The sequence below is a fragment of the Neospora caninum genome, chromosome V (genome assembly GCF_000208865.1).
Source record: "Neospora caninum Liverpool complete genome, chromosome V".
Taxonomy (NCBI): Eukaryota; Apicomplexa; class Conoidasida; order Eucoccidiorida; family Sarcocystidae; genus Neospora; species Neospora caninum.
Window position 1 is genome coordinate 1,853,431 of NC_018391.1, and position 60,948 is coordinate 1,914,378.

General features: G+C 57.0%; 7 protein-coding genes across 7 annotated transcripts in view; 4 read left to right on the forward strand and 3 right to left on the reverse strand.

The window, feature by feature from the left end:
* Positions 1-2,078, reverse strand: part of NCLIV_014390 (hypothetical protein) — a gene marked incomplete at both ends in the record, with an annotated part of 4,085 nt that extends 2,007 nt beyond the window's left edge. Inside the window, 3 exons of the mRNA XM_003881629.1 lie at positions 258-475; positions 964-1,469; positions 2,031-2,078. Coding sequence (XP_003881678.1) covers positions 258-475; positions 964-1,469; positions 2,031-2,078 — 772 coding nt within the window. The remainder of the gene's footprint in view (positions 1-257; positions 476-963; positions 1,470-2,030) is intronic.
* Positions 2,079-8,880: 6,802 nt separating this feature from the next.
* On the forward strand, positions 8,881-16,680 carry NCLIV_014400 (putative glutamic acid-rich protein; the record flags this gene model as incomplete). Its single annotated transcript, XM_003881630.1, has 3 exons — positions 8,881-9,055; positions 9,553-9,647; positions 10,024-16,680. 3 exons carry the CDS (start codon positions 8,881-8,883, stop codon positions 16,678-16,680), a joined length of 6,927 nt encoding a protein of 2,308 aa, XP_003881679.1.
* A 3,061-nt stretch (positions 16,681-19,741) lies between these two features.
* Positions 19,742-20,886, reverse strand: NCLIV_014410 (conserved hypothetical protein; the record flags this gene model as incomplete). Its single annotated transcript, XM_003881631.1, has 2 exons — positions 19,742-20,017; positions 20,575-20,886. 2 exons carry the CDS (start codon positions 20,884-20,886, stop codon positions 19,742-19,744), a joined length of 588 nt encoding a protein of 195 aa, XP_003881680.1.
* Positions 20,887-24,423: 3,537 nt separating this feature from the next.
* NCLIV_014420 (conserved hypothetical protein) lies at positions 24,424-29,914 on the forward strand (the record flags this gene model as incomplete). The annotated part of the gene is made up of 9 exons (XM_003881632.1): positions 24,424-24,909; positions 25,032-25,174; positions 25,583-25,679; positions 26,075-26,470; positions 27,077-27,216; positions 27,917-28,068; positions 28,622-28,915; positions 29,356-29,412; positions 29,730-29,914. The coding sequence occupies 9 exons, from the start codon at positions 24,424-24,426 to the stop codon at positions 29,912-29,914; spliced, it is 1,950 nt and encodes a 649-aa protein (XP_003881681.1).
* Positions 29,915-32,909: 2,995 nt separating this feature from the next.
* NCLIV_014430 (conserved hypothetical protein) lies at positions 32,910-35,439 on the forward strand (the record flags this gene model as incomplete). The annotated part of the gene is made up of 2 exons (XM_003881633.1): positions 32,910-34,346; positions 34,660-35,439. The coding sequence occupies 2 exons, from the start codon at positions 32,910-32,912 to the stop codon at positions 35,437-35,439; spliced, it is 2,217 nt and encodes a 738-aa protein (XP_003881682.1).
* A 2,910-nt stretch (positions 35,440-38,349) lies between these two features.
* On the forward strand, positions 38,350-50,992 carry NCLIV_014440 (Gelation factor, related; the record flags this gene model as incomplete). The annotated part of the gene is made up of 19 exons (XM_003881634.1): positions 38,350-39,547; positions 39,974-40,016; positions 40,721-40,892; positions 40,949-41,065; positions 41,723-41,995; positions 42,549-42,621; positions 43,262-43,365; positions 43,960-44,006; positions 44,254-44,329; positions 44,988-45,045; positions 45,638-45,720; positions 46,161-46,346; positions 46,743-46,823; positions 47,885-48,004; positions 48,310-48,444; positions 48,735-48,922; positions 49,419-49,501; positions 50,022-50,213; positions 50,619-50,992. 19 exons carry the CDS (start codon positions 38,350-38,352, stop codon positions 50,990-50,992), a joined length of 3,603 nt encoding a protein of 1,200 aa, XP_003881683.1.
* Positions 50,993-53,059: 2,067 nt separating this feature from the next.
* On the reverse strand, positions 53,060-60,232 carry NCLIV_014450 (Phosphoglucomutase 2, related; the record flags this gene model as incomplete). Its single annotated transcript, XM_003881635.1, has 13 exons — positions 53,060-53,232; positions 53,813-54,066; positions 54,824-55,148; positions 55,521-55,691; positions 56,042-56,195; positions 56,702-56,905; positions 57,227-57,360; positions 57,814-57,966; positions 58,320-58,461; positions 58,685-58,743; positions 58,984-59,067; positions 59,511-59,677; positions 60,093-60,232. The coding sequence occupies 13 exons, from the start codon at positions 60,230-60,232 to the stop codon at positions 53,060-53,062; spliced, it is 2,160 nt and encodes a 719-aa protein (XP_003881684.1).
* Between the last annotated feature and the right edge of the window lie 716 nt (positions 60,233-60,948).

A 60,948-nucleotide genomic window follows, 5' to 3' on the forward strand; every position in this document is an offset into this window, starting at 1 on the left:
ATGCACAGACGTTCCGCCACGCCACTCTTCACGCATGTATATAGTGAGTAAGAATGCTTCGATCTGCAGAAAGAGACGCAAATGTATGCTGTCGCCTGTAACTGCAGGTCGATTTGTGCACCAGCAAATCTGTCAGAGGACGCTTGTCTCTTCCTGTCTCCCATAGAGTTGACAACTTCTGGAGATTGTGGCTCGGCGCATCCAGGTGCACACGGGCGATCTCGAGTCGCCAACGCGTCTTTTTGTGAGCGACGTACGGTTGCTCTGAACCAGTTCGTGGAGGTAGGCGGTTGCGTCTTCGCCGTCGAGGAAAGCGACAGCAACTTGGTGGGGCAGAGAGAACTCTCTGCCTTCTCGCTTCTGCCTTTGCAGTTCCGCGAGGAGAGCCGGAGAGGGCGGCGAGAGGAAAGGCGCGCCGAAGCGATTCACTACGACGTACACGGGGACGCAGACCAGCTTCTCTTCCAGAGAGCGACTGACAGCAGAATTGAGACGGAAAGGCGTTGAAATTGATATTGGGATGCAGAGAAAACGTTCATCTTGAAAATCATGAAAAAGGCGTGAAAAGAAGACAAGCACGATTTGCGCAGGATTTCCACAGACCTGCAGAGAGTCCCGGTGCGTTCAAGAGCGCCGGAGCGAAGCGGGCGCTCAGAGACTGGAATCCCTTTGAAACGCACCGAGAGACAGAGCACGGAATCGGCAAAGAAAAAGGCAGAAAGCCACAAGGACGGAAAGAGACACAGCCGGACGCCGAAGAGAGAAACAGGGTGGCAGACGGAGCACGGGAAGCGGGTAGAGAACGGGAAGGAACGACGCAGAAGAAGAGACAAGAGCAGGAAGACGTCAACGCGGAGGCGGGGAGAGAGGTACACGCGAACGAGGACAAAGAGACAAGCGTATGATAGCAGTTGATCAGCAAACCGCACCCCGACTGGCGACGAGTCTCATCTCGCCTCTTACTTGGTGTAGCGTGCCTTCCACGGCGGCCAGAGGGGCACATATTTGAGCCACGACTGTTTCCTTGCCTGTTTTTCTTCGTCCCGAGGCAAAATTGCCGCGAGATGTGGAGACAAGGAGACACGTCTCTCCGCACTCTTTCCGGTTTGCGCTTCACTGAATGCCGTCTCGGAGGCAGAGGAACTCTGAACACGGAAGTGTCTTTCGTTCCTTTGTCTTTCGGCTCCATGCGTCGTCTCTCTACTTGCCTCTGCGGCCGTCGCATCTCGACCTGTCCCCCCCGTGGGGAGATTTGTCGATGAATTCGAGCATCGCGAAGGCAAGCGACTGCGGCGATGCGGAGGGACTAAGCCAACGATCTTCGGCCCTGCGGGGTCTTGTGGGAAGCGGCGATGAAGCCCCGGGCGAGAAACAGGGCCAGGTGTCTCCTGTGGGCGCGACCGCCAAAGGCTCCACCAGGCGGCCACGGGCCGAGCGGCGGGCTGGCCATACAGAAGGCCTTCTGTAGGCTGGAGCCGAGACGCGCAGAAAGCGAGGAAACACAAGGAAAGAGAAAAGACGTGGGGAGGGACACCCCGGGAAAACAAGCTGCAGGGAAGGATGAAGCCCATGTCTTCAGTCCGGCTGCGCGTCGGGTTCAGATCAGCCTGTGAATCACGAAGAGGAAGCCCCCAGTCCCCAGAGCCGAAACACTGGAAGCAGCGAGAAAGGAAGAAAAGAAGAAGAGTGAGACAACGAACGGAAGACGAACGGAAGTAAAAACCGAAGATGAGAAGGACAAGGGCGGGGAACGGAGGAGGCGGTGAGGGGGGGACGAAAAAGAGGTAAGGGCGGACAACCTCGCAAGACAGCGAACATGCAGGAAACTCTGTCCGGCGTGAGAGAAGCGCAGAAGCCTCTGTTCGGCCACGGTTCCTTCTTTGGCGTCTTTTGTCATATCTTTGTGGGTGTAGTCACAACATGAGTTTGCAGAATGAAGGGATTTCCTCAAGAAGAGCGATCAAACACGTCTGCGTGGTTGCGGGCTGCAGCTGAGCGTTGACGTCGCGAGGATCCCTACAAGGACCGACTTTGACGGTGGAGAGATCTCGATTTTCATCGGCGATGCTCGCTGGCATTCCCGTATCCAAGTCGTATGGGCCACGGATGTGAACCGAGTTCCATGGTTACACAGCCTTTGCTTTGGGATTTTTGCAGAGCACTAGTGAATCCATGTGTAGATGGGGGGTAAGGACGTGGGTGTCTTTAACCGAGAGGATGCCGCTCCCGCACATGTACAGGGTAGGCAGGAGAGACAAAGGAGACAACCGGCGACAGGGCGGGGCTGCGCGAAAGGCTGGGGCAATTGTTTGGAAAGAGTGCCGCGAGGAGTTCCCGTTGGGAGTCTCCCATTTTCCGAGGAACTCTCGAGCCGACACCCCTTCTGAGTTGTTTTTTCTGGCGGAGGAAGAGAATGGAAACAACAGAAGCCTGCCGCAACAGCGGACGGGAGACGCGGAAAGACAGGGAGGCAACGGCCGAGCAAAGAAGACAGTCTCGCAGTCATAAAAGCCGATCATGCATCGAACGAGACAGAAAGCCAGAGAGATATGGCGCTTTTCTGACGCGGGGAAAGTTAAGTATTTTCCGCGGCACGCCTTGTTTTGTCGTGGAAAGGGGAACGCGCGAAAAAAAGGATGAACCGATGAGCAAGAGGCCCGAGGGAGGGGGACCAGATGTGTGTGTGTCGCCGACGTTGAGTCTTTTCTCTAGGTTTGCTGTATGGGTTCCTACCGCTACAGTGAGGGGCTACGCAGGCTGAGAAACGTTTCCATGTTTTTTTATTTGAACAGAGAGAGTCAAGCGGGCGCAAACAAGAGACTGCTGGTCTTCAGAGGTGAACAAACCGAAACCCAGCAGAAAACTGGAGTTGCCCCGGTAGCAGAGCCTGCCACTGTTGCCAAGCATTGGCGAGACGCCCGCCACAGGCCGTCCTCCCGTTTATGTGCTTTCTGTTTCGCTTTTAAAGCGATAAGCAGTCGAGGTACCGAGAGCGAAAAGTGTGAAGCCTAGCGAGAAGCAGGCGCAGAGCAGAGACAGGAACTGCAACTCTCGTGTGTGTACCCGCCGTAGCACGCGCTGTTTTCTGCCGTTGTTCACCTGTCTGTCTACACCGCCAACCGTCTCCGAGACAGCGCTCGTGTCTATGGGGTGCTCCATCAAAAAACGTAAAGCTCTTGCAGAGATAGAGCACGGCTGCAGCGGAGGAATATGAAGGACCATTACGCTCACGAGGCACCCCATTCACTCCAGTTGCCGCAAAAATTCCCACCAGCAAAGCGCATGTGAACAACAATGTGCTGCCACGAGCGCCTTCTAATCGAGAGGAAGATGAGCCTGCCAGCCTCACTGAAGATATTCTGTACCATGAAAGGTGTTACAGCGGCTACTCGATACGCCTCCATACGCCCGGCAAACACACGCTCAGCATATAGGCGCCTGAAAGCAGACCGGGCATGCTCCCGCCCAGCCGCAGAAAGAAAAGCCACGAGGCGACCGGGGAAGTAGTTTTCGTTGTACTGTTACCCTGGACCCTTCGCGGTAAATAAGCTTCGAACCGTGGCGAAAGGGCCGAATATACCGTCGGCACCGCCGCTTTTTTATGCCTGCTCAAACGAGCATGGTGAATCCAGTCACCTTGGCACCGGGCGGAACGGCCCAACTGATGAAACGAGACAACGCGGTTCGAGCAGATTATCGACCTGTGCAGGTTTCGCACAAACTACTCCTCCATGCGGCGCTTGGGACCAGCAGGCACCATGTTTAAATGGCGACTTCTTACACTAGAAATATCTTTCTGAAGCAGCTGCAGCGCGAGTGTATCGTCTCGCTGCACTGAGTTGAAGGGCGAAGGACTGTATATGGCCAATGCTTGTCTAAACCGTGGAGACGGCCTCTGTGACACGCAAACAAGGCCAGAAACCGCGTCGCGAAAAAATCAAGACAGTGCCTTTGCGCGGTCGAGCCACACAAAGAAAGACAACATGGCCAGATGGAACAACCACAGGGATGCCCTGGACTGAAGAGTTTGCTCGTCCTCCGCGGTCGCACCAGGCGTAGTAGTGAAAACTGCTCGTACACCGTCGGGCGCTCGCTGGAATGATAGCGGATGTTTCGGATGTTTCTCATTCACACCTGCGTGGAACATTTTACGGCTGTTGCATCGCCCACGCAGCGACACAGCGCTCCTCAAGAGCTTAAAACTGGAAGACTTTTCTTGCGTCGCTAGTATTCCATCTGAAGTCGTCGCAGAAGCACTAAAACGTGGCGAGTGCAGGGAGGGGTCACGTGTCCGGTGCATTTTTACCCAGGAGCCGGTCTCAGTAACGTGAACGTTGACTACGATGTTGGGCTGCTTTCAGAGGCCTGAGACATCCAGTGATCTGCTAGGTCATCAATCCTACCAAATTCCCCAGAAGAAAGGAGTACCAGGCTCGCTCCGCCTTGCCGAAAACACCGCGCGGGTAACCGATTCAAAACTGACCTCGGAACCCGGCGACGTGGGGTGGTGGTAACGAATGGCGCTTTGGAGAGTGCCTGTGGCAACTTCCAAAGGCGGTTGCTGGTTGACGAACGTGTGAAGCACCAAAGATTGGACTGTCCTTCACTGGTCGTGACGGACCTTCCGCAGTCCAACTTCAATCACTGCAAGACAAGTCTGTGTCGCGTTTAGCATGACAGACACCCGCTCACTGCATTCCCGTCACCGACAGGGGAGCGCTTGGAGGGGCTGTCAAGGAACGCCGTTCTGTGTTCACTGTGTGTTTGCGACTTCTTGCGTCATTCTGTGTTTAACGTCTCTGTGTTCCGTATGCTGTGGGACTGACGCTTGGATCCTTTGTCCTCGATTCTCGTGATGGGGGTCGTTTTTCCGGGGCGTGATGGCATGAGAGTTGACCGTTGCCGCCGCGTGGCTTCCGTTGCCGCCGCGTGGCTTCCGTTGCCGTTAGGTCTTGAATATGGAGATTGCCAAACGCGTTTCTCTGGCCCGGCTGCGTGACAAATCTTTATGTCAGCCGCCAGGATTGCTCGGATACATGAAAGTGCGGCTAGCTATAATTGCCATACTGGAGCATCTTCTGGTTTCCGCTTTTGCCTTTTTGGGGGCCATTGAATGTGCCCAGAGAGAGGAAGATGTGACGCTGGTGGCCGCAAACAGGGCCGGGGAATCTCTCCGGGAGAATCCGATATCACTTGCGGCTTTTGACTATACGACTCTGGACTTCGCGCAGGGCGTCACTAATCTCAGGCTGGACAGAGAGATGGGCAATGCTTTGCGTGAACTTCCGAGGAGTTCGTTAGACAACAGCGACCGATGGCGTATGTACCTTCTCCCGCTGGTGACTGCGGAGTGTTTCGAGTCCAGTGCTGATAACATACTCGTGGCAAGAGGTGACAGACCGTGCGCCCGTGTCAATATCCCACCATGAGCGTGACTGGCTGTTTGAGAACAGTGAGCAAGACGTTGATTTGGAGTTCCGGAAAAACAAAATTGACTTGAAGACCTTCGAAAATACCCCGACAGCAAAAGATGCTGTGCAGCTCCTTTTTGACACGCTGACGCCAGTGGTGAAGGATCTGATGGCAAAGTGGCCGGAGGAAGCGAAGCACGAGATTTCTTTGAAGCAGTGTTTGGCCGGAATTAAACCGCTGCTTGTCGGAAGGATGATATTTGAGCACACTGGCTCTCGCCACGTCAGCGATATATTTGGCCCCTATACTGAACCTAACTGGGCAGATGTGCCTTTGTTAAAGACCGACAGGACTACCGGCACAGAAGGGGGAATCTACTCGCGTCTGTATCGAATGCAGAAGGAGATCACTGCTCGTCTTCAGGAGAAGAAAATCGATTTCAAGAACTTCGTCAACTGCGAATCTCCACAGGAGGCTTTTCAACATCTTAGGGCCCGCATCCGGCGTGACGTGGCCCGGTTACGAGCAAATTGGAGTCCATCCGAAAGGGCTGCGGCAACGGAAGACGGATGTATCGACGTTGTACTCGCAACACTGGATCCTTCTGAGGTGTTTGTCAACACAAGTAATAAATCAGCCCGGCAGATCTTCGGGCCGTATGGTGAAAGGAAATGGGATGAAGTCAGTCCAACAAAAAGCGGCGCTGCAAAAAGCAGCGCCAGGCAACACAAGTGCGCTCACTTGTGGTTGCGTTCTGCCTCGCGACACTTTTTTTTTGAGATTTTCACAAGCGGTGGATAGACGACCGCTGGCACAGTGTCCTGGGTATTTCCGCGTCAGCCTCAAGCGGAGTCTGCCAGGGGATTTTCTCATCACCACGGTTGCCCCACGCGACAGGCAGTGGCGAGGGTACGTGCCAGGGTAAGAGCGCATGTGAAAAAGTATGAGGTCCTGAGGGGTCGCCGTTTTGCCTTGAATCTGTTCCGTACCGGCGTTGTCTGTTGTCGGAGAGTGTCTCCAGAAGCAATGCTGCAGCTTGGGAGTGTCGCCCAGCTGAGAGAGCCTCGTTTTATGCCATATTCATTTCACCACACCTTGCAGGTGACCCTTTCGTTTTGATCGTAGATGCTCCTCTTGAATACGGATACCTGTATAGACACATGCTTCTCTGGTGTGTGTACGCACACGTCCATTTGAAATGCTGACAACTATAGATATTCACCACGCCATGTGGGACGCGCCTGTGGCCCTTGTGACCCGAGGCAATCCATAATGGACGCGGCGCTCAGTGATGCATGTCTTGGTGGAACTTACAGTTTTGTGTGTGCGGGTTTTGGAAGCCGCTGAACACGATGCCAGCCACGACGCGCATACGATTCCTACCCCAGTGCTGAGATCAATTGGAAAGCGTCTGTACGCTTCCGCGTGAGAGCCGCGGCCCGGTCCTCCATGGAAAAACTTTTTACCCCTGCGAAATGGCGTGTCTTGAGCTTCCTGTACCGAAGGCCCCGCCGAAGAACATACTCGAGACCGACGACCGCCGCAAACTGTTCTAGCCAAAAAAACCCGCTCTGTTCTTTCTTTCGGGTACTAGGGAGGAGCTGCTCTCTTGCTGCACGAGGATCTCGAACACATTCACATATTGGCAGAGCTGTCATCACCTTTCACCCGAGTGCTCGCTCGCTTCGGGGAGAAGGTGTCCGGTACTGCCTTTTTCTCAGCTGAAGAAGGCGTGCTCGTCTATCTCGAGAGCACTGCTGCTGGAAGACAAGATAACGCTTTCTGGAGGGTGCGCAGCCATGCCAGCACAGTCAAGATTCGCGAATCTTTGCAGTGGTGCTGTTTTCAAGTTAAAAAAGGCGCAAGAACAAAGTCATAGGGGTGAAGAGATTCCGACTGTCCCACCATACTCGGTCGTCCCCTCTCTTTGCGGCTGCATGACCTGCCTCTCTGCATTTCACGCGCGAGCAACTTTTCGCCAGACGGGTAGCCACGTTCCCCGAAAATCGCAATCTTGATTGGGAGGATTCTCCCATGGTGCCCAGAAACGCAAAAGACACCTGAGGTTGGGTAGAAGAAAGGACTGGACCATTCGTGGCAAAAAATGCGCAAAAAAAAACTGCCTGCTGGGGCCATTTTCGTGAAGACACGATTCCGACCATACAGCACCCAGTTCGGAAGCGTGAAAGCCCGGTCGAGGGTATGCTGGTGAAGAATTCGCGGGAATCCTTGCGACTCAGACTCGCATTTTATAGACGGGGATGTGTGCCCCGAGGTTCTTGTTCGGTGATAGAGAGAATCATCTCTTTTGAGGCTTTCTGCCTCCGAACAGCCATGTGGCTTTCTGTCGCAGCGCTCTTGTCAACCGGCTGGCCGAGGGGCCATCCGTGCCCAATTCACTCGTGACTTCACGTCTCTTTCGACGCAAAAAAAAAGAAGCCAGACAGGTGCTTTCCGTCCGACAAACAGAGGTGGGGCTTCCAAGCTGAAGATTAGGCTTTTTCTCCGTTCGACGCAGGCCGACAAAGAACGGCTCGAAGCGCAGGGAACCAGGCCAGCCTCGCACTTGGTGAGGCTGAATGCCGACTTTTTTTGTCTTGATTCCCCCGTAAAAAACGCGGAAACAAAAACAGGAATCCTCCAACCGCATGGACAGATATGGTTCTGTCTGTGTTTGCTGGAAAAACGCGGTAAAGGGGCTTTCCGAGGGTTCAAGCGAATTCGCCGCCCATTTCAAGTCCTCGCTGTCGAATGGCACCTAACTGAACTCCCGCGCACCATCCTTTTCCCGTGTGGGCGTCAACGAGGGTTTTTTCGGTTTCCCTCGAAGTTTTTTCGTTTCTCCAGCTGTTTTGACCGTTGAAAACGGCCGGTCAGTCGCACACAGGCTCGGGTGGCATATCAGGGAAGAAGAAGGGAAGAAGGAGTCCGGACTCTGCCTGTTTTGAGACATTCTCGTCTTCGAAGAACCAAGAAATGTCCCGCCTCCTCTAGAATACGCAGCTCCTGTGCGGCACGCAGGAGACAGTCGATGTGAGGTCTTTATCTGGCATCGCTATCGCGTGCCGCAATTCGGCTGTCTAGACAGGCCGCCGGACTGGGCCGGCACTTGTTTCGAAGCTTCGTTTCAGCTTGTTTCGATCCCCGCATTCCATCTGAGCCTTTGATTCGAGATCCCCTGTCCCTGCGCGCCCCGGCGAGAGAGAAGCGGACGGACCATGCGAAGAACGGGCGCGCCGTCAGAAAAACCAGTGGGAAACTCCCCGAGCCTCGCGAAAGATGTGGACGCTCTTTTTCGCGTCACGATAAGTACATGTGCTCACGGGGAAGAGAAGGAAAGGCACCGAGAGATTTGCGGCTCTGACATGTAAGGCGCCTCGCCTCCCTCTTTCGCGTTCTGCGCAGACAGGAGTGCTGCAACTTGTGGAACTCTCGCGAATGGCGACGTCCAGACCCACTCTTGAGAGAATGCAGACCTCTCAAGCTGGGACTTGCGCCGACTCTGCCTCCCAGCCAAGCAAGGCGGCTTCCGCGCCGTTGCTGGCAGTTCGTGTGCTGCGCTGTGAAGGGCTGAAGCACACAGGCATGCATGCAGTCGAGGTCGAGGTGGGAGGCCAGCGCCGCGTCTCCGGATGGGCAGAAGGTGAGCAGCTGAGAGAATCGGGGAACCGAATGCGACGGAAGAATAGAGGCTAACAGCAGAAGGGGACGGACGAATGGAGGGGGGGGGGAGGGAGAGGCAGAAGGAGAGCGATGGGGGTTCGGGGGAAAGGACAGAGAGCGACAAGATTCCGCGGGAAACAGGAGATACACCCGCTCCTGGGACGAGACAGAATGCCAAGCGGAGAAGCCAAAAGAGGACCAGGAAGAGAGGGGAGATCGGGGAAACGGCGAAACGTGTAGAGATGTTTTGGGAAGAAGAGCTGAAGAACGGAGGAGGAATCAGAGACCAGGAAGGTTGGGTCACACAACAGAGGGGAATTCAGGAGAATGCGCGGTTGAAGCGGGAAGCAAAGACAGAGGAGCCGAGGCCCGAAAGAGAGGGCAATGCGCGACAAAAGAAAAGACACTGCATGCGTCCTCCATCTTGACACACAGACGATGAGGCCCCCGCCTTTTGCCTGTCTCTGCGCTGTGTAGGCTGCCATGACGCAACCTTTGATTTCTCGTCGACTTTCAGCAAGGTGCCTAGAGACGGAAACGTCCGCCTTTCTGTGTGGCACAAACGCTCCTGGGTACGACAATACTTGCTTGTATCGTTTTCTGCTGCATGGAACTCATCTCCACTCCTTTCTTTCTTCACACGCCTGGAAATGCCCGATTCTGCGGGCCGCACACTTCTTCAAAGGAATCCTTCCATTCCCGCGTTCTCTTCTGCTCGCCTCGGCCCTTTTCTTGCGGGACTATGCACATATATGTACAGATACGTAGTCACATCCACAAGTTTATTCCTGTGAGAGGCTCATTTGTTGTTGGCCAACTCCAGTTTTCCTTCCCGTTTCTCGTTTCGTGGTGTCGCTACTACGGATTTGATCTGGCCTCGTCCCTCTCCATGTTTTGGATCTTCGTTTCCGAGTGCGTCGCTCTGCCGCTGCGTTGTTCTGCATGCAGAGAGACGACAAGCGCGTTTGCGACACGTACTTCTCTATACACTCCCTGTTCTTGGCGCCGGCGCATGCATACCGAGGCTGGCTCGGCCTGGAACACAACACCCGATTTGCGGGGCAGATTCTCGTCGACTTTAGTCTTTTGCGTAGACGCACAACCGCGGAGAAGGGAGAAGGCGCGAGAACCGTTAAAGCAGGCGACTCGGCGACAGCTGAGCGGGGACACCGCGAGGAGGCGGTCGAGAGACAGAGTGGGGGGAAGGCTGGCGAAGCAGTCGACGAGGGAGACGGAAGAGAAAGCCCGGGCGAAGAGGATGTGCAGCGCCACCTTGGAGACAGACGGGGAAAGGGAGAGGGCGAAGAGAGGCCGAATGAAGACGACGTCGAAGGGAGGCAAGCAGAGACAGAGATTCCGCTGTCTTTGCGCCCGCGTCGCTCCGACCAGGCCGTCTCCTCTGTCAGACGGAACCGCCAACAGCCCACGCAGAGTGCACAGTCTTCTCACATCTCTCCTTCGCCGTCTTCAGCCCCTCACCCGCCGTTCTGGGCTTCCTCCTCGTCCTGTTCTTCCTCGTCTTCCCGGAAAAGGCGACCCTCGTCTTTAGGCCGAGGGGAGAAGCGAGAAGCAGTAGACGACCAAGGCGAGCGCTCTCGCGACGCTGACGCCCGTTTGCCTTCGCCTCTCTGGTCCGCGAGTTCGCCTGGCGCGGGTCCCCCAGTCGATCTGCTGTCGCTGGATGTCGAGATTCAAAGGCGAACTGAGGAGAGAACGGAGGAGACAGCCGCGCCGCCTTCTCCCGCGTTGTCCGGTGGACCCGCGGGCCACGCCTCGCCTCGGCGGCCCACGCAACAAGTGTTTTCTCCGGCGGCGGCGCGAGACAGAGAAGATCGCGCATTTGCACCACCGCACACGAGGAAAGACGAAGCAGCGGAGAGCGCCGAAGACGCAGGCCGGCCCGCAGATCCAGGCGACGTCTCGCGCGAAACGAAAGGAGATCGCGAGGCCTTCCTCCTCGCTTCCGACAGCGCACAGGTAGCGACTCCAGAGAAGAAGGCCGAAACACGTGACGCGTGTCTCGGGACTGGACAGCGCGCGCCGGCCGAACAGCCAGCTCTGGAAGGAGTGTCTTCGTCTTCTCAGCTTTCACTTGTGCGATATGAGAGAGAAGAGAGAGCGAGAGGAAGAGCGACTGCGACAGGCAGGGCGTGCGAAACTCGCGGAGGCCGGAACCACCTCTTAGCGGAGAGAGCGCGAGATGGCGCCAGGAGGCAGCAGGCGCGGACGGAAGAAAAGGCTGCGGCGTTCACAGAGCAACAAACTGGAAGTTGGGAGAGGAGAGAGAGAAGACGCGACGGATCTCGAGGCTCTGCAGGCGGCCAGGAAGACGAGAGAGGACAGAGGGAGGGAGGCGAAGAATACGGGGCGAAAGACCTTTCGAGATCAGGAGAGGAGAGGGTGAGAGACTTGAGATGTGAGCAAGACGCTGAGAAGGGAGCTACGGGTCCGGAGTTGCCGCTGACCGGTCCGAGCGAGAGAGACGAGGACTGTGACGGCCCACGCGTGGCGGAAGCGAGGAAAGGCTGCGAAGAAGCCCGCGCGGAGGAACAAGTCGAGAGACGCGGAGAGCAGACCCCGAGTCTTCCAAGAAAGCACACCGTCCCCCTCAAAGCAAGAGACGCGAGAGACGGACGTGGGACACTGACGCCACGACTGGAGTCTGCAAAGAAGGAACCTGCAGGGGGTGTCCATGTCTCCTTCGCTTCTGCGTCCTCACCTTGGTCGTTTTCACCTGATTCGCAACAGGAGCCTCTGCAGTTTTCTCCGGCTGCCCAGACGGCGGAAGAGCCGGCTCCGGTGGATTCTTTTCTCTCTTCTCTGTCTTCTTTGTCTTCGCGCTCGTTCCCGGCGCGTGACTCGCGTCGGCGTGAACTGAGCGCGTCTCCGGCTGTTTTGCCTGCTGGGACACTCGACACAGCGACTCGCGAGAGAGACTGGAAAGCCCTGGATGAAATATTTTTCGCCGAGTGTTCTTGCGCGAAGCCGCCCGAGGAAGGCCAGCCCGCTGTGGCGGAAGGTGCGGGCGTGCAGAATCGCCCGTCGGGAGAATCGCGGGCCGAGCGAGGCTCGGATTTCCCGGTCGACGCGAGAGCTGTCGCCAACGAAGGGGCGACTGGGGCGTTTTCGAAACAGGACGAGGATACGTCGGTCCTCGCTGACAGAGAAGAGAGAGGGAGATCGGCGTGGAGAGACGAGGCAGTCGACAGGGCCGACGAAAGGCGAAGGAGAGACAGCGCTCGAGAGGAGAGAGGATGGGAGTCAGAGACGCGGAAGATCGACGGGAGTGAAGAGACTCAGGGCCGCTCTCGCGGCCGGTGGACCCGAGAAGACGCGCCACACGTGCTTCCTCGGCATCCCCGCAGAAGATACTCGGCGAATTCCGAGAACACGCACGTCGGGAACATCCCAGACGGAGGAATGGAGAGGGCCCAGGGGGGCGGACGTGTGCGCCGGAGCAGCTCTCCGACTGGTGCCGAGTTTGGAGAGCGCGACGGCGAGAGGAACGCCGGTCGCCGAGGCCTTGAGACGCGCGTGGGTTCACATCGGGACCGAGGCCGTTTCGGCGCGGGCGCTGTTTCTGGACAGCCTCGGTTTGCAGGCGAGCCCGAAGCCTTCCCGGCGCCGCTGTTTCCTGCGCAAAAGGAGACAGCTTCGACACCCGCACGAGTGTCACCCGCGTCGGGAGGCCTTCCCGTTCGCGAGGCGCCGATTTTCCCGGCAGATTTGCCCGCCTCCGAGGCCGGGGAAAACGACATGAAGCCGAATCGAGATTCCTCGGGGAGCGTGGGGGGGCTGCGCGCGGAGGAAGGCGCGCGGCTGGTGTCTCAGGGGCGCGGAGCGAAGGGCCAGCACGGGGAGCGCGGCGAGTGGTTAGAAGACGGGACGCTACGGGCGGCGGAAACCGGTTCCGGTGCGACGTGGGCGGAAGCGCCGAGCGCAGCTGTGAAGACGCTTTCTGAAGAAGAGAAGAAACGCTTCCACCGCGAAGGACTCGTAGAGACCCACAGGGAGACTCGGGCAGCCAACGGGGATTTCGGACCTCTCCACGCGTATTCACCGTGGGGCGGAGTCGCCACTAGTCACTCGCCTGCGACAGACAACTTTTTCGCAGCGGCGCCTCTGTCCGATTCGTCGCCAAAGATCCAGCAGATTTCGTCGGGTTCATCTCCAAAGGCCCAACAGAATTCGTCGAGTTCGTGGCTTCCTTCCTCTTTTCCAGCGGTGTCCTGGTATCCGGTGTCGCCTCCGGAACAGACTCACCCGAGCGAGGGCGTGAGGCCGGTCTCGCAGACGGGCGAGAAGAAAGAAGGAGGCGAAGCGGGCGGGGCCTTTTTCCCAGACAGCAGAGATTCGACAAGTCGAGCGGGGCATCCGGTGCCTGCCTCGTCGCCTCCTCCGTTTCCTTCTTCCTCAGATTCTTTCGAGGGCGTGTTCGTGCCTGCAGAGCCTCGGCGCGCACCGCCGGCTCAGGAGAAGAAGTTCTCGCGTCTGCGGTTCCATCTCGAGTGGCCGAAACTGAAGACCCGAGGGAAGAGAAAGAAGACACAGCCCGAGGCCTCACCGTCCACGGCAGGTGGAGCGTCGCCTTCTCGAAACGCCCCTTCGCAGGACGGACAGCCAGGAGCGCTTGGAAAACCTAAAGAAAAAAGACGGTCGGTCTCTTCTCGCTCCACGTTCTCGGCGCCTTCTTCCTCGACTCGTCGGGTTTCTTCGCCCTCGTTTCCGGCAGAGAGAGACTCGGAACCGCCGCCGTTTCCCCTCGGAGATCCCGACGCGGTTCGCTCTCGCCGCAGTTCTCGCCGTTCTCGGGCTTCCTCCCTCTCCTCGGCGACTGGCCAGCCTGGCTCGGGACCGCCTCCCGCGTCTGCCGCAGGTTCGCGACGTCCTTCCGTGCCGGTCTTGCCGCCGCCTCCTTTGGATGTCGCAAATTTGCAGGTGCGCTCATACGCGCGAGACCCACTCGCTCCTTCTCTCTCGGCCCTCTCGGCCTCTCCTGCTCCTGCTCTCCACTGGCAGTACCCTCCCGTCGCAAAGGAAACGGTTGCGCCACGGCCAAATTCGCGAGAAAAAGGTCGAGAGGCTCGAGAAAAAGGTCGAGAGGCTCGAGAAAAAGGTCGAGAGGCTCGAGAAAAAGGTCGAGAGGCGGGAGAAGAGCGGGAGGCGTTGGAGCCAGACGGGAGCGTTGAGTTTCCTCCTTTCTCTCCGCTTGCCCAGGAAGAGATGGCTTTTGCCCGGCTCGTCTCGGATCCTGTTTCCACCGACGCGCCCCCGCGGCTGCCTCCGCCTCCGGGGGATGAGGGCGTTTGTGTGGAGCATGGCGAGGACGAAGCCGAGAACGGTCAGCAGGGAGACAGGAGGGAGAGGGGAGACAGGGAAGCAGCCCGAACGGCGTTCTCTGTGAAAAAGAAGGGAACCGCGCGCAGGGCGGGCACGTCGAAAAAGACGAGGCGCTCCTTGTTTTCGTCGGGTTCCTTTTCGCAGGGTGATGCGCTTTTCCCCGAGGCTCCCGCGCCGCACGCCGCTCCTCTCCCGCTCTCTCCTTTCCTTGCGCCCGCTGGTTGGACAGAGAGCGGTCCGTCACCTGTTGCTGCGCCCGTCCTCCTGTCTCCATCGCACTCTTCTGGAGGTTGCGCCTCGGGCCGTGAAAAAAAGGACTCGCCTCCTGCGCCGCTTCGATGTCGCGAGAGGTCGAGTCCTGTCGGAGAAAGCCCTCCGTTTCTCGGCGGTTCAGAGGGAAGATCCAAGCGAGAGGAGCGAGAAGGTCACTTTTTCTCGGCGCCTCCCCGGACCCCGACTCTGGCCATGCCCGTCAGGCCTCCTGAGAACGCGCTGCCGGACAGACGGCCGCTCCCGCCGCTGTCTCCGGAGGCGAGGCGACGGCGGAGGCACGGGTCGGCGGCCGAAGACAGGTTGGAAGCAGGCGCAGGGGAAGATGTGCATGTCAGAACCGGAGCGAAAATGAGGGAGCCCCGCCCGGTCGGGCTGCCAGGCGGTCCCTATGCGGACAGGAGACGCCACGGCGAACTTGCGAGACGACACGGAGACGCTAGCTTTGTGTCTCGAGAACACCAGACGATTCTGAGCCGAGCTCCTGCCGCAAACGAGGGAGGCAAGAAGAGAGGGGACTGGGCGCATGCAGTGCAGCCGGCCTCGCCCGGTTCTGCTGTCTCTTCTGCGGAACCTCCCGCCCCATACCGTCCGTCTCTCAGCGGTCATCCCCTCCTCGGGTATCCAGCTGGCCGCTCGCCGTTCGGTCCTGGGTCGCCAGGCCCCGAGTCGTTTCGTTTTCCCGCCTTTCCTTCTCACCCTCCGTTCCCTTCTTCATGCCCGCCTGCCTACCCTGCGACTCCACATCCGCCGGCGCCGATGCTTCGCTCGTCTTGTCCCCTCTCTGGGGCTCGTCCCTTCTTCTCTTCCTTTTCCTCCCCGTCCTCGCCGTTTGTCTCCTCGGCGTCGGCGTCGCCGTCGGGGGACGCGACCCTCCAGGCGTGGCGAGAGAGTGCAGGCGTGGAGTGTCGAAACAGCGCAGCCGTCGCACCTCAGATGCAGGTCGAGCCGATTCTTCCCGCGCCGTCTGGGGACGGCAAAGCAAACTCGCCTTTCGTCTGCTATTCAGGCGGCAACTGCGCATCTGCCTCGCCCTTTGCTACCGCTGGTGCCCCGTTGAGTTCTGGCTTCGCCGGGGCCCCAGGGTCGGAGCGGAATCCGCAGGGGACGCAGAGTCGCAATCCCTTTGTGCTCTCCGAATCGCCTCGAACGTTTCCGCCGCCGCGTTCCTCGTTCTCTGCCCCGGTCTCGTCGCTTCCTTTCTCGCCGTCTTCCCCGCCTCCCAGAACCTTGCCTGTCTTCTCTCCTCGCCCTGTCTCTGCTTCTGCCGCTTTTCCCGCTCATCTTGTCTCGCATTCGCCCTTTGCGGCAGCCTCCGCCTCTCCGGGAGGAGTTCATGTGCCGGGGGAACGACCGCCTGGCCCGTGGACCAGGGGGTTGGCGTCCCAGAGCGACGGGGACGTGGACCGCAATCCCTTTGCGCGGTTTGGGCCGGGGGCCAAGAAAGGTTCTCACTCAGTCCCCCAACCGCCCCTTGCTTCGTCTGTGGCTGTGGCGTGCGCCGCCTTGCGTGCACCAGGCGCAGCGGGGCCGGGAATGCCTTTTTCCAGTTCTGCATCTTTTCTCTCTCTTCAGACACCGCAGGGTTCTTCGCCTCCCTCGTTTCCCTCTTCGTCCCCAGCTTCGGCCTCTTCCTTCTCTTCTCCGTTCTCGTCTTCGTCTCGCTTGGTCAAAGCTTCCGGCCAACAGGGTGCGGGTTCAGCGTCGTCGTCTGGGGCGACCGAGGCGCGATCCTGTGAAGCTGAGAAGACTCCGCGAGAGGCCGGCGAAGCGCAGACACCCCAGGCGGCGCAGCAAGGACGAGGACGGCGCGTGGGTGAGCAGCCAACCCTGGTGGAGAGACCTGACCCACAAGACGCCAGAGGCAGTGGAGCTGAAGATGGACCCACGCGAGGGAGACAGAGAGAGAGGAGCGTGAACGAGGATGCGAAACTGGGAGATGGAGTGGAGATGCCCATTCAGGCCCCGCGCTTCCCTTCGCCCACCCCCCATTGAGCGTCTCTCTTTTTTCTGTACAGACATATTTGTGAACTGCTCGTGTCACGTCAAATGCTCTCGTTTCGTATTCGTACTCGAGAACGAGGACTCTGGGGTATTGCCAGTCTTCCAGTTCTTCGGCCTTTCGCCAGGCTTGTCACACAAGCCTGTGTTCTCTCCGGCCTGTTCTCTCTCCAGTTTTCTACGGGTTTTCGCCAATCTCTCCCGCTGCTGCCTTCGCTCAAACCCAGCGCTCTGTTCTTTTGTCTCTTCGCGGTCGTCTGCTCTTCCTCCTGTCTTCATCCTTTTCACTCAGCACATCGGCTCCGAGAATCTCGCTCGTAGCGGCACTGACTTTTAGGGGTCTCTGCCCGGGAGGCGTACCCTTTTAAGAAGCGCCCCACGATTTTTCAGCTTCTTTCGCGGCTGCAGAAGTCCTCACGTGCACACCTGGTCGCTGCTTTCGTGCGCATCCATTCCTGCGCGGGGAGACCACACGCGTTTTCGCTGTTCGCGTTGAGAGAAACTCCTCAGATGTAGCACATGCACACTCAAGCGTCTGCGTTTGGTACATGAATGCCCATGTTTCTGCATTTACTTAAGACGTAGACCTCCACACGACTTGCCACGGTCCATCCTGGAAAGAAACTGCGACTGGAGGAACCCCAGCGGGGTGTTCATGAGAACCAGGAGGAACTGCTGACAACTCGAGAAAACGCTGAGAACACCAGGGGGTAGTGACTCACGAATGTTCAGAGCGGCGGAACGGCGCCCGAGATCCTCGCGCGTGCTAAAGACCATGAAAAAGTCTAGACACCTCGGGATCCGTTTCTTTCCCAAAAAACTGGGGTGGTTTTTTGGAATCGACAGTCCGGACAAATACTCTCGTCTCAGACGAGACGGCTGGTACTCTTTCAAGCCATTTGCACGAGAGAAGGTGAGTTTACCTGAGGAAGGCAACGGAAAATGGGAGTCGTAGAAAACGTGCCGGGACCAGTTTCCTTCCCTCTGAACTTTCGCCTCTCTCTTCACGGTTGTATCGAGAGGATGTACCTTCGTACGTTGATGCGCCCAAGACTCGGTCTACATTCGCATGCCAACCTTAACCTCCCGGCCCACAAAACAGGTGCGCCTTTCGCCAGTGGACACATCTGCCTGTTCCTTTCTGCTGTATCCGCATCAGTCCCTCGTAGCCATCTGTCTATGTCTCTCTGTCAAGTGTATCCACCTTTTGCCGATGCGCGTCACGCTTCTCTTTTGAAACTGTCTACATTCTCTGGCCCGTTAACAAATCACCGTTGTGCAAGGATGTGTGCAGGCTTCGAGCCACATCTGTTTACCATCGATTGCCTCTGTTGCCCCTGTCCTAAGACAAAAAGCATTCGCGCCCTGTCTTAACTCTCTACGACCTTTTGCATTTTCTCCTCTATTCTGCCGCCTCATTGCCCACCACGAGCCCACAGCACGGCTCGGGGAGTGTGTGCAAGAAAATGCTTTTTCTTTCCCACGCTTCGCAACTTCGCAACGCGTGTGGAGCTGCTGGTCAAGGAGAGACGCCACCGAATTTGAAAAAAGTGAAAGACGTTTGTGCCCATGTGAGAAGTGTCTGTTCATCTTGCCCCATCCTTGGGAGGCCTGGAGTCAAGACACAAGTTCGTTTCCGTCACGGATGCACAACCTCAGGTCGGGCAAGAACCACCGTTGAAATAAAACCGAAACGTGTATGCAAATACCGTGGCCGTTCCAGACCGTGTCAAAGCTGTTTCTGAGGCGTACGAGTTGGACTACTGATTTCGATCTCGAATGTCTTTTCCAGATCCAGGTTCTACTGCGTTAGCACAGCATGCGGCACGCCCTCAAGGTTCGCCACGTCGCCAATCGCCTCGAGGTTCTCGCCTTTCTCTCGGCTTCCTCTCTGCGCTGTTTTGTCTCCGGCAGGCTGCGCTTGAAAAAACCGAGAGTCGTCACGGACCGCGTCGCGCTGTCCGCTCTTCCAGAGCTTGTACCGAGCGCTCGGGAGGCTTCTAGAAAGCGTGCGGCCCCGTTCGTTTCTGCCGTCCACTACCCCCCCCAACGCTTTTGCGATCAGCTCGCCTCCTTCCCATATATGAGACACTGCACACAACGGGCCGTCTTCGGTCCACACACGCCGCGCAGTCCACCCATGGTCCTCGCTCGCAGTCGTCACAGTCGCCGCAGCCGTCGCATCCTCGCGTTTGCGCCTCGGCGATCCCCGAGACTCGATTCTCCTGATTTCTTTGAGGCCTGCCATCTGCATACCAAACACCGCGGAGTTGGGCGCACACGCGCACCAGCGAACGGGAACGATCGCCCCCGGCTTTCTGTTCGCGGCCGCCGCCCGAGTTCCCCATGTGTCGGCGGTTGCCTCGCACCTCTCCCTCGCCGCAGTTTTTGGCGTTTGCATCTGTGTGCGGATCCCGACGCTCAAGGATCGGCCGCCGAGGAAGAGACTGCGTCGGCGCATGCAGAGCTTCTCTCGCCATCTTCCTCTCTCTGGTGCGGAAAGAACTGCCGTGTGCGTGTGTGCGTCGATAGCCCCCTGTCTCCTCTCTCGCCCCATCTCTTCCTCTGCGAAACGCGGGCCGCGCCAAAGCCACTCACATCCCTTAGCGCTCCTCGACGCGCGCCAAGTTCATGATGCCGCAACGAACAATGCCACTCCCGCGCCAAACACATCTATATGCTCTCCCGCATACACGCCCGTGCATACTTGTGCCGCTATACACGCATGCACGCCTGTGTGTAAGCATGTCCCTAGATTCGCTGTCGCCTCTCTGGCCCTCTCAGCGCTCCACAGAGCCGTCGCGGTTCTCGAGTGCCTTCTCTCGCGTTCTCGACCGCGCATCCCGGGCCCCTGATATGAGTTCTTCAACCTGCAAGGCCTCCTTCCGAGTTCTTGGCCCCGTTCGTTCCGTCGCCTGACGCCAGGCAAACTACGGCCAGGAAAACGCCCCCGCGCGTCCTCTCGCCGCATCGATTGGAGTTCAGCCTTGCTGAAGGCGCGTACCGTCCCACCCGACTCCCTCGTCCCTCTAGCTTCTTCAAAACGCGACTGATTTCAGGACATGGGTTCTGGCTTCTTGAGGTCTATTTCGTCGTCTGCCGACTGAATCCACTCAATGACCGAATCGCTTCTCTGACGCCCAAAGAGCGACAACGCCACCGCGCCGCCAACCGCGCTGTCCTTGTCGAACCGGACATCGCAAGCGAAGCGAATGGGAACATCCACGGAGAACCCCCGCTTCAGTTTGGTGATGCGGATCTTCTTCGCGCGTTCCTGCTCGCCAGGCTCCGACTTCTGGTCTCCACTTTGCACTGGGCCCTCGGACGCCGCCTGTGGAGCAAAAATACACAGCTGGAAAGCGCGGGAAGCTAAACGCGACGAAAGGGACTCACGTGCGTGGGTCGAGAGCGGCGGAAGGGGCCGCAACGACCAAAGGACGCCGAACGGCGAAAACCGAAAAACTCGGAACCCGTGAAGAACCATTGACATCCGTTCTCGACGAAGTGCACAACAGAGCGGCATTCCAACAACCGTCAAGAGGCAGAAAAGAAGAAAGAGAAGGGACCAACGAAGTAAAAACAACGAAGGACGTGAAGCGTCGCATGCAGAGATGCCCTCTTTCTCTACCCTTTTCCCCCACCAGCCCCGGTGATGTCCTCGACTGGGTGGCCTCTCTACTCGAGTCCTCCCCACCTGCTCGATCTCCTCCATCTGTTCGCCTTTCCGTCCTTGCGTTCCTCCGGCCCTCCTCTCCCTCGCGACGCGTCCCCTTTCCCCTCGCGTCCGCTTTCCCCCTCGCTTCTGTCGCGACGCGTCCTTTCTTCCCCCGCTCCTCTTTTTGTCTCGTTCGTTTGCGCTTCTCGGCTCTCTTGTGCCGGGAGACTTACGCCCGTTGCCTCCTTTCTGCCTTCGCGCTGAGTCGCAGCGCCCGTGCCTGACGGTGGTTCCCGGACGGGCTGAGATGCACTGCTCGACGGCGCGGGCTGCTCGGCACCTGGCGTCTGAGACTCCGACACGCGCCGGTATGACCCCGTCCGAGTGGGCGTGCAAAGTGAACTCGAGAGACCGCCAAGCTGTGCCACAGGCGTTTCGCAGCAAGTGCTGTTCGCGACTCCCGAGGCAGCCGGGAGCAGAGCGGTGTTCCCCACTCCGCCTCCGCTCTTTCCGCGAGTTGCGGCGGAGGACGCCGCACATCCCATTTTGAGCGCCTGTCTGGGGGTCGGCCACGCCCGAGGAAAGCGAGGAGAAAGAGGCCAGGGCCAGCTTCACCTGTTTTCCCGCTCTTTTCTTGCTGGGCGTTGCGGGCCGAGAGAGACGGACCTAGAGAGGCCAGGCCGCAAACAGCCTGCAGACCTGTAATCTCCGCAGTGGAAACCACGGCGTTGCCGGAAAGGCGGCTTCCCCTCTTCTCTTTCGAGGGGAACTCGGCGACTCCCCCGTGAAGAAATCCGTTGCGCCTCGTCGACTGAGTCGCCGTTTTCGGGTGGAGAGCGCCTGAGGGGTTGTGTAGAGTCGGCGAAAAACACGGAACAGGCAGACCCCTTGCCGGCTCAGAAACGAAGGAAAGGGTCGGTGGCGAAAACCCCACACAGAAAATCCAGGTTGCGGCCAGCGAAAAAGGCAGGGCCAGCGCTGCGCCCGCACACTTGAAACCGCGCCGTACAATTTGGACGGGGTTTAACAGGGTGGAGCAGTAACGCTACAGGACTCTTGCGCCGCGCCGCAGCCGCGGGGACAGAAAAAACGAGAAGGTCGAGCGAAGAACTTCGCGCCAGAGGAAGGCGAAGAAGGTGCCGATCGCGTACGGGAGTGACGAGGGGAAAGGCCGCTCAGTTCCCCCCCCTGCGCGACACAAAGACGGACCCCACCGCCCGGCTGGGGTAGAAACGGCGAGACACACGAAGGTTGACTAAGGCGCCTCGCTTTCTGTCTTTCCTGAGGAGGAGCCAGAAAAAGGCGCCCTGCGAGAGGAAACCGCGCTCTTGAATGGGCGGAAAAATTGGGCGCAACACGACAGCACCCGCACCAGGAGAGATTCGCACGCCGTATTGGCGGCAATTGAAAATCGATACCGGAACCGCAAACTTCCGATAAAAAGGGGGGTCTCTCCGCTGCTCTCGCTGCAAAAAATTTGGAAAGCAATGGAGACAACGGAAATAAAGGAAAAATCATCCGCTAACGGCCGTCGGACGGTAGGCCAGGTGTATGTACACCTGGGACATTTCGTTCTGGCGGGTCTCGCAGGCGACTGTTTGTTCTGGACAAGACGTGGACGCAGGAGATCTTTCCGAACAAACGGACGACGGCATACAAGTTTAAACACATGGAAAAAAGGCCCGGAGCGAAAAAGAAACAAGGCACATGCGTTTGACCATCACTGGATCCGCCGGCGGACGGGCAAGCGGTCACTCGACCCTTTGCCGCCGGTTGCCCCCGAGGCGTCGCACACGAGGGCCGTTGGCAGCGTAAATCGCGCAAAAATGGGCCAGAAACGCGCCACAGGAGCTGGAAGAAATCGAGACAGTATCAACACTCGACATCATTTGCCGGGTCTCTCCGCGCTGGTCGTCTCGATGCGTCGACCGCAGCGGTAGGGTTCCAGGAGGAAAAAGAGAAATCCAGCGGCTTAGGCTTCCTTGAGAAAACCGACTGGAGCCTTCTTTTGCAGGGTTCGAGTCACTCAGCGGAGAAGGTGCATTTTATGTGGCCTGCCTCGCGAAAGGTCGTCTGAATTGCATCGCCTCTACAGCCTCTCTCCACTCGCCTTTTCCCGGAAGCAGCGTTGCGGTGTGCCAGGGACCACGGAGCACGGACGAAGCCCAAGAGCCCCACCGCTCCGGCGAACTTTCTCTGCTCGCGCGGTGTCTTCCCAGTGCGCCCCGTCGCGGTGTTGCCGCCGAAACTGACCCGCTCGAGAAAAGACGATCCCGCGTTCCGGTCTCACGTGCGCGCACTGGGCGGGTCGCGGGGGTATCGTGCTCGAAATCTCCGGGACCAAGTCCCTCTGTTTCTGGCGGGTCTGCGCTGTCCTCGAAAGAGAAGATCGAAATCTTCCCGTTTCTCTCGCCAAGGCAGAATCCACGCTCTATCCCGCGTGTGTGTGTGCACAGCCGGCAGTTTGGGTGGGTTTCCGCGAGCTTCCCCTCGCGTTTTCACCGGACCTCAGCGCCCCAGGAGGCGCTCACCGTGAACGGTTTCTCCCTCTCCACCGAACCCGGTGGAGCACCGCGCACGGCGCCGGAGGGCGGCGGAGCGAAGGGAGGGCGAGCTCTACGAACGCTGGGGCTGCATGCACGGACATCGAGGGACGTCGTGGAGAGGTTCGACGTTGCGTGACGAAACGCGAAGAGCGCATTTGCTGACCCAGCGAGACGCGTGAGGCTCTCGCCAGTCGACTCTGTGATGCTTCATCCGGAAGGCAGAGAAACGTCTAGAGCTGCGCGGCGTCGTGTCTCTTCACATGCCCGCATCTTGTCATACGGGAACGCTTGTGCACGATGCCTGCAGTTGAAAAACGTTTCTCGCAGCGTCGAGGCCTTCAGACCGGTCTGTGATACGCGGCGGCCGGGCGTTTGAGGAAAGCTTTCGCCCCGAGGTAAACGCGTGCCTCTCCGTCGGAAACATTCCTCCATGCAGAAAAGGGCGAAGAGTCGAGTCTGGGAAAATGGAGCTCGCCTCCCCCTTGCAATACACAGGTTGATCTGGACCGGAAACGCCGCGGGTCTCGAGGTGAAAGCTGCTCCCACGCTTGCGCTGTCCCCTTTTCTGTTTCCCCGTTCTCTACTCCATCTTCATCTCGCCTTCTCCCATTTCTTCTCTGCTGCGGCACCGCACACGCGCGCGTGAGCCTGTGCGGCCTCCGGCGTACAGACGCTTTTTACGGCGACGCAGGGAGGGCGCGCTGCCAACCGACATCGGGGGCCCAAACGTCAGAAGAACGACGGATCCTCAGCTCCTCGACGGATTGACTCGTCTGTCGACGGCTTCTCTCTGAAGATCTTCGTGGTGACTGAACGAGGGAGGTATGCGGAGCAGCGATCGGACTGGTTCATGCAAACCCGGCGACCAGGGGACTCTTGAATCGAGAGAAAGTCGCTCCACGCTCCCTCTGCTGTCTCCGCGTGGCCTACGTCTCACGCTTTGCTCCTGGCGTCGAGAATCGTCGACTGGCGCGTCCCTTTCGTACTTCCCAGGTTCCCGGCGACCTTCCAGCGACGTTCCCGGCGACCTTCCAGCGACGTTCCCGGCGACGGCCTCTGCGGCGAGGTCGGTGATCTGAGCCTGCCTCGCTGGGGGCTCCTTCTCCGTCCAGGCCGACTGTCTCCTCAACGCCACGCTAGCAACGACTCTCGCGTGCCGCGGGGCGTGCGACTTCTTCGTCGCCCGGGAAAGTGCGCCTGTACAGCGTGGGTCAACTCCGTTTTCCTCAATCGTCCTCTAAATTCCTGTGTCCGATGTGTTTCCCCCTGTTCTCCTTTTGAACTCTTGGACCCTTGACCGACGCACGCACTTTTGCCGTTGGGAAATGCGAAATGCTCCAGATCACCAGTTAACGGTGGATTCCTGCGCAGCGTGGCCCAGCCGTACACCGAGAGGGGTCTGGGGCGCATTGGTGTGAACGCGCCGTTTTCAAGTAGCCCTCGCCTGGGCACCCTCTGCGTTTTTAAAAGCGCCCCGCGCGCGTCGCCCCAGAGTTCGCGTGCAGGCTCTTCTCCGCAGCGCCACAACAGTCACAGATGGAGTCCTCCATTTCGGCAGAGTTCGGCGCCTTCGCCGGGAGTCCGGGAGGCGCATTCCAGTCCCCCCGCCGCCCCACAGCTTCGTCGGCAAGAAGAAACTGCTCCGCCCCGGCACAGCCGAGCGCCGGAGACGCCTCGGCCTCCGTCTCGTCTGTTTCTTTCCTTTCTTCGCGCGCTGCTCTCCAGTGCGGCGATGCCGTCGCGTGTTCTCGTGCGTCGCACAAGGCGCCGCCGCGACTGGGCCTCCCGGCCCCAGCGTCTCCGTTCCGGGCCGTGCACAAACAGCGTTTCTCCTTGCTCCTTCTCGTCGTTGCCTCATCGCTGGTTAGCCTCGACTCTGCGCACTGGGGCGAAAGCGTGGACGGGCGTCCGGCGGGCTTTCTGTTTCCAGCTGCGGAAGCATCGGTCCGATTTACCTCTTTCCCGTCTCAGAAGGCTCTCGCTCTGCGATTCGGCAACGTATCTCTGAGAGAAATGGTCATGGTAAGTGCGAAGAGCGGGCGTCACAACGTCCGCCCTCACGTGGATGTACACATGTACACAGCCTGCTGCAGGGGCCGTCTTCCCGAGTCGCACGTGTTCGTGCGTCTGTTGTGCATGCGCAGCACTTCCACTACACCGAGAAACTCTTGGAAGACGCGCGCGGGCTTCTCTCGCGAATCTTCCGAGTGCCGATCAGGGCCATTTCCTTCCTCCAGCTGAGACAGGACGACGAGCGCCCCGACCACGCCAGTCTCTTGACGTTTGAGTGAGTCCGCGAAGAATCCAGAGAGTCTCTGTGGAAGACACCCGCGTGCGTATGGGGTTCTCTGGGGGTCCAGGAAGCGTTTCCCGTATTAGCGAGACGCAGGCCGATTTGCCCCGAACTGGGCACGGTCCATGCAGAGATCCGGCGACTTGCTCCGACCGCTTCAGAGACGCGAGTGAGAGAGGCGCGAGGCAGCGCGGTCACGCGCGAGGGACGTCTGTTAGCAGAGACAGAGAGACGACCGAGAAAGTGCATTCAGGGGCACGAGGGGAGCACCCCGACGATCGCCGTGGAAAGGCAAGCGTGGGGGGTGGAAAGGCCTCAAAAACGCGAAATCTGAACGCGCAGAGTACGTACGCCTGACGGGTGCAAGACGTTTCGCGTTTGTGCCTTTCCCGTTGCCTCCAGCGTCCAGGGGAAGCATTTGCACGACCAGCAAGGCCAGTTCCAAGAGTACCTCGAGAAGCACAGCGAGGGCCTTGAATTGGTCTTCGGCGGGCGAAAGGTGAGCGAGACGCGAGTGTCTGGTGTCTTTCACGTTTCATGGCCATACGCCGAGTGCCCTCGCCGTGTTGGGACCGCAACCAGCGCTCGCTCTCGCTGCATATAGACGCTTCTGTCTGTCTGGTGTGTCATCTTAAGGACAGCTGCTCGCCGCTGCCGGGTCGGGTTTCTTGTGTGTCGCTCTTTCGGTCTCCCAAGGTGACACCGGATAGGCGCGTTCCGTGACGCCTGAGAGCTCGCGGGTAGATCTGCACAGTTGTGGAGTTGTGTCCCGTGTGTGTCTCTGAGATTGTGCGGACTTGTGTCCTCGCGCATGCGTCGTGCGCATGTTGCGTTCCGAGCTCCTCGTTCCTCCGTTTTCACAGGTGATTCGCCTTCGGTGTCTCCTGTCGCCAGGTGTCGTGTGAGCCGCTGGCTCAGGTCTTGCAGCCGGCAGTCGTGGAGGAGATGCCCGAGCCTCAGGGGAAAAGCTTCGTGTGGCAACGGCCCGGTAAGACGAACACTGCCACGCGCGCGCGCGCCAGGTTCTCTTCAGAGAAGGAGAAAGAAACGGTGGACACCAAAGGCCACCCGCGGGGAAAGGGGATCCAGAGAACGGCGCGGAGACGCAGAAAGAGGGCGGCGGAAAAGGCAGGCCGCGACGGGGAACAGGTGTCCGAAAAGCCCGCGACCAAACACAAGATCTCTCCAGTGATGCGCGCCCTTGCCTCCGCAGGTTACACGCGAATTCTCGACAACGCTGAGCACCTCATCTGGGTCAGAGTCAAGAAGACTTCTGGAGTCCCGCGCCATGTAGGTGCACACACAATTCTTGTCGCGTCCTGTCCCCCCGACGCGGGCCCTCGCCAGCGCTCTTCGCATGCGTGTGTAATGCATACACAGCTACGGGTGCCTGGACATGCGAGAGACACACGCGGATCGGTGGACGGACTAGTTGGGAGTGAACGAGAGCAGGGGCGCGAGAGAGGCTTCCAGGGATTCTCCATGATCTCTGCCGCTGTGCTTCCTCGCGACAGCGTTTTTCCAGTCCATCCTGCGAGAGGTCGTCGCTGTGGAGCCCCAAAGTGCCTGTCTCTCGACGGGGGCGGCGTCACTCGCGCTGTTAGCCGGAAAGGTTCCCCTTGCGAGTTTGTTTCGTGTCTGTGCGTTTCGGAAACACCCCCAGATGCGCCTGTTCAGCTGCCTGCGTTTCCAGAGGAAGTGAGGCCCCGGTCTCGGCTGCTCGCCTGCGGAGCGTGGTAAAAGAAGAGATGGACTGCTGCTATCATCCCAGCAGTGTCCCTTCGTTGGCAGTGTGTGCCTGCATCGGGTGGGGGGACTGTCGCGAAGCGTTTCGGGATAGCAAACCTGTCTGCGTACATCTTGCTCTTTCGTCTCGTCTGTTGCGCATTTCACCAGGCACAGTACGGCGAAGTGAACCAGATGCTTACTAGAGCGGTTAAGGGCGTCGTCCAGGCCACAGGCTACCTTGTTGAACCCGAGGACGTCCAAGTCCTGTCTCTGGAAGAAGACAGGGATGCCCGAGTCGTCGCCCTAGGGTAAGCCTTTGCGTTCGTCTCGACTTCGTGGCCTCTCTCCATTTTCTCTCGCAGCGTCTCCGCATCGCGCCTCTCTAGTGAAAGTGTCGGTGGAGCGGTGTGGTGTTTGACAGTGGAGAGCCCCGCCCTAGCAGAGAGGGAACGGGTGGAAGACAGGGAACTTCCGGGTTGCGCCGCCTTGAACCACGGCTTCGCCATTCGCCGTGTCTCCCCATTGGCGCTACAGTTGGGAAGAAGGATTTTCTGGCGGACGCCGCGGGACCGACTGGCCCAAACGGTTGAGAGATGGAGTCTACAGATGCTGGTCATTCATGAACATCGTGGCGAGTCAGATGAAAAACAGCAGGAAAAGGGAGGAAACACAACAAAGTGCCTTGACGAGTGGATGTTCGCGCTCGCCTGCTTGCCGAGGTGTCCGTCAGGGAGCATCGGTTTCGTATCATCAGACTGCGAGTGGCCCTTCTTACTCGGCCCGTCGTGTCTGTTCCGCCACTTGTCGAGTCGCCTTCCGTTGCATTCCACGCTTGACGGTGCTCACGAGAGCAAACCATCCGCCGAAAAATGGAGTCAATGGAGTCGACCCGCGCCGAGGGCAAAGAAGCGCTGCGAGTGATTTCAGCTGTGGCTAGGTGGGAACTCCAGGGTGAGGCCGTTCCGAAAGTTGTGCCCGGGTCCCGCCTGCGGTTTTTCTTCGCATCAGGATTTCGCAACACCGAGGCGTGCAACACTACTTGAAAGCCCTGAAAGCCTGGCTTCGAAACGCATGCGGAGGGACCATGATCCTGCAGACTGCTCTAGGAGCCGCCCTCACTGCCGATTGCTCCATACCGCTTGTGACCGTCCGAGAGACAGGTACGGGAACACAGCTGAGATCTGGAAAGAAACGAACAAGGGATTGGCGAGGCCCTGAGCAGTCCCAGAGGCGGGGAAACAGCCGTGCCTCTAGAGCGCTCCCTAGGACGAGCCGTAGAGCTGTCGACCGAACCTATCCATGTCCCCGGGAGAGCGAATCTCTGGACAAGCTCTCGGATCGAGAAACGTTTCACGTGCCTCTTCTCACTTTGAGGGTCGGCGGCCTGAACAGCGTAGATGACAAAAGAGACGACGAGTAGGCATTTGAGTTCCCACCGCTGCTGTCGTCCTGAGCTCAGGCGTTCGTGGACACGCCGACGCGGTCCTTCACTTGGCGACAGACGCGTGCCTTTACTGACACAGCGCTGTGGCATCTCCATTTGTTTACTTATATATCTATGTTTTGAAAAGATCTTGATATATATATCTATATATGCGGCGAGTCAAAACAGGTGCGCCAGCTGCACAGATGGCGACTCCGTTTTCTGTATCCAGGTTAGCGTGCAGACCCTAGCATTCGTCTTTTCTGGTTCCTGTGTGTCTGATTTTCCAGGCCAGCCTCTAACGGAGGACGATATTTCTCTGGAAGAGGATTCGGATGCGGCATCTGAGGCCGCGCCTAAGAAACAGAAAGAGATGGACGACAAAGAGCAGGACCGTGCTGCGATGGACCCATCTACGCGGTTCGGCCCGAACTACGTGACGGGTGCTCACAATGCAACGGAACCTGGGACGTTTCCGCCCGGCTATCCAATGGCCTATCCTTGGGGCTACATGCCTCCGTTCCCACCTCATCCGTGGCCCAGCCCCGCCGGCGAAGGCGATCGAGAGGCTGTTGATAAAGCAGGTGCGAACGAGGAAGTGGGGACCACACAGGAAAGCGCGAGGAAGACCGATTCGCGACGGCGAGCCTACTCAAATGAATGGTTCCCTTTAGCGGACACAGAACGTAGAAAATTCACGCAGCGGGCAGAGATCTTTTGGCTCCGTCTGTTGCTTGGATCAGTCAAACGTGAAGTCCGGGGACTTGCGAAGGGTTGGCGCTTGCTGGCGTCCGCCTGGGAGGAACCACAGAGATCTTGCCTACGAACCAGAAATGGGGCAAAAAGTTAAGAGGCGAGGGCGAGACACCCGCAGCATGGGAGTCTTTTCGCCATTCCGCTGGCGTTGTCCTCGGGGGACCGGCCTGTCGTGTCCGGGAGAACAGCTGCGTCGTTATATAGTCTTGAGCAATGGCTCTGCCGGAACGGAGACGCGTGTCGTCTTGTCCCCCGTGTGCGTTCTCAGTGAAGGCGAGCAACGCCCCGGCGGAAGCGACGGCTGAAGAGGCAGGAGGATCCTCAGGTAAAAGAAGACTCCATCGCTGGTTCTCTTATGTTCGTATTTACTCTACCTATTCTTACCGGTGGATTAGCTGTGATTCGCTTCGATTTAGGTGTAAATACAGACTTCTATGTTTCTGTGTGTACGGCGAGATGGGGCTGACGTCGGCAGTTGGCGGCGACTGTGTGCAAGAGTCACCGTCTTTGAGTTGCGGTTCGGGTGGTGAAGGAACGACTACCAACTCTAGTCCACTGAGTTGCGGAAATCGGGAAGATTCGCAGAACAACGGCGATCAACATACCAGGGTGCATGCTGGGCGTGTGCGTCTGCTCTTTCAGGTGTCGGCGTCAAGATCGGCATTGTCGCTGGCTGCTTGGTCGTGGGTCTGCTGATAGTTCTCGTGGTTTGGTGCGTGTGGAGACTCCGGAAGAAGGACGAGAAGGCGCTTGCAGAAAAGCAGCGGGAAATTATTGCGGAACGCAGGGCGAAAAACCGCGGCGTCGCCACATACGCGCAGCAGTGAGAGGAAGCCATGGTGTGCGAGCGCGCCGCAAAAGAGTCGGACGGGCACACGCCGCGTGAGTTGACGCCTGACAACCATAGGGTTCCGCCGTCGTTGATGCTCCTGAGCTCGAGACGATCGTCAGATCGGCTTGGCCCAGAACGCCTTTTTCTCCCTACGTGAACTGAACGCACTGAAGCAGCGACGGGAAAACCTGGTTGTTCTTCCGGTGAGGTGATCGGCGTGGCGGCTGCCAAGGCTGGCTCTTGACGAGAACCCACAAAGTCGCAAATCGTTTGTCCATGCTCCAACAGGTGTCCCGCTCTGCTTATAGCCTTCCCGTTTTTCAGCCTGCAAAGAGGCGTTACTTGCCAAGAATGTACAGACACACAAAACGACGCCGACGGTTGAAACTGTTCGGCCTTGCGGCAGACCGTGCCTTTTCGGCACGTTGGCTCTCGCGTGAGGAAGACGGCGGCCGTTTCATTCAGGCCTCGCGTCTTTCCACGAAGGAAAGAGTTACTTTTCGCGGGAGTGCCATGACTTGAAGATATTTCCCTGTTTAGGCGCCGATGGGACTCAGGAAATCCCATGCCTGTTGCATTTGCCACGGTGCGTCGGAGTGCATGTCTCGGCATTCTGTAGGGCTCCCTGGTTTTGACGTCAAGAAACGCACTCCCCAGTGTTGCCGTCGCACGACCGCACTGCTAAGTTACCGACATTTGCGAACTTCAGGATTTGCCCCATCTTGTCTTGAATACCTTTGTGGGTCCAGGGAGACTCCGCTGGATCACGCGGTGCGACTCTTATCATCGTTTGGAACGGGCCAGCATTGGCTCCAAGATTCCTTTTTCTAATAGTACGCTACAGCGGCCTGGCACGACGCTACGTCCAGGTGCGTGGCTCAGAGCTTTTTGCTGGGCCACACGAACGCTTGTGCAGCCGTTCTCGCGCTTTTGCAACAGAGCACGGCCGCCAGGGACACACATGCGTACTGACTCTGGGCTACAGGGTCGCGTCCGAGAACTCTGTGCCGCCGAGCATTTTTGGAGATACGTTCACTCCAGCTGCTCCCGCCTGAGCATGATTTTAAACCTTCACAGGGGTTCGTCACTCGAGCCGCGTTTAGAGTTAGCCTGAGCCGCGTGTTGGAGGGGCCTCCGCTACCCTCGTCGCATGCAGAGAAAGACTGCCCCGTCGCTACGGGAGGCCTGTGCAAAATCGGCGTCCTTCCTTTTTTGCACACGGCGGTTCCCGCGGCCACAGAGAAGGTTTGGTTGGAACGCATATCAGAGAGGCTGGTACCCGCACACTTATGCGGGCGGGCGTCGCACGTAGCTATACAGGCTTCACACTTGGTTCCTTCGGCTCCTAACTACAGTCTACACCCTGACGACCCCACACAACCTCACGACTTTTTTGGCGATTGGATCCGCCTGCTCGAGAAGGTCTGATAAGAACAAAAAACGCGTGTGGGAACGCGTCCGAGGGAATGTGTTGGAGGGTGGTTCTCTGGCCGCAGCGAGGCGTTCCATGGTGCCGGTGTTCGGGCCAACATACGCAGTTGGGTGTTCAGGCCGGGGAGAGAGGACGTTCTACGCGAAGCAACCCCCGACGCCCGCGGCAGCTGAACCATCGAATGGATGCGTGTCGTTGATCGCGTTCCAGATTTTCTTTTTGACTCGAGGTCAGTGAGAGAAACGTCGAGGCGGTTCCTCTCTGGCGTGCCCCGGTGTCTGCGCTGCACGACCAAAGTTTCCACGGGGAGTCTGTGAAGACACACGCACCGCTGTGGTCTGTGTCTCTTCCTGCCGCCAAGACGCCTGCCTTCCTGCCGCCAAGACGCCTGCCTTCCTGCCGCCAAGACGCCTGCCTTCCTGCCGCCAAGACGCCTGCCAAGACCCGTCCAGAAACCACCGGGAGTCTCGGCCAACAAGGTTTCTTCCAAGCCAATGCACATGCGCGATCCCGTCGCGTCTGTGCACACTGTGTGCGAAAACCTTGTTCACCCGCAGGTAGTTGCTTCGCTTTTTTTACGACTGATTTTAGTCGACAACGAATGACGTGTGTATGTGTGACACAGACGACGTGACAAAACCGACCCTGCCGTTCATCCCTGGCGCACCCGGACGGTACTTGTCGATTTGCATGTTGGGAGTGTGCATTCGCGGCGTCTCATTTGAGCTCGGATGTTCCTTTTTTGCCGCGCCCAATAGACGGCTCTTTTGCTGCGTGCTTTCGGGACTGACAATCAAACTCCGATTGTTGCAGTGCCTCTCTATGTCTCCGCTTCGTGCTCTCTTTTGTTATGGAGCACGATTTGGCCTTAACATCTCGGGAAAAGCGGCCTCGACAGCGCATTCCGTCCGAGACGAAACAGCGGAGACCGGTTCAGCGAGCGCCTCTTCGGAAAATAAGGCCGTCGCGAGCGTGGCGTCGGGCTTTTCCCCCGCAGGAGGGAACATGCGGAGGAACAGCCCTGAGCGATCCTGAGTAAGCAACCCAGGGAAAACTCCCGGTCTTCATTTTAAACGACGATGTCCGGTCCTTTTCGTTGGAGCGGAAGCGTCAGGTGAAAAGAGGAGACTCGACGTCCCCCACTTCTTTGCTCGTGGAACCACCCGCGTTACTGCTGGGCGCGCCGGGGCGGTGGACGAGAACGAAGCTGTAAACAGAGGACTCCTTCACTTAAAAACTGAGGAGTCAAGTAGGTACAAACTGTACAAGGATTAATTATGTCCTCCTGTGTGCATCCAAGTTGATACTCGGTAATACTCGGCACCAACGAGAAGAAATTGGACGGATGCGCTATGGACGCACGGGCGTGAGTTGGGCTGTTGTTCTGTCTCCTCCCGTCACGTCCACTATGTGACGCCGGGAAATCGAGATTCTCTGTGGGGAGAACGCCGTCTGTTCGAGGGGCTGCCAGCAGACCTTCTATCGGCATTGCATCAAATATCTCGACCTCTCGTTCTCTCGTCCCTTCCCCGCTCTGGAGCAACCGCCTGTCTCCACCATGGCGCCCGCCGGCTTCCAGTCCGGTCGAAGCCAGCAAAGCCGGCTGGCGAACCGTGGCGGCGCTCCAAAGGCGCACAAACGCCTCCATTTGACGCCACTGCATCTTCTCGCGTTTTCCTTCGCCGCAGGGCTTTCCCTTCTGCACTCGCCCGCGTCGCCCCGCTGGGCTCTCCTCGCGCCGCTGCCGGCCATCGTCTCCACGGAGGCGGTGGTTGCCGACGTTGTGCGACGCGCCAAGGACGCCGTCGGTCACGGGTGGCGAAACGGTTCTCGCCAAATAGCTGAGCAGTTTGGCGTCTCTCACGCGTATATGAAAACTGTTTTGCCGCGGTCCGATCCCCTGGGTTTCGAGAAGTACAAGCTCCTCGCGAGCCGCTACGCAGAGTTGACGCAAGAAATCCGCGACGCAGCAGGCACGAAAGATTTCGAAGCCATCGTCAAACGCAGCGGGCGTGAGCAAGAGGCGCTCCTCGAGGAGGTAGACAGAGTCCTGGAGCAGGCTCTCGACCCGAGTCTCCGTCCCCAACTTTCTGGCACCAGGCACGCTCGGCGCGGGGCGAACGCGGCGCACCGCGAGTCCACGGGATCCGCTTCTTCTTCCCGGACGTCTTCTGGCCGCGAGCGAAGCGAACACAGCCGGTGGGGGTTGCCGCCCGAAAAGCGCGTGCAGAGTGTCCGCAGCGCGAGGCCGGAGGGTTCCCAAGTGCGACACGGGGACTCTCCAGGTGTCGACGGAGGAGACGCGTACGGGATTGAACTCACTCCCGAGCAACGCCTGGAACGGGGCAGTCTGCTCCAGCGGCTGGTCCTGGTTTCGTACCGTCAGAGACAGGCGGCCTCCGAGGAAGAAGCCACGCGCCTGGAAGAGACGAAGCAGCGCTTGCTTCACCAGTTAATGGAGTTCGATGCGCGCGTGCAAAGGCAGAGATACGAAGGCCCCAGCAGCTTTTTCAATAGAGAGGACGCGATGAATCAGGTCATGGAGGAACGGCTGCGGCGAGAACAGCACGTGGCGGCACGGATGGTTGAGGCGGAGATGGTGCTCGAGGAAACTGTAAGAAGTCTTGGAGACGCGCGCGCCGTGCTCACGGAGCTCGAAGCGGTGCCAGGCCACGCAGCACAGATCCGTGAGAGGATCAGCACGAAGCTGGACGAACTCAGGGAGGCGACAGCTGCGCGCGAAGGGTGCGTGTTGGACGCGTTCATCCTCTCTGGAGGCCTCGAGAACGAAACTCAGAACCTGGTTGCGAGCGCGAGGGCCCGCGGCGGAGAGAGTCTCGGACGTGTCCGAACCGCCTTGAGCCGCTGCGCAGCCGGCGTCAACAGCCTGGATGCGCTGATACGCGAGGTCGGGGGGATCGAAGACCCAGGACTTCAAAGCCGCGCACACACGTACTCGGAGCGAAGGCACGTCATGCAATTTGAAACTGCTCAGGTAAGGACTGACGCCTGACTGTCGCGCGCACTCGACGTGCGTTCCGGAGAGCGCCGAGAAGGCGTGTGTGGGGAAGACGGGGACTGTTGCTGGCGAGCGGCTCGGAGCCACGCAGGCGACGCACGGGCCTGCATCTGGACGTGGGGCTCTGCGGAACGGCTTTTTCGCAGCGATCGCGAAGCCGCGCGAGAGAGAGGCGCGCGAGAGAGAGGCGCGCGAGAGAGGCGCGCGAGAGAGAGGCGCGCGAGAGAGTCGGTCTGGGGAATGTTTTTCCGACAGGAAACACGCGTGTGGGGCTGTGTGTCTGTGTCAGATCCAAGCTGCTGCGGAACGCATCGTCACCGATATGGAGGTGAAGCAGTTGCAATTGGAAACGGAGGCAGGCAAGCTTCAAGAGGTTGTGGGGGCGATCTCGGAGGCGTGTTTGGCTTTCTTCAAGAAGGAGGAAGAGCGCTTGCAGGCCGTTTCGAGTAAAGTTGCGGAACGCGTGACTCCACTTCTCGCAGCTCTTCAGCGCATTTTCGAAACCGCCGCTGCTCTTGGTCAGAAGCAAGACTTGGAAGCGGCGCAAGCGGCGCAGCAACATCTCGGTCGCGCGAGCGCCGGTGTGGACCGATTGCCCAGCACGGCTCTGCCCCCGGCCGAGTCGGTTCCGGAGAGCCAAGAAGACACCGTAGAATTCAAGGCTCTGAAGCTCCAAAAGGAACTGGAGCCGATCGTGTCTGAAGTGAGCGGGGTGTCGACCGACGCGCGAACGGCGGAGCGCCAAATCATGGCACTGATGGCGGCTGTGGCGACTCTTCCCGCGGATGCGGGGACCGCTTTAGCCACGAACATCGCACGAGTCCACGACGCGATTACCAGAGCTGAGCAAGGTGTTGTCGCTGCGTTGAGTCAAGCGCAGGCACAGGTGTCGGTGGTGGTCTCAAAGGCTCGCCGAAGTCGTCAGGCTGCTGCCAGCTTCGGCGCATTTCGTCTGATGCATCCGACGTCGTGGCCAAGTCCACATTTGCGAAACGACGGAGCACGGCTAGGTCAAATGAATGCGGATGCAAGGCTGCGTCAGGCATCTGCGTGGACAGGCCACAATTAGGGCGGATTGCCGGACCCGTCGAAACCCCTTTAGCGAAAGCGTGAACCGTTCAGGCGTGTGTATTATCCGGCAAACTCAACACCCTGGACGGTTCTCGCGATGCAGCTGCCTCTCTTCGCTTCCAGTGATTGACGGCAAAAATGCGCCGAGAGGGTGGTGCCGAAGATGTCAGACGAGACGTGAAGGGACGGAAAACGCGAAGGTGTAGAGTGCGAGATGCGGCACCAAAATATTCCTGCATCTGTTCAATGTGATCTTGTGGCTGTCCTCCCGTCTGGATAGTTGCGGTGTACCAAAGAAATGACAGAGAGCGTTGTTTTTGGATGCAGCGGAGGATAGGGAAGAGTTTCGGAAGTGGGCATTTTACTTTTGAAACGGGAGGTAGTTGTTCTCGAAATGAGACGCACCTGGAGGACCGGATTTTCCTTTCGGGGAGTAGCGTGTGGAACCTCGTGGAAGAAAGGGCGTTTGAGGAATGCAGGTAAAACGAGATGTAGCGAACCCTGAACTAGCAGTGCATTCATTCTGGGATAACTGGTCTTTCGTGTGTCGTCTCAGTGGAAGTCGTTGCGGAAATATGGGTTATATGTGCGGAAAACCCGAATTTTAACGGCCAAGAAATAGGATAGAACCATGCCGCGCACGGAACTGCCAGGCAGCATCGAGAGTCACCGAAACAACCCGAGCCGCTTTTGCCCTAAACACGAAGCGGTCCCAGCTCCATGTGTGTGCCGGATTGATGAACTCGTGAAGCAAACTGCCCCACGAGCGTCACCAGTTGATGCAGGCCCTCGCCGTCTAAAAAAAAAGTGCCTGCCGGCGCAATCAACTGCGAACCTGGAGAGGCCGGGTGTATTCAAAGCTCTAAAAGTGGGAAGGAGATGCGCCACGATCGTCCGGGAAACACGTAACATTTTCCTCGCCACGGATGAGCGCGACACGCGGAGAAACTGCAACCGAGTAATCCAGAGATGGATCGCGCTCTGCTAGGAAAAACCAGCTATGACCCGCTGGCCGAAAACGCCCGTCACACATGAAAGAAACATACCTGCAAACCTCCCGTCGTTCGTGATAGACAAGAAATGATACCCATGAGTAGCATCAGGTTCTAGACATTGCTGGTACACAGGCCGCCCGTCTGAATTTGACTGCCGTTCCACCACATTGTTCAGTGAGATGCTGGCGTGTGTTAGCCCGGATCTCGAACACCCGTGGAGTTGAACGTTTTGTCCCGACACGTTGGACAGGACTCACGTTTCTTCCATCTGCGCATTCCGCGCTCCCCTCGAAGCGTAGAATCACCAGACACACAGCCTCTCTCTCACGCAGCCACTGCGTATATGGACGGCGCCTTTCTTTTTCGCAGTTACGCGCTGCTGATCGACATCGTCACGCGGCGTTGCGTCCTAAACTCGACGGAATCGAATCCCTTTCGCTCGAACGGTAAGAGAGTTTTTTCTAGAGAGCATATGCCCCATTTTTGACCTTTTCCGCTCTCGTCCAGTCCAGAAGAGCGGTGTAGTTTGTGGTGGTGTTTCTGTGCCTTTTACACGGTCTCAACGCCTGTTTTTCGGCTGCGTTGTGTGTGTTTCAAAACGAACCTGGTCACACACATGGCTACCTGATGAATTCAAGGATGCTGCGACACGTTCGTGTGCGTGGCAGCTTTCTGCAACAGCGGCAGTTTGATATAGTGAACCACTGGTCGTGTTGCCTCACGAGAAAAAATCCTCGCTGTCTCAGTTGCAACTCTTTTCGATGTCGATGCTCGCAAGACGTGCCTCGCTCGGACGCCGGGCCAGAGGATTGACTCGTTCGCCTTCGAAAGCGAAGTGCACTTTTAGCAGAAACAGAAGAAACGTTACCGGCAACAGCCTCGGTTCTTCGTTTCATGCTGATGAGTGTGTGAAGAAAAAGCAAGATCTGAAGCGCCATCTCTCCGCAGCCCGCTACTCGGCTTCAGCCCCCCATCAGTTCGCGTGTCTTCGCCAAAAAAGCGCGCGGGTCACACGACATGCCCAGGAACTTTCACTTTTCTAGATTCGTGGTAACTCTTCGATTTCGTTGCGCGATTCAATGTGTACGACGCGTGCCATTTACAACCCTGCTTCTATCCTGTCCAGTTTCATCGGCGATTCCACTATGGATTTAGCGCAAATCACGCCGGCTTCTCGGGGAGAGGTATCCCCTACATGACCGACTCTCTCTCGACATGCCTACGCGCGCCTGCGCATGGACTGTATAAGCAATTGCTGTTTTTCAATCCCAGCTCCGTTGAAAGATGTTCTAGGCAAGGTTTTCTGCTATCCGACCAGATGAGCCGTTGGAACTTCTCGGCAAACCACCGGCCCTCCCGCCCGGGGTGTATATACGGCGCGGGTCTCGCGTCTCCCGAGGATCTCATAATTCAGCCAAAATCCAATCCTCACTGGAGGCGTTTTTCGCGAGCGGCTCTCCGCTGCTCAAAGTAACAAAGGTTCTTTGGAGGAGCAGATGTTTTTGTCCGCCGTTCCTTCGTTCCTCCACCTCACACCTGTCTTTTCGAGTTTCCTGCCGTCCCTTCGGACCTGTCAGCCGCTGCGTGTCTGTCTTCTCGCTCTGCTGCGTGTCTTCTCTCCTCTCACCCCTTTCCCTTCTTTCTTCCGTTCGTCGTCCCGTTCTTCTATCTCCACTTCGAACTCCCCTCCTGTTGACATACCAGCCCAACAAGTCGCGTCGCGTACGGCGTGTCTTACTTCATAGCTCTCTTCGATTCGTCAAGGCGCGCGACGTTCGCGTGCCGGCTCATATTCTCGCTCTTCACTTCCGCTCGTCTTCTCGAGCACACTGAAGAAATCTCCTTTCACAGCGCGATAGGGTCTCAGCGCTTGGCTGGGAAAAAGGGATTGTGCACTGCTTTCGCTCGACGGAATGTTTCCGCGGCCCCGCCGGAGATTTGCTTTCGCGGCTGTCCATGATATGGACGCGCCGTCGGCTTCTTTCGTTCAAAGCGTGAACCAAAATGGAGATGCGCGTGAGGGAGAACTGCCTTCGCTTGATGCTGCGACGGCGAAAGCTGGCTCGGAAGGACTGCTGACGAAACAGTTTGGCGGCAGGAAGGCCGCGTCGAGCAATCCCGCGTCCGGTGACCGTTCCCCGCTGGGTCGCGGCTCTCACCCTTCATCAGGCCTTGCCTCTCACGACAGTCTGCTGGCTCTTCTCCGGTCGCTTGGTTCCGATGAAAAGGAAACCACAGACGGCGCGGTTGGTCCGGCTGCCGACCAGAGCACCCCATCTCGCGTCGGCGATGCTTCCCCGCTGCCGAAGAAAGGCGCCTCGTTATCTTCTCGTTTTGCAGCCTCCACCCTAAAGCCTGCTTCGAAGGTATCCTCGTTGTCTTCTCTCCCTGGATCCCGCACCGGAAGGTCAGCGTCTGGCGTCGCTCTGGTGCAGAAGGCAAGCTTGCGAGGCAAGGGCCCCGCTGGACCGCTCAGTCCTCCCGCACCTTCCGGTCCAGCTCTTTTGCCCAAAGGCGGATCCCGGAGCTCGGTCAGGGAACCGATGGCGGAGGGGAAAGAGAACGCTGTGGGTGAACTGGAGAGAACCGGGCCCCGGCAACACTCGGAGAAGGAAGGCGAGAAGAAGAGCCGCGCGTCGAGTACGTCCGGGTCTGCCGCACAGGGTGACAGCCCGACACTCCTGAATGCCGCCTCTCTGTATCCTCCGGAGAGATCCTCATTCTTTTCCTCCGAGTTCAGTTACGTCGCAGAAGACGAGGGGCCATTCGATGCACTCTCTCCCTCTCAGTCAGCGCGCCGGTCACTGGGCTCAGCGCGGTGGTCTGCGCAAGAACAGGAGGAACAGGGTAGGGAAGACAGAGTCTTGCCTCTGTTGACTCTTCCCGTACAAACCCTTCCTCTTGGCGGGGAACAGGACGTGTCCAACGGCCTCGCGAGTCCCAGAGAACCGACTGCTCAGGGGGTTTCCAAGGACCGCTCTTTGCCCTGGGAGCAGGCTGCGGCGGCCCACGTACAACAAGACAGAGAGCGGTTTGCAGAGGATCATTCTCGAGCCCGGTTTCCTCTCGTCTCCGATCTGTTCTCCCCGACAGACAAGACCGCTTATCTAGGTCAGAACGCTAAAAACCGAACAGATGAAGTTTCTGAACTGCAGTTCTTTCCTCTGTGCAAAAACGACTAGAGGGACGGGCCACGAGAAAGAAAGAATCAGAGCGTGTTGGCCGGCCAGCTACTTTGTCGCGCCTCAGACCCGTATATGTATGCACGCATCTCTCGATAGTGAACGCCTTCTGCCGCCGCGATGCTCTGGACATTTCTCGCCGTGTGAATGGCTTCGAATGCGATAGTGGAGCCCAGCGCGGCCATACCGTGCCCGGCACTTTCGAAAAGATTCGCGTACCTGTTTTTGCCTGCATGGAACGCAAGTGCGTATGAACGCACACACGCATATGTCGTAGGCTCTCTTCTGCTGAATGTATCGTCCACGGCGGTGTCGTCCACAGGAGCAGTTTCGACGTTTGCTGTTTTTCCTGTAGGCATGCTGGACGCGTACGGCAAACCGAGACGGAGGCGAGCTCTGTAAGCCGTCCAACACAAAGTGGATCGACGTGGGACACACGCAGCAGACGACCTTTCCCTAGGTGTTCCACGACGAAGATGCACAAGGCTGTCTCTCCCCTTCGATAGTTGTCTAGCTGCTTCGCCGCCGGTGTACACAAGAGCCACCAGACAGAACTCATCAACTCTAATGTCTGGCTTCAGCTGTTTTTGCGAGAAGCGACTTGTGCGTGCACGTCGTCAAGATCTCTTTTCCACCCTGCTACCTCCGCCTCGGGACACATCGAGCCCTCGTGACACGTTCTGGTACTCCGCATCGAGTCTGCCTTTCTTGCCTTATTCGCGTGGCCACGTGCGAGACTGTACGAATTGCATGCAAACACTGTGGCATCAGTGCCAATGGAACGCTTTCAACTTGTGAGCCTGCATGTAAACGTGCAACCCAGGATTTCTTCTTCTGCGTTTTGCCTCCTGGTCTCAGGCTCACAGCTCCTTCGTCGGCTCTTTTTGTCCCTCCGTTACACGAGGCAAGTCGCCTTGTCTCGAACAAAGGAGATCCTGACCCTTGGAACTTTCGTCGTTTCTCACGCCCTGTTTCTTGTTTCCGCGGCCGATATTTCGTTCTCTAGGTTTCGGTCACCTTTTTGCCTTTGCGTTCTTTTTCGCTCGCGCTCTCTCCTGCGTGTTTGGACGTTTGTCTTGTCGATTCGAGTTCCTTGCGGCAGCTGCTTCTCTGTGATCGGCTTCTGTTCGATCTTCATCACCTTGTTTCGCGATGGCGTGCCAAGGAAACACCCGTCTCACCCCCGCATCCCCCCTGTGTCGCCTTGGAGCCTGACCTGTCTCGCGTCCTTCCATCGCTTCGCCCACCTTGCTTCTCTGCCCGAGCCGCGCCCTGTTCGTTTCGTCTCCGTCTACTTCTGTCTCTTTTTCGTCTCTTCTCGCTTTTCTAGGACCTCGAATGTGGGGAGTTCCGGCCGGCGCATGATTTGAAGTCGGAGGCAGACGCCGCGCTATGCCGCGTTTTCGGCCCCGGTCTCGAGCACGCGGAGGCGGGGCGCCTCGCGAACGTAAGCAGAAATGGAGCTTTTCTCTGCAGTGAACGCTCATGCAGTTGGTGCCTTTGCGGCGTAGACCCTTCCCTTCCAGTTCCCCTTGGTCTTCTGAAGCTCAACAGCATCCCAGTGCCGTTACGACGTGTGCCTGTCTTTTGAGGAGACAACACGGGGCACTTTCTCTCGGATCGAAAATCGCGATGGGAATACGAAAAGTATACCTTTCCGTGCGCTTCCGTTTTTTCACGCCGCTCTGGACCGGCGCACGCCTTTCCAGCTCGTCGCGCACAGACCTCTGACGCCCGTGGGAAGCGTTTCCTTTTGCCGCAGAGTTGCGTTTTCTTGATGCCTCTTTTACGCGCATGCCGCGGCCTTCAGAGGCAGTCGGCGGGTTTGGTGTCATGTGAAATGCTTCACTCTTCAGTGCGCCTGCAGGCTGATTCCTCGTTCACGACTTCCGTCATCCAGCGCGTGCATCGCTGCAGCTGGAAAAGCTGCAGATGCTAGCTTTCGCCGTCTGTCATGACACTCTGTGGAGGGAGCGCGCGTGGAAACAGTGCGGGGGAGTGAGGCAGATAAGTGAGAATGGGATGCGAGGAAGCGTTGTCCAACCACGTGGAAAGAGGCTCAAGTGCGTCGTGCCGTCGTCCTGGTGACTGTTTCCACTTTCAGTTCACAATCCAGGCCGTCAACGCCGACGGGGCCTTCCTGCGAAGCGGAGACGCCTCGTTCACGGTCTACGTGGACCGTGCGAAAGTCCCAGCGGCTGAGCGGCCTGGGACGCGGTGGAGAAACGGGCAAGACACAGACGGCCCGGAAGACGACTACGACTCCGACGCTGAGAGACTGAATCAGTATCGGCCTCCAGGCACCCGATCGGCGCACCGAAGAAGAAAGGATACGCTCGACGGATACGTGTACAACCGCGGAGACGGAACCTACACAGTAGGCATAAACGGCAGATTCCGCCGACAAATTGGGCCAAAGGACCAAACGAGAAAGACATGCGTGCGCTCATAATGGTAGTGCTTCAGTCGACTCGCACCGTGAACCCATATATCGATATATGTATACCTGCAACGGTATCTATATATATTCATATATATATATATATTTACATACAAATCTCTCTCTCTCTCTATATATATATATATATATATATAGACATTTCCATAGACGTGTGTCCCCCGGTGTGTGTGGCCTTCTGTCTCTCTCTCTCTCGCGCTGGCTAGGACGCTACACTCGCGTGCGTGTTTATGTTGCCGATCTTGTCCTCCGTCTTTTTTGCCTGTCGCTTTGATTCTCGCTTCCCCTTTTCCTCAGCGTCTTTCCTCGCCTGGCTTTCTCTTCTCACACTCTCCCTTTTTTCGCGCCTTCCCCTTCTGGTTAACTCTGCACGTGGAGTGTCTCGCCGGCCACCTGATTCGCTGTCCTTCCTGGCGCCCGCCTTCTCTCCGTCGCAAGGTTGGGGACTTTTCTGTTTCCGTCCGCTCTGCAGGTGCACTACTACTGCACAGTGGCCGCGCCTCACTCCATCTATGTCTACCTGAATGATCGGGTTCTTGTAGCAGGTAAGACTGAGACGGCAGCTGTCTACGCCGGCGGCTGCAAGAGTGGCGAAGACGGCGAAGGACATGTGCAGCAAGAGAAGGGTCGCACGAAGTAGAATTCTGCCCCAGAATCGATGGAGGACTCCGCTGCAAGGCTGCCGCTTTTCGCGGCTTCCGTGCTTCAGAAAGACTGGTGGTCTATCTCGCATCAGAACGGAAACACTTCCACAGCTGGATACGCCCGTCCAAGGCTTACATACGCGCGGAGTGTCGTCGCACCGACTCGTCTCCGAGTTCTTTGTCTCCAGCGGTCGAGCGCAAAGAGAACCTGCGCCATGGGATCGAATGCGCATGGATGGCATAGTCGTTTCGCGAAAGTGCTTCCACCCTTTCACACATACTTATATATGCATATACATACATATTTGTATGTGCATATATAGATGTATATATAAGGTATGGATGCGTGTGTGGATATATGCGGCTTCGTAGATGTTGATTTTCACGCGTTTCTGCGTGTATGGGGTAAGCGAGCGTGGGTCCACATTGATGTAGTATCGATCTGTGTGTGTGCCGTGGCGGGGTATGCCTACAAGCGTGGTCTTTTCTGTTTTGTGCTTCATGCCTGCTCTCTGTTCCGCTTGTGATGTGCTCGAGTCAGACTCGCCCTACCGCGTGAACGTCCAGCCAGGGGCGACAACTGCGGAGTGTTCTGAAGCGTATGGAGACGGGACCAAGTTCTTCGCTCTGGGAGGCGGCTTCAGTGTAAGCGCGGCTTCGGCTCCGGAGAAAAGAAGGCGGCGCAAGCGCGCACAGCCGCCCAACGGAGGGGCTCTCATAATCTTCCACTTCCACAACCCTGTACTCTACGGCCATATATGGCCATGTATATATATATATATATATGTATCGATATATACGTGGATACATATATATATATATATATCGCTGTATATGTGTGGATACTGTGCCTGCATACCGCCTCGTAGAGGTGTCTGCGTCCGGAGAAGTGGAGTCGTGCACGTCTTCTCTGTATGGCGCCTGCGCGACCACGCGTGTGAACAGAGCTGTCCTGCTGTACATCTGGATAGTGACTCCCCGTCCCTTTCCGGGTGTGAATGGGCGAGGCGCTTATGTCCTGTGTGGCGGTTCGGAGGAAGTCTCGCAGACGAAATCGCCCGCCCATACTGCGGCGTCTCTGGTGCGGCTGCGACTCGCTGAAAGGTCGGCGCCGTCAGGCGTGAAGGGGTATCCACGCGAAGGTTCTCTTCCCAGGTGTCCTTCCTTTCACTGAACCCCATGGGGAATTTCTTCTTCCTGAAAAGTTCGAAAAGCGTGCTGTGGATGCGTTGTTTTTAGGAAATCGTCATCCAAGCCAAGGATGCCAGCGGCAACAATGTGAAAACGTGGGTCTCTCGCTTCCGTGAGAACGTCTTCCCGTGTTTCCTTTCGATATCCGTGCGCCTCTGCGTTCTCGCCAGACTTCGCTCGACCGCCCACGCCCCTGACGCGTTGTGAACCTCTTGGTGAAGCGTTGTTTTTTCGGTTCGTTTTCCTCCTCTTCTCCACATTTCCTCTCAAGAGAGGCGAGCGAGGAAGGCGAACCGCTGTTCGCGCCCCATCTTCAAACCGTTGTTTCCATTTGCCCCTCAGCGGCGGAGACACGTTTACCGTCACGGCCTCGGGCGCTGCCAAAATTGTCGAAACAACAGACATGAACGATGGGACGGTACGTTGTAACCCTTGTCCTCACCGTCTTTGCCTTCGTCTAGGCTTCCTCCCCGGAAAAGCGCCGTTCTCGCCTGCGGTAGTCCTTTTCGCACCCCCAGACACCTCTCTTTTCTGCTTGGCCGCCGTCCACCCTTCCTGCATAGGTTTGGGTCTTTGCCACCAAGTGCAGTCGACTAGAAGAGGACGCGCAGGATCCGCGAGACGCATGCAGCTCTGCACTCAATCAGGAAAAGAAGACATAAAAGATGCAGTCAGCCGCAAAGTGTAGTGGTTCAAATGGATCCGTATTACATGCTCCGCTGGTCTCGCTTTAGTTTTCTCCTCGCTGTTTCAGGCAGATATATATATATATATATATACATATATACATATATATACATATATATACATATGTACATATTTATGGCTATAGGGGGAAACACGTTTGTGGCAGGAGCTGAAAGCACCATTTGAGTCGACAGCTGTAGGTGTCGTGGTCTTCGTCCGGCTGCACACTCTGTCTCACTGATCCCTTTGTGCTCACAAGCAGATGTCTCTCTCTCTCTCTCTCTCTATATATATATATATATATATATATGCAATTGACGACGTAGTGGTGTACGTGGATGTGCAAGTGTATAGATATACGTTTGCATATATGGTTCTGATCCGTGCAGTATTGGGTGAAGTACTACGTCCCTCAAGGGGCTGAAAAACACTTCGTCGAGATCCGCAGTAAGCTCTTGTCTTCTATCACGCCCGTATCGCCTTTTCAGTGGTTGGTGCGCTCCACCGGTTTCCGCCCCTATCTCGCACGCTTTTACCTGCGTCCCATTTGTGCTGCGCTGCGTCGCACGAAAAAGCTTTTTTTCTTTCGCCCTGTCCGGCATCCGTTCTTCTCTGTGCATTACTGTTCTGTTTTTTCTTTCTCCGTGCTTCTCACTTCCTCGCGCGTCTCGCCTCGTTGCTGCCCCACGCTTTGGCTCTTCTTCTCAGCCCTCCGGCACCACTTTTCCCTCTAGAATTTGGTGTCTTTCTCCTCCGTCTTGGCCGCTTTTCCTTTCCGAGTCTCTCTTCAGTGTTTAGTGAAATTTCCGCCGTCTGCATCCGCTGCGTTCTCGGGTTTCTCTGCTTCTTCGCCTGCGCGCGGGTTTGCGTGCTCGTCAAGGCCTCGCACATGGCCCCCCCCTCAGGTTCTTTTTTGCTCGGGAAAATCCATCGAGGCGTTTTCTTCGCGTTCGGTCTTTTGCATTTTCTGTTTTCATCTCCACATCTGGTCGCCACGTCCAAATGCTCTGTGTAAAATGTGTTTGATGGATGCTTCCAGTTTCCTACCACGGGCGCGCCATCAAAGGCGCTCCCTTTCGACCGCGCCCTGGCGGTCCTGTTGAGGATGAACCTCCTCCCGAGGTACGCCTTTCTCGCTTCTTCTTCACGTTGTCGCGCCACACTTGGGCCTGCTCCTTGATGCGTGTTTCCTTCCACGTTTTGTCTTTTCTAGAAACACGTTCCGGGTACACGAGCAGCCGGCAGTGCGGTCACGTTTGTGTTTTTGGTGAAAGCGACCTTATTGTCCCTAGGAAAACTGAAGAATACTCGCGTAGTGAGATACCGACACCCGATGGACGTAGTTGGTCGTGGTACGCAATCGCCCGAGATCCCCGAATATATGGCGATATGCGGCGAACCGACTTGGATGCGCAGGCGCCGACTAGAACTCTCTGATGCGCCCGCATTTCTCCCGTCGCAGGAGAGACTGTGTCTCGTGGAAGTGGTCGGGAAGTCTCAGCTCTCTACTTCTTCCCGGCCGCCGACTTTCTTGTCATCTGTGACTCCGTGCATCCGCCCAGCGCCTGAGCGACACCGTGAACGTGACGAATCCGTTAGACAGCCTCATGACCCTCGCCGAGAGGTGCCGCGAGCGGTGGAGCCAGACGAAGAATCCGCCTGCGCTGTCTCCGTATCCGCCTTTCCCCTCTTTGGAGGAAGCAACGCGTATCTTGCAGAAGGCCAACCTGGACTACGACGCCGTCGTGGTAAGTCGCGGGGTCTGGCTGCCGGCTTGACGGCGCAGACGAAGAAGCAAGGGGGTCAACGAAAGAGCATAGTTTGGGTCAGATAAGCAGACGCGAGGACCTCGGAGAGTAGGGGCTGTGCCGCGACTCTCGGCCCCGGACCAACGCTTATCTGGTCGTTTTTTCGTCTCTCGACACGGTCAGTTCGCGCGTGGAAAAAGTGGGGGGAAGGGTCGCTTCCAGAGGCTGTTGCTTGTCGCTGACAGGACGGGATGCGTTCGGAGTCACTCTCGGTTCGGACAAGACGCGGGGTGAAAACACATCGCCAGGGACACAAAAAGACATGGGCCGCTTTGGGTGAAGGGTGAGGGCGCACGGCGTCCGATTTCTCCGTTGAAATCTGTTTCTTTCTCGCAGCCTCCCAAGTGGGGAATGCCTCGTGCTTGGGTGACTTTCTGTTTTCCCTTCAGACAGACACCACAGAAGCGCACCTGCGAGGTGAGTGCTTCTGTCGCTCTGTCTCCCATCCTGTCGGTCGCTTTCCTCGTTCTCCCAATCTCCCTCCCTAGATGGACTCTGTCAGACGTCTGTTGAGATTGGCATCCGTCGTTTTTGTTGAGGCAAGGAGCTCGCTGGTCCCATCCTATGCGGGCACTGCACGCAAATTCAGTTGCCTCTGGTCGGAAAACGTCTTTTGCATCGACGTACTCCCCGACCGGTTCCCGGTTGTTCTCTCGGAAATACCCAGGCTGACGCGCGGGGCGAGTAAAAACTCGGCGTCTCCTGCGCAGCGCTCTTGACGGCTGTGTGTGGATGAATCGTGAGGGATCGTAGCCGCCCGGGCGGAGCTCGAGTGTCTGTGAAAGGAAGCACAGGGTGGGACTGGATGCATGTTGATGGCAGGTTTTCCAGAGTTCCTGCCTGGACGTCGTTAGCAGGTCTGGTGAGGTGTGAAGCACTTCACTGGGAAAACGAGGAAAGCCTGTGCCCGTGCTGTTTCGCCCCGGTCCCTACAGAGACGACCCAGAACCTCGTGCAGTATTCCAAAGATCTCCTCAATCGCGATGTAAGGAGCGTTCTCGACGAGGAGGCCGAGCCGAATGGGACACGTGAAATACACACAACTGATGCGTTTGCCATGGTTGCCGCGGGGGGGGGGGGGTTCTCACTCTCGGAAACGTTGTTTCCCGCCTGCAGAGGGCTGAGGAATTCTTTTTTCCGTGGCTGCATCAGAGGGCGTACAAACTGCTGCACGAGTCCGGGCGGACTCCTGGTCGCCCCACACCGCTACGCAGAAAGATGTGAAGTTATCCCACGGCGGAAAGAAAGGGACGGAAAGAGGAACTCGCCGGCGCCGTGTGTTGCTTCCTCAAAGGCGCACTCCGTCAGCGTTTCGTCCTCGTTTTTACGGGAAGGGTAGCGTCGTGGCTCGAGGCGCGCGTCCATCGAGGGGGTTCATCGAGACGTGCAAAGGGGCGACTGTTTCTGCAGATAAACGTTTTTCAAGAAGCGAACGTCTCACGAGGTCCAGAACCCCCTCTCTCCCCTTTCTGCTGCAGAGCACGATTCAGTCGGTCATGAAGAACCTCAAGGCGCACGGCCGCGTCGGCAGTTTCCACGACGTCGTCGAGAAGGGCAATCGCGAACGCTTGAATCAGTACATCGACTTCATCGCACGCGTGAGACGGAGACGCCTCACCAGAGAAAAACGCATGCGACGCCACATCTGCCTAACGTCTCCATAGCACGGCGACAGTGTGTCGCGCTGGCGGCTTGCGCCCCATTTCGGACACACACATTCGCATTTGCATGCAGCGATTGTCTCCAAACACTCAGACATGCATGCATATATATATATATATATATATATGTATAGTGTATGTAGGTATGTCTATATGTATACATCTGTATGCGTGTTTCGCCTTTGGGAGATGAGTGTTTGTGTGTGTGTGTCGTTGGGGACTGTTGTGTCTCCGTTTCACAGTTGCAAGAGGGAATGGATGTCACGTACAAGTCTATCCACTACGCCGTGGTGGATTCCCTTCCGGTGGCTCTTGAGCTGGAAAACCCCACCGAGGTCCGCGAGGCGCACAGGAAGCGCCGCCAAGACCTTATCCAGGTAGGCATCCACGAAGCGGAAGCGAGGAAGTTTTCCCGGAAGGCTGTCCCCAGGTGGGGGTCGTGGAGACGAGAGTCTTTCCGCGGAACGGGGAGAAAAGAGGCCGGACGGAAAACAGGAAGCCGGGACCACCGGAGAGGTGTTGTGCAAGGGGTTGCGAGCGAAGTAGCACATGCGGCAGGCGTGAAAGGCTACCCTGGAGGCGGTTGACTGCCTCGGCTCTTCGTGCGAGCGGCGAGCACGCGACCGCGGCTGTGCCCGTTGGCTGTTCACATCCGTGTCTCTCGCAGCGTCACAAAAATATGGAAAAGAAGGAAGCTGAACTTCGACAACGCGAGGCGCGTTTCAAGGCACAGAGACTGAAATTCGTCTCCGGGATGGCAGAAGAACTTGAGCGGCGAAGGAAAGCAGTCGAAGCGGAGAAAGCGGCTCTCAAAGAGAATACGCAGTACATTCTCCGCCTTACTCAACTCAGTCTGTAAGGCGCCAGGAACACACATTCTTAAAACACGGAAAGACGGCCTTCCGAACTCCGGGGCCTGCACTCGCTTCTCCATGTATCGGTAGAGAGTAAACGGTCGTTTTACAACTCTCCAAAAAGACAGGATCCGCGCCGCCCTCGACGTATATACAGTTATTGCATCGTGTGAACCTTTGTGACGCACAAGAAACAGGCACTCTGTATGGCCGTGGGTATCTCTCTGGAGATTTCCCCCGCTTCCTGTCAGTCGACTGGGTTCTTCCGTAGCCCCTTCGCCGTGCTTCCACGACGCGCTTTTGCGGCACGCGTCCACCTCTTGAGCACTTCTCCTGTCTGCCTGTCGCATTCTCTGCTGCTCCTCGCATGCGTTTCCTCTCGGTCTCGTTTTTCCTGTGCATCCGCGGCGTTGAATCGCCGACGTGAACGCCTTTTTGCCAACCTCTCTGGCGCCTATACGTGCCAACGGCCTCCTTTCCGCTTTCCTGTTTTGCAGCAAAAAGCACCTGCGCCGGGAAATGCTTACAGCGTGTGAGCGCGAGCCCGTGGAGGCCTTCAAGTCGAGTTTCTGGCAGCGCGGTGAGTAACCGCACGAGTCTTGCCCGGGTGTGCCTGACGGCGGGCATCTCTTTTCGCACGCTTTGGAAACAAAGTTCTCAGCTGAGATACAAGTCCAAAGGGATGGTTGACCGGGGAACTCTAACCGGCAGGCGGAGACGCGTCTAACCAGTCTATAGGATCGTAAAAAACGCCTCGTGTTTCCTCTCAACGCCGTCGCGCGAGTTGCGGCAACGGCTTCGAACTCGGGTGCTGGAGAGAACAGTTGTATACTCTCACATGCCGTTCACCGTGCTGTCTGGATCAAGCTGCACGTGCTTGCAAGCTCACCTGTGTGTTCATGTGGTTTCATGTATCTGTCCATTTCCTATATATATATATATATATATATATATATACTTATTTGCATGTCTGCTGGTGTGCGTGTCGAGGGGTGTGCTTAGGGGTGCGTCCTCACAGTCGCAGAGAGAAGCACAACTTTTTCCGTGTTTGCTATCGACGCCTGCAACGTCCTGGTCTTTTCCGTGCGGATGGTGCTCAGACTTTAGTCGCATGCTGATAGATGTGCCTGCGGCGTCGGATGGGAAGAAGGCGGGCGCTGAACGTGAAGTCGACGACGAAGACCGCAGCTCGGAAGCCGGTCAGCTGCCTCCGACCAAGCCTGATGACCCCACACGCCCGTCCGCGTGGCTACAAAAGGGCGAGTTCGTCTCTGGCGGATCTTCGCCTTTCGGTGAGAACTGGATTGCGCCTTTTTCTGGCTTTTTTTACTGGCTCTTGTCGCTTTTCAACCCGCCCCGTGAGGCTTCGGAAGGTTCTGTTTCTTTTTGCGAGAGTGGGGACTTTGCGGCTGGGTGACAGGCTTGGTTTTTTTTTCAGCGTCGCTCGCGTCCCTATAGGCAGGACACTTGAACGTTGCTCGTGGAGAGAGGAACCGAGACGCAAGAAGAACGCAGAGCGGGGCAGATATGACCAAAGAGAGGCGCTCAGCAGAAGGCGTCTTCGCCCTTGCCAGGCAGGCACCAGATTGGCGCGGGCGTAGCGGAGCGAACATCGGAGCAGGGGAAGACATGTAGGGGCGTAGATTGCGTACAAGATAAATGCGGACGTGAAATCCCGTGAAATCTGTTTCCTTCAGGTATCCAAAGAGTCGCGCATGATGCCGACGCTCGGCTCATTCGCGCGCGGCGCACGTATGGGGGAGGGAACCCAACGTACGTGTCCTATTCTCTCGGTTCCTTCGCTCCTCCGCCTTCTGGAGACTCCAGACGACAGGAGTCCCCTCCTGGCAAGAGAGACACACGGCACGGCCTTCCGCCTTCTTCGGGTGGGTCCGACGGCGACGCCGATCGGCCAACCGGAATAGACGCAGAGAGCAAAAAAGAGGAAAAGAAACGCGTTCGGTTTGAAGATCGGAAACACCCTGGTTTTCCCTTCTCAGACCTGCCAAACGAGTTCGCGATTCCCCATCCCAGGCCGCCGCCGCCTGCGCCGCCTCCTCGTTATTTGTGAGAAGCTGGCGAGAGTAGAATTCGCAGATGAAGTCTGGAGAGAAGCACGACGCCGGCGCAAAGAGAGGAGAGGACAGAGAGGCAGCTTTGTCCTTTGTTGGATTTTATGGGCTAGTTTTTAGCCGTCAAAGCGCCTTTGAAGGGCAGTATGCAGAGAGAGTTCAAGGAGTAAGAGGAAACGGCGATGTACACAAAAAGAGGCCTCCCAGCCGGAAAAGAGACTGGGAACCACGGATCCTCAAAGGAGGAGGAAGAGAACGACTCTCCTTCGTCACAACGACTGACCCACGCAATACCGATCATTTGGATTTCGCGGTAGCTCTCTCGTTGTTTTTGCCTGCGGTTCCTCTGGCTTCGGTGTTTCTCATGTTGTTCATCGCGACTACTTTCTCGCTTCTCGCGTTTGAGCCTTTTTGCCTCATAGCGTGATTCACGCCTTCGTTAGCTTCTCTTCTCGTATTCTTTGCTTTTATCCGGTTCTGGCGGGTCATAAGGTGCGCCTTCCCACTTGTTTCGTTCCCGCGGCGAAGCGCCTGAGGAGCCGCAGCAGCTCGCTGGGACGTGGTCCAAAAAAAGTAAAGCGATGCAGTTGGCTGATGCAGTGCTCGTGAACGATGCCTTTTCGCGATGTTTCGACAAACAGAAAAGTCGGTTTCTGCATGTGTCACCGTGGACAGTCTGTCGCACCCACTCGCCCGGCGTGCCTAGCAAGAATAACGCCAGCGTTTCTCCTCTACTAAAACAATAAGAAACACTTGTTCTGCGGCGAGCGCGTTTGATTTCGAATCGATCGTGGCCTCTTCGAACCGTACTGGTGAGAAAATACCCGTCATCCTTCCGTCAGCTGAGAACGGCGGAGGGCGTTTGCCGCATGATCGCACTCCCGACTTTTGAGACGGCTTCGCAGTCGCCACCCGGTTGGTTCTTTCTTTCTGAGAACAGCCGGGTGCTTTCGTTGCCGCTCTCGGCAATGCCTTCAGTTTTTGCCTTGTTGAGGCCAGACACACCATTGCCCTCACAAATCTGTAAGGTTCCACACCTTTTTCCACTCTCGTGAACCACCGGCCGCTGACTCGCGTGTATATATATACATATATATATATATATATATATATATGGGAATAACGAGCATGGAAGCCGGGTTCTTCCGTGTTCTTTCATGCGGAAAAACAGCGCGGTTGTCGCTAGACCCCACTGCTTGACGACTAATCCCAAGACGCATGATGATTCGTGCTCCTGAACACGAGTCACTGTGTAGCCGGTATCGCGTGTACTCCCGACCTGGGAAGCCGAAGATTTAGGGGAAACGGGTTTTCTGTCATTTCCGTGGCATTGAAGGCATGCATTCAAAGACACTAAGTTTTTCTTCAACGCACACAGAAATCCTCCAGTGATTCTCTCTGGCCGAGCTCTCGTGATCTCTTTTTTCACGGAGAGTTCGCCAGACTTCTCACACAAAGTCCGTGTTTGTGTCGTTGCCACAGACGCCGCCATCCCCCTCGTCTCTCGGCGATGCACCGGAGAGTAGACGCTGTCGTCTCGGCGGTCGCCTCTCACAGCCCTCTCGGACGCGAGGAAAAAACGAATGCACGTGTCGCTGGCCAACGCAGAAATACGGTCAAATCTCGTGTTGCGTTCGCGTATCTTGGTATTTTCTTGGCCCGCTTCTCTTCCACTCCACCTTGGCAGTGTGTGAGCATAGCTGCCACCGTTGCAACGTTTGCCCCATTCGTGTCAAAAAGTACGAAGTACAAGATGACCAGATTTCACCTTTGTCTTGCAGTATGCACGTGCATTTCATGCTATTATCTGTAGCCTCTACGTGTAGGTATCTACACATAAACGTATAGGATACCTACTGATGTATATATATATATATATATATATATATATATATATATTGATATGCATATCTACGTAAGCAGGCATTGGTGTCGATACTGTTTTTTGCGCGTTCCCACAGGATGCACGCGCATGCGTTTCATCCAGGTAGATGTCGGCTTCCAAAGGGACCGCGAGCAACACCCTGCCTGGGTTCTTTTTCTGGAAAAATGCAGCCGCGCGCGGCTTACGTAATGACGGTCGGTTCCTCAGTGCCAATATATTTCTTCATATCGCAGAACTGGAGAGCAAACGTGGCGATATCTTTCAGCGCAGTCCGCTCGTCCTGCAAAACCTTCGACGAATCAGACTCGTAGCGCTCCATGTACACCCGAATGGTCGCCCCGGTGCTTCCCGTCCCTGCGCGCAGGTACACCCATTGCCCAGGAATATAACCACACATGCAATAATGCACGAAGATAAGCAAATATGGGCGTATGTGCACGGCTGCCGTGTGCCAATGTGTACCAGTCTATACTCGTAGACAAGAGGGCGCAACCGAAGCTGAACTCCGCAGTCTCTGCGCGCCTTCGGGGAAGTGTACGGAACAACAGCCTCGCCGCCCACAAGAGAACCCCTCAGCTTTACTTAATAATTTATATATATATATATATATATATGTGTATTTGCATGAGCAAACCAGTCCAGAGACACAAACGGGGTGCACACCTACTTGTTTACAAAGCGGGGCTGCACGCTTCGCTTGTTTCGTTTCCTCTGTGTATCACCGTATGTTCGCCTTTGACGCTGTCACAGCTGAGAACCTCCAGCAAGCTGACGCTCGTTTCTGCGAGTTTTGTGTGTGAGTGGCTTCATCTCATCGCACATCTGTCTCTTTTGCCGCTGGGTTTTGTGTGGAGAGGCCGCGCGCACTAACGCGCACATTCGCCGCCTTTATGTTTCCCCTCCACATTCGCTATGCGTGTATTTCTGCGGGTACCTGAGAGTCTCCAGATGATGCGGCTGCCTCCCTTGAGGAAGAGGCGCACGCCTTGATGGTCCGAGACTTGCTGGTCGACAGGGTCGGTATACTTGAACCAGTCCATCGACTCAATCTCCATCTCTTTCAGCAGCTTCTCGTCAACGTGAGAGGCGACTTTGGCGACGATCTCTGTCGGCGAGCTCTTGGACAGCTCCTCCAAGTCGTGCATCATCTGGTGTGCGGCAGTGCTGTCTTTGTTTTCGAAGTCGTACCTGGAGGCAGACAGGCCGCACGGGAACGCCCGAACCTTTACGTCGAGATTGATGTTACGGGGCGCGGCGTCGACAGAAAAGACCGAAGAAAGCAGATCACACCAAGACGAAAACCAGCAAAAAGCTCACCGTGGAACTCCAGACACATCAGCAGGCTGTCTCGACAGTCAGGCGCAGGAACGCGACAGGGAGAAACTGGAATTCCTGCGAGACGCCGATACGTCCCTCGGACGCGGACGCCCCCTGAAAGGCCGTGGGACAGCTTTTTATGGACGATCCGAATTGGCCTTTTCCACGGGAAAATGAATTGTCTCCCTTCGTTCATGGCTGCCTGTGTGTGACTACGCACATGCACAATACGCCATGGCGCTCTGCTAGCTGCGTACTGTGGATACACCTGGCAATATGCCGCCCGTCCATGCAAACGTGTTTTCTCCCTGAAAATGCTAACATTCACGTCTACGTCCATATTTCCCCGTTTTTCAACTCGGTTCACCAGGGTCGGCTTCGTCAAGCCGCAGGCCTGCATCGGAGGGGAGTCCTCTCTTTCGTGAAAGTACCGTTCCTCTCGACACCAGTCAACTCAGTCGAAGAGGGAATTGCCTCGTTGTTCCGCGCATGTTAGGATGGGTGTTTATGTGTGTCGGATTCCGCGACGACCTCTCAATTCGTCGTCTTCGCGGGCGTCTCTCTTGCGCCTGTGCCCCAACGTTAGGTCGCGATTTGCGAGCCTCGGACAGCCCTGTCTTTGCCGTACCTGCAGTAGAAGTTCCTGCCGTACTCCTTCCAGAATTCTTCGACGATGCGTTGAACGGAAACAAAGTCTTCCTTCGTCGCCGGCGGGGACACATCGACAGGTTTGTCTGCCTTCGCCGCTGCGCGCTCCCTCTCCACGTCGGCCATGCATCCGTTGCGGTAGGCGAGAATCGAAAGCCAGCACAGGATCGCCCACAGGCCGTCCTTCTCTCTCACATGGACGCTTCCGGTTCCGAACGACTCCTCCCCGCAGATGCTGATTCGGTTCGCATCCATCAGGTTCGTGAAGTACTTCCATCCTGTAGGCGTTTCGTAGACGTCTTTGTCTGAAGACCAACGCCAAGGACATAGCCAAGTCGGAGAGGAAGATACACAAGTCGCGCCTTTTAAACCCACATATATCCTTCCAGCGACAGCGTTCCACTTCTCTTCACATCTTGCGTCCTTCGATCGCCGTACTTGTCTGTTTCCGTAAATGCCTATGTTTTTAGACACATGCGGTCCATGCACGGCGAATTGACGACACCCACATAGAGGCATATACATATATATATATATATATATATATATATGTAACGGGCATGTGTATACGTATCCATACATACATATTACATAGCTATACCACACAAAGGTAAAGGACGCGAATACGTTGACGCAGCTAATACGCCTTTGCTGCTTCCTTCGTTTTTCTAACTCACTGAGTTTCTTAGCCACGTTGTCCAGAGCACGCGAGGTCGGCATCGAGCGCGCCAAACCCGTCAAACCTCCCTTGCCGGTCGCCTTATCGACGAAGAAAAACGGAAGGCACTTCTCAGCGTAGAGAGCGATGAGGGCAACGCTATCTGACGGCGTCACGAAGAAGCCGCGCCCTAGAGAGCAGAAAACACACAAAAACGCACACGCTCGTGAGCAAATTCGAGCCCCGCATGTCGCTGACAAGTTAACACTCTTCCACTTTTTCCGTGACATGCATATATTCACATACATATATATAGACATACAGATATATATATATATATATATACAGAGGGACTATTTGTCTTCCTCCTGATGTGTTGCTGTTCACGTTTACCTCTACGAGTATTAACTGCATCTGTATTTGGATAGATATGCACGTGTACAGACGGGTGCCTGTGAGAGGCTGTACGCTTCTACAGCACTACGCGACGCTTGTAACACTTGCTGGCGAGAAGACAGAGGAGAGGAAACCGGGCTGTACCGAGAATCATGTTGCGATCGCAGTCTCCGTCTCCTGCTGCCCCGAAAAGAGGCGTCGATGCGTCGATTTGGTCTGGGTGAAAAACCTTCATTTTCGCAACCAGCTCTGCTGCGTAAGTCAGATTCGGATCAGGGTGGTGACCGCCGAAATCCGGCTGTACATGCAGATCCCGGCAAAAAACAAGATGTCCATGATTCGCAACAGACACGACCGAGAGAAGGCGACTGATAGAAGACCTCAGGAACGGAAACGAGTAAAAGCAACACACACCCAAGACGACGCACACACGTTTCCGCGGAGAGCACAGACACCACACGGCAAAAGCGAGTCGTCAAGAGACGGAACCGTTTTTTTGTGCATCCATGTCTCCTGCTTCTCTCACGTGTAGATGTACACAAAGACGCCCATCCTCTATCCGTTGTATATGTTATGCACATACACATACGCGTGGATGAACACTTCACACGTGCAAATGCATTTATGCATATGTATACATATACATATGTACATATATATATATATATATATAAAGGGGGGATGCATGCACACGGGTGGAAACGCCGAGACTAAACCTGCGGCAAGCCTGATCGCGAAATGAAAAGAAGGGCGAGAATGGCCTGGCCACGGGGCACCGTGCTTCCCTTCGTCAACTTCTCTCACCAGGGGAACCTGTCGCATCAGACTTTCCGGCTTTGCTCCGAGCTCCTCGAGGAACAGTTTCTCTGCGTACGGACCCGAGACGCCGTGCATGGCGTCATACACGAAGGAGAAGTAAGGAAGCGCCAGGAGTCGTCTGATAGCAGGAAAGTGAAACGCCTCCTTCATCAAGTGCATCCAGTCCTCGATGGGGTCAATGACTTCAACCTACGGGACGAGACCGCAACGCGACGACCGACGCCGTTCGTTCAGCACAGAGGCTGCCGCATCAGCGAGGGCGACTGGCGTTCAAAGCATGGGTCACACACAGTCTCAGGACCGATCGAGCTTCTCCCGGCGCGATGAAACGCACGTCTGACACAGAGGACCACGTTCCCGCTCCTGCGCAGAACACCCTTCTCAGAGCAGAAGCGGAGAGGAAAGCTGTGCACATCTGCGGATCTGCGGCCGGTTCCTCCGCCCATTCTCACGCCCTGTGAACGCCGCGAGAAAACCGACTTCGCAACGAAAACCCCTCAGCACGCGTACCTGGAACGCGCCGTCCAGGTTGACTTGCACGCCGAGTTTGTCGAGGGAGAACTTCGGCAGTTCTGCGTATTTGATGGTCGCGAGCTTCTTGGATTTCTCCCACACTTGGTTCATCAATACCTCGTTTCCAGGGGCTGCCATGAACGCAACACGCGAGGGCAAGAAGCCGCATGTGCAGAGACGAAAAAGCGTCAACGTATGAGAACTGAAAACAGCTGCTTCGTAGCGGAGCCTCAGCGGAGAAACAGCAGAGGGTGGTGTAAAGCAATCATAAAGAACTTGGTTGTCTGTGTCTCGAAACTGGAGTCATATTCGGGACTCCCCAGATGAAACTCATAAATCATCCTGAGAGATTATCACTCCTCTTCGCGCTGTCCATTGAAGAGCGATGCAAATGTAGTTTGCGCCGCAATAGAGTTTGCGCTGTCATACCCTTTGCGCGTCCAGGCGTCTCCTCGGCGCTAGCACACATGAGACGGGAAGGCCGTTCACAAAAATTTCGTTTGAGTCTTGGATCGTCCCCTATCTTGCCGACCACGCACCCTTTTTGAGCGCGCCCTCGGCGCGCGTGTCCCCGTGTCTCCTACCTCCGTTGCCGGTGTCGTACTTGACCCCGAAATCCTCGTCGATGCCTCCAGGATTGTGCGAGGCTGTGAGCAGGAAGCCGCCGAAGCAAACTCCATTCTCGCGACCGCGAATGATTGCGCTGCAGGCAGGCGTCGACGCCAGGCCGTTCAGTCCTGAACAGAACAGGAACCAGAGAGACTGATCGCCCTTTCCAAGGACACTCTCAAAGGCTGTGCAGAAAAACGCGAGGACTGCACAGTAGACAGTGTAAGCTAGAAGCCACTTGGCTGCATGCATGCAGGGAAACGGACACGCGGCCTTCCGCCTAGCCGCGGTGTGTGCTTAAAGCTCGGGAAAAGCTTCCAAAAGACACCCGCTGTGGAGCGTCATATAGAAACGCCGGACCGGACACTGCAAGACGTGACGGAAGAAAGCCAACAGAACGAAAGCCCCGACGGGTTTTGAGTCTCCGGAAGATTCACGGGGTTCCAAACCTCGCGCGAGAGAATACCTTTTTTGCGCTTACCAATCCATACACGGCCGACGCCGTTTCCAGCAGCGATCGCGCAGATCTCGTAGATTGCCTCATGAGAGAAGTAGCGGCCATCTCCACTGACGAGCAACGTTCCACCTTTCTTCTCTTCCTCGGGAAGGCAGTCGAAGACACTCTAAAACACGCACGCCCAGCCCCACACGACGGACGAGGCAACTGGCGCTTTCGAACATCTCGAAGCAGAGACGCGCGTATGGACGTAAGTAGGGTGCAAACGTCTACATTCGCACGTCTCTCGAACCACACAGCATCATCCATCTCGGGCACGATCCAGCGCCGGCTTCCACATGCCTAGTTCATGCTGTCATCCAGAGGTACCGCGTTGCAGTCTTCCGCACCTGGGCAAAGTTTGCGAGGTAGTCTTTCTGCATGAAAACCTTTGTTTTCTTGCGAAGACCTGAGCACGAGGGGCAACAGCACACCGAGCCCGAAACATCTGCCGCGTTCCCGCTCTAGGTTCCGGTGTCGACTATCGGGAGAAACGTTTTCTCTCCGCAGAAATCAGTAGAGCCCACAATGGGGCTACGGAGTGCTTCCGGTTTCCACAGGAGTTCGGAGAGAAACGGACCGACTCGAGTCGGGAGAGTTGCGCTCCCTCTTACGGTTTGTCCTTGAATTCCCATCCTTGACAACTCACCGGATGTTCCAGGTTTCTGATCCTGGTAGGCCGTCGTCGGCCGAGAGAGAATTCGGTCACTGGACAAGCCTTTGTGCGACTGGCCTGCGCAAACACACACGCCAGCAGGGATTCGCCTCGCTTGTCTCCGGGAGAGCTGCCGCCGCAAATTTGAATGTTCTTACACATCCTGGCCTCGGCCGCTACGGCGCGCCGGAAGAGCTCGCCTCCACAACGGCCCGCGGATCGAAGCTCCGAACCGGCACAGCCTTGGACTCTGCGAACGGTTCCCTCGCACTGCTCTTCGCTCCGAGCTCTCAGCCGTCTCGCTAATGCACAACACAACGGTGTGTGTCTCGGCTGCGGCTAGGACGCGGGCGTTGACACAACAGGTCACAACGGACGCGCCGGCAGCAACAGGGAAAGACTTCTCTCACGAGGCGAGAGTGGAGCCTGGCCGCCGAGCCGTCTCTCTCTATCCTGGGGCCTGTGCTGGGGAGCCACACGCGAAAACGCAAGGCGGACGGCGGTAGAGAAACACGACTCACTTGCGCTCCCACTGCAGCCTTCCTTCTTAGCTCGCATCCTGCTCGCCTTGGCTGTCGTCACGATGGACCCGAAGGAAGACAGAAAGGACGCACGGAGAGCCACAAGCGGTAAAAGGTGAGGGGTGCGCACCGACGCGCGACACAACACAGCTGCGCTCTTTGCGCCACTGATCAAAACGCAGACGAGAACGACATGCAGTCTCGAGTGTCTAGATAGCCGACATGAGCGGTGGCGTCGCGTCGGGACCGAGGCGGCCTTCCCAGAACTATGCACATGCGGCGAGACGGCTCTCAGGTGCGCATGGGCACGCAGGCGGCCTCCGTGCGTACGCGACACATGCAACTGTCTGGTGTTCGTCGCGGCGGCGCGCCTTGTCCTTTCAGTGATCGTTTTGATTGTCTTCGTGGGTCAGCAGCGGAAGCAGACAAGGAGAGATGGCTTCAATCGCACAGGCAGCATCCGCGCTAGGGTACGAGGCGTCGGGCCGAGCTCTTCGCTCGGCCCTTCGATGGCTCCTGGCTCGAGCACACCCCAATTTGCAAAGACAGTGATTTCCGTCCGGTGAGAGATCCTCTCCTTACCCCCCATGATTGCAGCGAAACGTTTTGAGAAGGCAAGATGTCAAGAAAAGTTTCTTCGCGACTCTGAGAGGGGTGCCGTCAGCCACTGGGAGCTCAGCTGCGATGGTTGAGATGGATCTGCACAGACGACAGACGAACATGATGCAGACGAACAGGATGCAGACGAGACAGCAGAGTCGGTGAAACAAGAAAGAGGAAGAAAACAAGTCACGCGGGCGGCATCGCGTAGGCATACACCTGCGCCGCTCGGGCAAAGAGCGGCCTCGCACCGGCGGAATCTGATTCCGAGCTGGAGTATGAAATCGGGACACCGGTCTCTGCCAAGATTCAACCGGTGGATTCAAAAGGGTACGGTAGGCAACCACGCATCACTGTGTGTCGTTTCTCCGCAGCTGACGATGCCGGCTAGCAGTTGGACCGAGAAGGGACACTGCAACAAAAAAGAATTGTGGGGTCATCTTTATCCACAGCGCACGCGTGGCAAGAAACTCGACAACAGCGAGAGGAGAGAGAAAAAGAAAACCCCCCCCCTCCGTCGAGCGAATGAGAGACTAAGGCCCCGAGGGCTCGGTGAACCAACTACTTGGGCAGGGGAGCGGAGCGGGGTTTTTTCTGTTTTTTCTCCCGAACAATCTCAAGCAGCCGAAGGGTGCGAACGACACGGCAAAAATGTAGTGGATGGAAAGTAAGAAGTGCCCAGCGCTTCTCCCAGAAGTTCCAGGTTCTTCCGCGCCGCCATGAGCCGCCGACCTGTTCCACAACTTGCCACGAATAAATCTCCCAGCAACAGAGACACATCACAGACTTCAGGTGCCACGACCGGGGAGAAAAGCGTTGGTTTTTTTAGACATAATGT